This window comes from Suncus etruscus, chromosome 3, assembly GCF_024139225.1.
Source record: "Suncus etruscus isolate mSunEtr1 chromosome 3, mSunEtr1.pri.cur, whole genome shotgun sequence".
NCBI classification, from domain to species: Eukaryota; Metazoa; Chordata; class Mammalia; order Eulipotyphla; family Soricidae; genus Suncus; species Suncus etruscus.
In genome coordinates, this window is record NC_064850.1 from 152,220,826 (window position 1) to 152,292,914 (window position 72,089).

General features: G+C 38.1%; 1 protein-coding gene and 1 pseudogene across 1 annotated transcript; both read left to right on the forward strand.

Annotated features, from left to right (window-relative positions):
- The first annotated feature begins 11,721 nt into the window (after positions 1 to 11,721).
- Positions 11,722 to 51,233, forward strand: IMPACT (impact RWD domain protein). Its single transcript, XM_049769577.1, has 12 exons — positions 11,722 to 11,789; positions 12,744 to 12,872; positions 14,187 to 14,239; positions 15,528 to 15,590; positions 21,214 to 21,299; positions 28,036 to 28,158; positions 29,939 to 30,036; positions 31,607 to 31,680; positions 47,976 to 48,066; positions 48,755 to 48,775; positions 49,319 to 49,444; positions 50,878 to 51,233. Exons 1-12 carry the CDS (start codon positions 11,754 to 11,756, stop codon positions 50,944 to 50,946), a joined length of 969 nt encoding a protein of 322 aa, XP_049625534.1. The 5' UTR covers positions 11,722 to 11,753; the 3' UTR covers positions 50,947 to 51,233.
- A 6,054-nt stretch (positions 51,234 to 57,287) lies between these two features.
- Positions 57,288 to 57,411, forward strand: LOC126005266 (uncharacterized; annotated as a pseudogene).
- The last annotated feature ends 14,678 nt before the right edge of the window (positions 57,412 to 72,089 follow it).

Here is a 72,089-nt window from a genome sequence, read left to right on the forward strand (position 1 = left end):
CCCTGATGACAGGTGAATGTACATCTTTCACATAATTAATGACTGTATGTCCTTCTCAGGGGTGTGTATGTTCATCTTTATTTTTCATGGAGTTATTATTGGATTTTTTTTTTTTGGTTTTTCGGGCCACACCCATTTGATGCTCAGGGGTTACTCCTGGCTACGTGCTCAGAAATTGCCCCTGGCTTGGGAGGATCATATGGGATGCCGGGGGATCGAACCACAGTCCTTCCTTGGCTAGCACTTGCAAGGTAGACACCTTCCCTCTAGTGCCACCTCGCAGGCCATTATTGGATTTTTTTAAGTTTATGAGTTCATTATGTATTATATTGTATTTAAATGCTTTATTAAAAATGTGGTTTGCAAATTAAAATATAGATATTTTAAATTATAAACATAAATATTGAAAATATTTATACCATTTTATTTCCTTATCAGTAAATTTATATAATGACCTACTTTAGACTCATTTAGCCTTTTATAATGGTTTTACATGATTTAATAATAGCTTTTATATTTGATGTGTGGTTCATGTGTTTTAAAAAATCTTTCTCAACCAGTAGCTCTATGTGGGACTGAAGCTTACTTATCTATTTTCTTCCTTACTGAAAGGAAATTATCAACCTAATTTCTTCAAATAACTTTAGAGCTCACTTACTTAGTTCCTAAGACCCCATTAGTGTAAATGTGGAACTCTATGCCACAAACATAGAAGAATATATGTGTGTAAGTATAGAAATTATATATATATATAATTTGTATATATATTTTTAAATTTTTATTTTGACCAAAGTGGATTGCAAATCTTTCACAGTAATATTTTAGGTACATAATGACACTGAATCAGGGGCATTCCCACCACCAATGTTGTCCTCCTTCCACCCCTGTTCCCAGCATGCATCCCATATCCCCCTCCTTTGCCCTCAAGATGCTAGTATAAGTGGTTCCCTCTGTGTATAGCTTGTTGTAGAATGGGTATCAATTCTGTTGTTGCTGGCTTTGGATTTAGTGTTTAAGTCTGATCATTTTTTATTTCTACTGAATGTTCAGATGTCTGTTTGGTATTGGTATCCTCCATTATTTCCCTCTCAATTTGTGAGACAGAATAAGATGGTTCAAGTTATGTGGTTCTGTTTGAAAGAAAGAAAAAAATAAAATGGAGCAAAAATCAAACAAGCAGAAAATGAGAGAAGTCTTTCTAGAGGCTGTAAATATCAATTTAAGAGAAGAAAGGGATAAAAGAAGAAAAACATAATAATACAAAAAAACAAACAAACCAAAACAAAACAAAATCCGAAAAGCACCACAGCAATAAAGACAACAACCACACAATATAACGGTCCTGAAATAAAAACAAAATAAAGCACACACACAAACCAAAACAAACAAACAACAATAACAAAACAAAATAATTAATTTCTGCTTAATTTATTTTTTTGCATAGGCACAGTAAACATTGAGGAGATTAGAAATGGAATTCCTTTGGCCTAAGAGATACAGGGTTTCTCGTCCTTGAAGTATACTGTCATGGGAATAACTACAGGCTCCTTACATGCACTTTTACTCTCTCCTATGTCCTTTTGTGGTGTCTGGAAACTTTCTGCTCCATAGTGGATGATAATATCAGACCTCTGTAGCTAGAGATCTTGGAATTTGCACAGGTTAAAGTATGGAGCCTAGGAAGAAGTTTTTCTTTACGATTCTCAAAGTTCTGTTCCATCACTGTTGTTTTAATCAGTCTTCTGTAGTTGGTGGTCTTGGTTTTTGCACCAATCCTAGGATGAAGCCTTGGATAGGGTCTTTCATTATGTTTCCAAAATATCTGCTTAGAGAAGGATCTTTTTTATTGGTCCCAGGATAAGTTCTGCCCATTCATGGTTGTCACAGTCAGTCTTCTGTAGATAGTAATCTTGGCTTTTGCACAGATCAAAGGAACACATGTCTTCTGTTTTCATTTTGTCCTTAGGCCATGAGGTAAAACAACCTGCTCTTAGATCAAGTTGTTGACATATCTACATTATCAGGATGTTATATCAAGAGTGGTGCATGTTGGTGTCAAACCAGTATTAAGAATGTCCCAGAGGGAGTTTGGTTCCTGGAGCTGTTGAGGAGAACTGTGTCGATTCTATGTATGAGATCTAGAGTTTGGAATTGGATGGTCGCCATCTAATCACCTGGAGTCTAAGTTGGCTCCACATGACATATGTTTAAGGTGGGACGTGCCCCTGTATTGTAAAATGTATGAGTTCTTATCCCTAGTAGGTAATAGCTTGTTTTTATACATAAAATTTCCCCCTTTTTAGTATGCTTTTGCAAGAAGAAATGGTGCTATATTATACTGCTGGTGCATTTGAGGGTGAGAGTGTCAGGCTCCAACATCTCTGTGCCCTGGTTTTGACTTGAGCTATTATCCCAGGCAAAACTTTTTCTTGTAGTATTTTGTACCAAGCAGAACCAAAAACAGGTGAAATTAAGGAAGAAAAGAAAACAGAAATAAGACAAAAAATTAAAAAATATATATGTATATACACTCACATATATATAAAAGAAAAATGCATAAAATGAGTTTAAAAAGTAATTAAGGTAACAAAGTGATGCAGGAGACTACCTTACATTTGGGGATAAACAGGTTAAGAGGTAGTATTATATAGGTCTTGAACTTATAAAGGAAATATATGCTTCCCCATTGTCTTTTGAGATATTCTTGTTGGGGGTGGGATCCAGGGTACATTTTCATCCCATCCCCTGGTCTTGTTGACTTTGAGTAATGATTTGCAGCATAAAGGGCTCAGGTAGAGTTCTTGCACTGGGGATCCTTCTGGAGCTGAGTCCAGTATCAAGCAACAGTCCACATTTGGTAGGGAGGTGAGGAACGAGGGCCACAGAGCATGAGTCACCAGGGGTGTTGATTAAAATTTCTTGTGGGGGGGATGAGATGTGGGGCTGAGTGGATGTCCTTTTACTTGGGAGGTGGGTGATGGCTTATTGGGGCAGGAGGTCGATCTTGATACCTAGTGGGTTAAGAACTGAAGGTAAAGAGCGTTAATAAGGTGGGATATTGGATTGAAAATGGGGGGGGTGAATGGATAGTAGGATTTCTGAAGGGGGGAGGAGGAATAGTTATAGGTGGGGCTATAAACACTATAGGCATGATTTGTTTACAATTTAGGTTTGGCTCTCAGAGAGGAGTCATCTGTCTATGTACTCATGCCCACATAAAGACTATTCTTAAGATGTTGTTAGAGGTCTGACCATAATAGGATGGATCTGAGTTCTTAAGGACTGGTTGAATTAAGATAAATAATTAGTTTAACTATAGGCTAAGAAAAAAAGGGAAGGGAGAGCAAAAGGTAAGAGAGAGGAGAACAGAAAAATAGGTAAATATAGTAAAAATAAATTAAAAAATTAATAAATCAAATAAAAGAGATTGGGTCGGTGTGTCAGAGTTGGGAGGTTTTCACAGTTTCTAGGCATTTCATCAGTGATGGGGTCAGGCCTTGCTAAATGGAGGTGTCAGTGCTAGATAATGGCTAGAACAGTTTAGGATACACATAGGTTTCACATCTCGAGTACTAAACAAAGTGTTAATGAGGCCTACCTATGTAGGTGGTTACCCTATGTAGTATTGTCTGCTGCATCTCATGTATTGAAATTTCTTTCCTAATGAGAAACTACACAGTGTAGATTTTATTTGACATAGATTGATTTGATGAGGAGGAGGAAGAAGAGGTAGAAGAAAGGGGAGAAGGAAAGAAGTAGGGAGAAGAGAAAAGAAAACAGAGAGAAAGGGAATATTAATTTGCTCAAACATGTTTGATGAGTAGGTCCTATAATATAAGTCTCTGTTTCCCAGTTGACTGTTTCAGTGGTCTGACTGATCATATGCTCAGGTCCTAATAGAGGCCATAAACCAGAGCAAAAGAGTATATTGGAGTGTTTTATCAAGGAGTGTTTTATCAAGACATTTTCATAATGCAAACTGAATATGGTATTTAGTATGACTGAGGACCAACGTGACAAATTAGGGTGCCCACACTTTTTATCCAAGAATCCCTGTGGACAGAGAAGCTGAGAGGTTATTTTTAGGAGATGCTGCACTGAAGTCTCCGGCTTACAATCATATTCTTCACCTGTATCTGTTTATAAGCTCCCTAAGACATTAAATTATTATGTTATGTTATGTTATGTTATGTTGTTGTGTTGTGTTGTGTCGTGTCGTGTCGTGTTGTATCGTATCACATCACATCACTATATTATATTATATTATATTATATTATATTATATTATATTATATTATATTATATTATATTATATTATTATATTATATTATATTATATTATATATTCCCTTATGCCCAGGTGGAGACTGTCATTCACCCCCAGTTCCTGGCTCTTTCATATCATATCATATCATATCATATCATATCATATCATATCATATCATATCATATCATATTCCCTTATGCCCAGGTGGAGACTGTCATTCACCCCCAGTTCCTGGCTCTCCCCAGATCCCCTTTGAGTCTCTCAACCCTCATGGAGGAGTTAGAAGAGGTGGAAGGACTCACCTCCTCACAGGTGAGGGGCAGGATGCAGCTGCAGGTTTAGTTCAGGGAAGGAACTCCATTAAGCCTAAGAGGGAAGCCCTGGCATTCAGGGAAATTGAGATCCCAGGTAGTTAGTGCAGAAGGTCCAATGAGATACACTAGATGATCAGTAGTGAGGAGTAGAGGGGGATCAAGGTGAACAGGGAAAAAGAGGTCACAGGTGAGATCAACACCATGCTGGGTAGGCAGGGAGGGGTGGCCCAAGGAGGAGCCCCAGTTAGAACTGTCCCTTGCCTTAGTCTTGGTGATGGATGTCACTCTGAGGTCTCAGAGAAAGAAGTACATGGACATGGGAGTGAAGAGAGGGATATCAGTTATCAAGAACCTGAGTGGCAGCAGAGCCAGGGTTGTCTATGCCTTAGAAGACTTGGGTCACTTACTCCCCAACACTTCTCAGTACTGCCCCCATCTCTCACCCAATTCTGTTCCTTCCTTTCCACAGCTTGTGGATAAACAGTTGCAGGCCTTGCATGACAAGGAGTCTCAGAAGGCTCAGATGAGATAGCAGCCAGCCACAGTGCCCTGACATACACCCAGGTCCAGAGGGCAGGGCCCAGCATTGACATCTAGATGCCAAAGACTGACTATAGACATGCCTCAAGGCTGGGCCTAGCAAAGGCTCCCTTGTTGGCATCTGAAGCCTTTGCTCCTGAGCCCAACCACTGTCCCCAGCCTGCTCTCTCTACCCTGGACAGCAGGGCTGACAACATGCTGCAACAGGATCTTCTGGCATGATGATGCCTGAGTCTATAGATGGGTAGACCAAGTGAGGAGAGTATCCCAATCCTTCTGTTGTTGCTTTTAGAAGCATGATTTCACATAGGGGTATGTGATGCTGTATCCTGTATACTACCTCTTGAGTCCTATACCTGGCTCTGAGGCCCTGCTTTGATCCTCATCACTACCCGTCACTCTGAGTACAACCATGGTGGGCTCTGGTACTGCTATGCTCAGTCTAGAGCATAACACCGCCAACCTGAACTTCAAGCTGACAGGCCTATGCCACCGGGCTGACATTATGTGGTGGTCTCTGGCCCATTTCAGAACCTCTGTGGGTTGTCCCTTATAAAGTAAAATTAAGTCAGACTTAAATTTTTGGCAAGTAGATATTTCAGTTTCTTTTAAATTTTAGTCAAGAATTAGATATAATTAATAGTGACCTTGAACGACCATCAAGAAAAAATGAATTGCCATTAACCCAAAGGCTGCCAAGACATACCTTGTGAATACTGAAACTAAGGTTTTATGAGAGAAGTTCTAATAGGAACAAAAGCCAGGAAAGGAAGGTCAAAGAAGAAGATTTTTCCCAAGTCAGATAGGGAACCCAGCTTTTCCTTTGGGTACCACCCTAACATCTACTTTTACCTAGGGGTAACTTTTAACAGGTGGTGCTGGTTGAGAGAAACTCCATTAAAGTCAACTTGGAACAAAGAAAATGCACACCTGTGCTTCCTGGGCTCATGTGTTTGTCTTGTGCAAGGATAAAATATCTGTTGCTGGCCCATGGGTATGTCACCCAATCTTACCTTTGAGATATGTATTTTCTAATTTTAACTCCAAAAAATGTACAGGGCTTCTCTCTGCTTTTGTAATAGGCTGTACTCTCCCTTACTCTCTCCTATCCTCTTCCCCCACTTCCTCCGTACCTCTAAATAAAAGTTGCAAATTATGATCTTCTCCTGGAGATTTATATCTTATTTATATTAATTTATATTCAATAGTAAGGGCTTAAAAATTGGAATACAGTTAGTAGGCTTGGACTGTAGAAACAGGGCAGGGATTAAGGCACTTAATCCATGGCACTCCACATGGTTCCCTGAACCTTGCCAGAAGTGATTCCTGAACACAAAACCAGGAGCAAACTCTTACAGGAAGGTATGCACTAAACCCTACTGAAAAAATCCTAAAACAGGCAAAGTATTTAAAAATGGTGATGATAAACTAGATAACTAGATTGATCACAAAACAACTTCACCCGTTTATCATTTCATGCCTGTAAGAACAAACTCCATCACAAGATCAATAATAGAACACTTTGCCCCTGAATCACTTTGTGCCAGTGTGACTCATTGCTGAGAAGTCCATACTGGACACACTGTGACAGAGAAGTGACTCGTTGCCCTAGAGGTCGGAGTGGCTGTACACAATGCAGGATACGGAGGTACTGGCTTTCAAACAAGAGTCAATGCTGCAGTAGGGTTTTACCACATAGGTCTGCTCTAAGAAGATCCTTAGTATTAAGCATATTTTTGAATAGTGATTATGTGGGAGATTTGTTGTGACATTTATGTTTTTGGTATATAGGAGCATGAGCCACTATGTGGTGTGATTGAACAGAGACTCATCACATGAAAGGCAAGAATCTTAACCCCTATAGTGGAATCTCTTTAATGGAATATAGTGGAATCCTTTAATGTCAAGCTTTATATCTATAAAATACAGGTCATTACTATACTTGTGACTTTAGTAATCACTTCTCACCTCTTTCCAATGTGCTTTTAGATTTTTTTTAAATTTTATTTTTTTATTGTGACTGAAGTTCATTACACAGAATTATTTATGATACATAGTGACACTGAATGAAGGGCATTCCAACCACCAATGTTGTCCTCCCTCCACTCCTGTTCCCAGTATGTCTCCCACATCGCCCTCCTTTACCCCCCAGAATCCTAGTGCAACTGGTCTCCACCTTACAGCTTGTTATATGTTGGGTATCTATTGTTTGGTGTTCCAGTTTGGTCATTTTTTATTTACATTACATGTTCATATAACTGGTCCTGGTATCATTCTTTCCCCCCCTCAATTTATGAGGCTGAATGATTCAAGTTATGCTATTCTGTTGGAGATAAAAAGGTTAAGGAAAGGAGGAGAAAATTTTGGTATTAACTACTAAAAAAGAGAAAAAAATTACCAAAAAATATCCACAAAAGTGGAAAAGAAAGAAAAAAGTGGAAGAAAAAAGAGAAGGAAGTAAGGACAGGAGTTGTGTGTCTTTTACACGGTTCTCTTTATTGGCCACATATTTTACTACTCAGAAGTAGGAATGAGTTGGGGCCGGAGAGATAGCATGGAGGCAAGACATTTGCCTTGCATGCAGAAGGATGGTGGTTCAAATCCCGGCATCCCATATGGTTCCCTGAGCCTTCCAGGAGTGATTTCTGAGCAGAGAGCCAGGAGTAACCCCTGAGCTGCCAGCTGCGAACCAAAAACCAATAAATAAATAAATAAATAAATAAATAAATAAATAAATAAATAAATAAATAATTTTAAAAGAAGTAGGAATGATTCGAGAAGAATTATTTTTTATTAGAGCCCGAGTTCAAAAACTTTTAATGGTTCAAAGTATGATATAAGGATCAACAAAAACCCACAGCTATAATTTTTGTAAGGTAGATTGGGTTGCTGTAATGTGAGGCAAGAAGAAAAGAAGTATGTATAACAAACTGGATATAATATGCATGTTTAGGAGGTTAAATTGAGCTATGTATCATTTTCTGCCACATTTTAAAAAGGTAAGTTTCAACTTAGGTTTATAAGACATTGAAGCTTGTTGGACATGGGGCTTTGGAGTAGTTAGATCTTCAGCCTTATTAGTCAGAACAGCATAATCGGTTTTATTTCAGCTTTAATTGAAGACAGATATTATAGCTTTTTCTAAAAATCTGAAAGTCACAATGCTAATACAATTATAGCTGAAACAGAAACAGGCTTGTGAAAAGAGGAGAATTAAAGAAGAAAAATAAGAGGTGTTTAAGAATAGATGGACACCTAGGCAGTGGTAGGAAGAAAACTTCAGGCTTCAGACCACCTGAGAATCATGTTGACCAACCCTGAGGACTCAGGCATTTCCCTTTGAGGAAAAATATGACATTATGTAGTACTCTAGGCTTTCAGACTAAAGTGGGTTATAAGGAGAATCTTAAAACTGTTGTTGCTCAAGATGAAAAAAGAATGCGTAATCCAAACCACGAGACTGAAGGGAGGCAAGTGATTGATACTACAGAGGGCTAAAGCCCACCACACACTTTGAAAGTCCCCACAGAAATGCCACAGCAGAAGTGTGGGGATGATCAGTTAGGGGAATGAGTGGGACTCATAGGAGTTGAGAGTTGTGATGTCAGAGGCAATGGACTTTAAGATATGTGACCATGGGGGAAGGTCACACTTCCCTTTCCCTCACAGTATTTTCTATTTGGCACAAATTTTCTCTCCCCTTCTTTAATTACTATTTCTCTACCTGTTCTACAATTCTTTTTTTTTTTCTGGAACAAGCAACAGGATATATTTTTAATCCATTTTGTTGCTTGGGCGCTCTTAGATGGGAACCATCGCCCCCATCTTAGTTCCTTGGAGACAACGCATGGCATCTGGTTTACATATCCAAGGTTTAGCACTGTAGAAAGCTAATAAATGTCTGTTGAATTTTTAAATCCACTGGCACTAGTATCCTCTCAAAGCAAGGAGGCAGTATGCTTTACAGGTCCAGACAGTATGCATTTCACTCAAAGAACAAACTTAAAAGAGGAATTGGGAAGGGGGGGAAGTGCCTGTTATTAAGGAAAAGGTTAAGAGAGGAAAGATAGAGTTCTTGCTTTTGTATTTGACAAGATCAAAGTAAGGTAGGAGAGGATATAATGTCTCATGACTAATAGGATCTCTGGTTTGGTTTTGTGTCTCAATTAAGATGATCACAAGTAGTATGTTTGAGGGATGGTATGGGGTGAATGGCAGGAACTTACATTTTTTTAGATAACGAAGCAATGACTTTTTTTTACTGATTGGCATGAATTACTCTCTTATACAGAAGTTTGCTCCAGGGTGTAAGATGTTACTCTGCTCAAGGCAAGATACATCACTTTCTTGCATGTGTGATGTATTGGGTTTGAGTCCCACGGTCCCCACAGCACCTGGTAGGATAACCAGCATATAGAAACAATCCAAATGTTCAACTACCAATGAAAATATAAGAAAGTTACAGTATAAGTACAAACAGAATACTACACAAGAGTAAGAAAGATAAAACCGGGGAGGGGGGAAAAAAAAAAGAAAGATAAAACCAAACAGTATCTTGTAAGGCCAAATACCAGATGATCTCACTTATCTGTGGACTTTGAGATTATAAAAAATAGTGTGACAATCATAGTAATGAATAAACCCTGGACACACAATATAAGCAGTGGTGAAGGACCCTGGGCCCTATGGTGGCTGTGTAATATGTTTGTCTATAGATACTGTAACTTTGAATAAGTGTTGTAATCATCTCACAGGGGTCTCAAACTCGAGGCCCACAGGTTGCAAATGGCCCTCCGTACAACATTTTGTGGCCCTGCCCTAAAGGAATCTTTTTTTGTTTTGTTTTGTTTTAGTTGTTTGGGTCACACCCCCCAATGTTCAAGGCTTACTACTGACTTTGCACTCAAGGATCACCCCGACTTTGTCTCCTGTGGCCCTCAGGTAAATTGAGTTTGAGATCCCTAAAGTATAGTAAATTGAAAAACGTTAAAAGTAAAGAATTCTGTGGGACTGGAGAGATAGCATGGAGGTAGGGCATTTATTTGCCTTGCATGCAGAAGGATTGTGGTTTGAATCCCAGCATTCCAAATGGTCCCTGAGCCTGCCACGAGTGATTTCTGAAAATAGAGCCAGGAGTAACCCCTGAGTGCTGCTGGGTGTGACCCCTCCCCCAAAGTAAAAAATTCTGGGTGGGCACAATAGCAGTGAGTAAGGCGTTTGTCTTGCACATAGCCGTTCAGGGTTTGATTCCCCAACTCTCCATATGGCCCTCTGAGCCTGCCAGGAGTTATATCTGAGCAGAGCCACAAATAACCCCTGAGTGCCACTGGGTGTGACCTCATCCCCCCCCCCCCCCAAAAAAAAAACCCAGTAACAGTAAAAAAACATCCTGGTATCCTTATCAAATCAGGTCTCTTAAAGCACTGTTAGAAAATCCCTTGCCATGGAACCCAAAGACTAGAGCTCGGGTCTGAAATCCCCACACTCCTGGGAGTCCAAGGTCTCGAGGCCTGGGGTGGGGGTGCAGAATCTCCCCTTGGCTGCACCAAGTTTCCACCAATCTTTATGGAAAGTGACATGGAGATTCCTCCAAAAGCTGGAAATTGAGCTCCCATACGATCCAGCTATACCACTCCTAGGGATACTCTAGGGACACAAAAATACAATACAAAAATCCCTTCCTCACACCTATATTCATTGCTGCATTATTTACAATAGCCAGATTCTGGAAACAAGCAAGACGCCCTTCAACAGATGAATGGCTAAAAAACTGTGGTACATATATACAATGGAATATTATGCAGCTGTCAGGAGAGAGGAAGTCATGAAATTTTCCTATGCATGGATGTACATGGAATCTATTATGCTGAGTGAAATAAGCCAGAAGGAGAGAGATAGGTGTAGAATAGCCTTCCTCATCTATGAGATTTAAGAAAAATGAAAGACATTTTTGCAATAATTCTGAGAGACAAAAGAGAGGAGGGCTGGAAGTTCCAGCTCATGACATGAGGCTCACCACAAAGAGTGGTGAGTGCAGTTAGAGAAATAACTACACTGAGAACTACCATAACAATGTGAATGAGTGAGGGAAGTAGAAAGTTTGTGTAGAGTGCAGGCAGGCGTGGGGTGGGGTGGAGGGGGATTTGAAATATTGGTGATGGGAATGTTGCACTGGTGAAGGGGGGTGTTCTTTACATGACTGAAACCCAACTATAATCATATTTGTAATCAAGGTGTTTAAATAAAGATATTAATAATAATAATTAAAAAAAAGTTTCTCAAGACAGAGCATGGGGGAGGGTTCCATCATGTCTCCTAGGCCTGCAAGGCTTCCGGGCGCGCCGGGCGGTGCCTCCACCAGGCCCGCTACCCGGAAGTAGAAGCCGGCGTGGCCGGGTTTTGCTTCCGGGTCAGACAGCACCAGCACCAGCACCAGCACCAGCACCAGCACCAGCTCAGCAGCAGCCGCAGCAGCAGCCGCAGCCGCAGCCGCAGCCGCAGCCGCAGCCGCAGCCGCCACCGCCGCTCTGCTCTTCTCTGGCTGCAGCCCCGCCGCGCCCCGCCCCGTCCCCGCGCTCCGGACCTGGGCTGGCGGCGGCGGTGGCGGCTGCCTGGCTGCTGCTCCCGGGCCCACATGGCAGAGGGCAACGCAGGGAGCGACCAGAGGCAGGTGAGGCCCCGCTGGAGCGCGACCGACCATCTCAGCTCGGCCTCGCCACTCCTGGCCTCCCGCAGCCCGGGGCGCCCGCGGCCAGCCGGACTGGACGGGCCTGGGCATCATCCGGATGCTGGCATGGCAGGGACATGTCAACTTGAACACGAGACCCGCTGCAGAAACTGCTCTGCCCTTTCAGGCCAGCCACCCAGGAACCCGGTTCGCCTTCCTGCCTCTGCAGAAGAGAACTGGGTTGCAATGATCCGGGCCCCGCAGGCCCCAGAGTGGCCCACTCAGTCGTCCTGCTCTTTTAGAGGTTCGCCCGCCTTTTAGAGGTGTGCTCCTCTCCTGCAGAGCCCAGAGGACAAAACAAGATCACAAAGTCCAGAGCATCCTTTTTTTTTTTTTTTTTTTTATTCTTGAGATATGGTTCACTTGGAGACTTAGTTCACTTAAAAAAAGAAAAGAAAAAAAAAAAAAAAAAACAAAACCCAAAACCCAAAACAGCTCTTCAAAGCCATGCCCCAATCCAAAACAAAACCCAGCAAAATGTGACAGTGAGTGTGTGTGTGTGTGTGTGTGTGTGTGTGTGTGTGTGTGTGTGTGGTGGATTACTGTATACAGAGGAGAAGGTGCACCCAGAAAATACGTTTGTCTTTTGTGGGGGGGGGGGGAGCGGGGGTGGATTACTGGATATTGAGCAGAAGGTGCACCCCAGAAGACAGGTTTGTCTTTTATTCCTGAGTGACTTTCCTTAAGATATAGGAATGCAGTATATATTGGGATTCAGTCAGGCCTGAAACACAATAATGTAGTAAGGCTGACCCCATTAATCCCCCAGAGTTTAGAACCTGTAATGTTTGCGGGGATCATGTTCATATGGAAATACCTTACTTAGAATTAAGAACGCAGGTTTTGAGGGGTATGTACCTTCATTGACTCCCCACCCCCCATATCATCATCTTTCAGAATGAGGAAATCGAAGCGTTGGCAGCAATATATGGCGATGAATGGTGTGTCATTGATGACTGTGCCAAAATATTTTGTATTAGAATTAGCGACGATATAGAGGACCCCAAGTGGACACTTTGCTTGCAGGTATTTCCCCCTCTCCCCTCTCAGTCAGTCCCTAGTTTTTTTCCAGTTACAATATAGTTATTGTGATCACTGACGACTGTTTACTTTCTTCTTTGGTAATATTTTTGTGGTAATATTCTAAATTGTCTTTTGTTGATAATTCTCTAAACATAGGAAATTAAATCTCAGATCACTCTTAAGTTATTCTTTAATGGTCTGTCTCTTACGACAATTCTTTTTTCTTTTATTATTCTTAATGTGTCATTGAACTGATTTGGGTTTCACTCTTATTATCATGTCCATTTAATAGAAGATAGCTAAATCTTGGAAAATAGCTAACATCTAAGAATAGATTTAATAAATTAGATGGTTTATAAAGGATATATTCATTTCTTGATTATCAGTTGTTGCAGAAGAAATAAAAGATCAGCTATAATTTTTAATTTTTATTTGGTTACTGTTTGTGCTTTCCATATGAAAGACTTAGACTTTTGCCAGTATTTTATAATACTCTACATTTGAAAAGAAACATGTGTTTATTATATGCTAGTAATTTAATCTACATCATGGTATTTAATATTTTCCCATTTTTGATAAATATAATGCTACCCTATCCATTTTTGGGTTCTTTTCCAATTTCTTTGTTGTTTTCTTAAGTTTTTTTTTTTTTTTTAATAAAGAAAACTTGTGGGCCCGGAGAGATTGCATAGCAGTGTTTGCCTTGCAAGCAGCCAATCCAGGACCTAAGGTGGTTGGTTCAAATCCCGGTGTCCCATATGGTCCCCCGTGCCTGCCAGGAGCTATTTCTGAGCAGACAGCCAGGAGTAACCCCTGAGCATCACCAGGTGTGGCCCAAAAACCAAAAAAAAAAAAAAGAAAACTCGTATTGTTTGCTTTCTCTGCAATAAATAGCTCCTTTTAAAAAATATCAACATCATCACTAGCAGTAAATTGAAGAAACATAAATATAAGAAGGGAATTCTTTTCTAAGATTAAACAAGACAGCTTAATTAAAAATAGATTGCTGGGGCCAGAGAGATAGCACAGCTTACCTTGCAAGCGGCCAACCCAGGACCAACGTTAGTTTGAATACTGGCATCCCATATAGTCCCCTATGCCTGCCAGGAGTGATTTCTGAGCACAGAGCCAGAAGTAACCCCTAAGTGCTGCCGAGTGTGGCCCAAAACAAACAAACAAACAAACAAACAAAAAAAATGATTGCTTTTTTTTCACAAGTTAAAATTTTTTCTAATGACCTGCTTTACAAATTGATAAATGCAAAAACATTTTTGAATGAGGATGAAACGTAAAATTTATTTTTGAACTGCTTTGCAGGTCATGTTACCTAACGAGTATCCTGGTACTGCTCCACCTATTTATCAACTAAAGTAAGCACTGTTTTGGTATTTCTGACTTAAAGAGATTATACATCTCAAGAACAGTTTCTATAGTGTGCATTGTATTTTATATGGTATGCTTTTTTCTTTTTGGCTGGATGTATTCAGTGATTAAAACCAGTTTGGATTTGGAATAGAACATTTTAATTAAAAATGAAATTGATATAAAAGCACATCAAAGTATGTCAATTAGTATAAAAGAGAACCAAAAGGTTCATTCAATTCTATGGTGAAATAACTATAAGGGTTGTCTTTATCAATATCTTTCAGCTTCTAGTAATCTAGAATTACTAGTCACATTGTCTCCTAACCTGATGCCTCAGACTATGATAGCCCTAGTGCCTGCCCAGGAATTACCCAGGATGTCTCTGCTGCTTCTCCCTGCTTATTTATTCTTGAAGAACCAGCTTCTCAACTGACAGACTTGATCTTAATGAGCCATGATGTCCGCTGATTGCAAGTGGCCTTTTGTCAACCATTCCCATTTGGCCTACTAAGATACAGGGAAATAGATTTGAATAAAAGTCTTAATTCCTAAAGTTTTTTTGCCTACTAATGGTGGTATTTTTCACGAGTGTTTTAAAATGATCACAGTAAAATTTGCTACTTGATAATGCCTTTGCAAATGTTAAAGATGATAGCTGTATAAAAACCTATAAAAACCTTTTTCCACTTTTTTCGCTTTTTTATTTTTATCTTTTGGTCCACATTGACTGTGCTCAGGAATGACTCCTGACTCTGTGCTCATGGATCTCTGCTGGTGAGCTCTGGGGACCATACTGGATGTCAGAGATTGAACCCAGGTTGGCCACTAGCAAGACAAGCATCTTACCAACTGAAGTATTTCTCTGGTCCTTATAAATGTTTTTTTTTTTAAAAGAAGTTAAATTTTTGAAAATAATCACTTAGCTTATTTATTTGAGTTGTTTTTGAAATACCAAGTAGAGGAAATTGGGAACTATTGATAGGATGGTAAATACTATGATTCTAGATAGAAAGTCTTCTTTTATTATGTAAAATTTGCTCTCATCTTAAGTTTTTAAATATTATATTTTAGTTAAATAATACTGCTATTGATTTCATTATTCTTTCCTGGGACAAATAAGTTATTGCCAATGAAATCATTATGAAACTAGTATAATACAAGTATTAAATATTTTTCTGAGAAGATACAATATTTTAAAGTTAAAACAAATTTATGATTTAATCAGTGATTACTATTTGAGATAGAAACATAGTACTCAAATAATCTTTATTATTGTGTGTTGTTTAATCTTAGTGCTCCATGGCTCAAAGGGCAAGAACGGATGGATTTATCAAATAGCCTTGAAGAAATATACATGTAAGTGTTGGGTGTTTTACACAATTCTCATGATTATTTTGTGAGCTTCTGTTAAATATGTGATGCTATGGACTTATCTAAAACTTTTTTTTTTACTTTTAATTAATATATAGGATGTATAAAAGAGAACATTTGAAAGTAAATTCAGAGAACTTAGTCCTTTGATATTTTCATAGTCCATATTGAATAAAATGTAACAGCATCTCAAATATTATTTATAAAACTACTGTTATCTTTATACAAGACAATAATGGATATTTTGTTTTATTTAGGTCATAAGGTAAGAGCCAATATATGATACTTTCATTCATTTATTAAATACTGTGGGGCTGGAATTAGCTCTATAATCTGGTTAGAAAAAATGTTTACCTGTTCTATAGCATTTAGAACTTACTGATAAGTTATTATTCATAGTGTCATAGATACGAATATAAAACTTAGAGGTATGATAAATTCTATGAAGTAAGGAATTGCATAGTACAGCTTAGATTTAGTCTCAGAGGTCAGGGATGGCTTTTTTGTTTTAGGGCTGAGTTATTTAGGTGAAATGAACTCAGTTAAAGATGTTAGTATATGTAGAACGTGTTGAGCTTGGCATGTTTTAGCATATAAAGTAATAGTGGTATTAAGTAGGGGAGGAAGGAAGAGAGGGAGCATTGTGGGGAAAATTGCCTAATCAGGAGTCAATAAAGTCATGGAGAATCATATGTCTAGTTTGTTTTGCTTTTGTATGGAGGGGACATTAATGGGGTCACACCTAGCAGAGTTCTATGTAGGGTAGCTCAGTGCAATATCCTGGATGGTGCAGTTCCAGTGATTTAATTGGGGTAGGGAATGGGAGGGGGGAGAGAGAAGAGAGAGAGGAGAGAAGAGAGAGATATCTGAGTGGAGATGATTAGAAGAGAGTAAGAGTGGATATGTCTTTTTTTTTTTTTTTTTTTTTTTTTTTGGTTTTTGGGCCACACTCGGCAATGCTCAGGGGTTACTCCTGGCTGTCTGCTCAGAAATAGCTCCTGGCAGGCACGGGGGACCATATGGGACACCAGGATTCGAACCAACCACCTTTGGTCTTGGATTGGCTGCTTGCAAGGCAAACGCCGCTGTACTATCTCTCTGGGCCCAAGAGTGGATATGTATTAAGCATTTGGGCACAAAGGTATTAGTAGTAATCCTGACTAGACATACTGGATTGATTTTAATGAGGTAGATTAATATTGTAAAGCAAAGTTTTTGTGTATACATTTTATTTTAATCATGGACCTGAAAAGGAGATTGCATATAATAAATTCTAAGTGGTCATGAATACAGGCCAGATTCTTTCCTCCCATAGTACTTAATTAGAAGATGATAAATTGGTATGGAATCATTTTCAGTTGTTCCTTCAAGAGCAAGTCTGGTGAATTGAATTCCCAGGTTACTCTTGGTTTGGAGTAACCAAGAATTGAATATACCAAAAGGTATGCACCCATTAATGATGTGTCATTTTCATTTTATTTAACATATTCATTTCCTCAGTTGTTTCCACATATTTGTCCCTTACAGGCCATACTGACATTTGTACCCCAACCAAGTTCTTTAAATTTGTTTTTACTTAATCCACATTTATTATTAATTTCTCCCCCCTAAAAGAAGAATATAAATATATTACAAATTTGTTCACCAATAGGCCCAGGGATGTAAAAGGATTGGCGTGGCATGTGTGAAGCCCTGATTTCAGTCTTTTGTTGGCTTTGAATACTTCTGTCTTTTAAATCTCGTACTTGGGCTGGAGAGATAGTTCAAAGAGCTAGAGTATATGCTTTGCATCTGGGAGTACCATATTTGATTCTCAGCATGTCATGTCACTTGAGTGCTGCTCCTGAGTGAGATTGGGTTCATCTCAGTACAAATGAGAAAAGTTCTCATATCCATCCTCCATCTTGTTAATTCAGTTCATTAGTAGATAACTTGTGTATAATGCCATGCATCTTTTCTTTGGTTGGTTTTTTGGGTCACACCCGACAGCACTTAGGGTTACTCCTAGCTCTGCACTCAGAAATTGCTCCTGGCAAACTCAGGGACCAGATGGGATGCCGGGAATCAAAACACCATCCGTCCTAGATTGGCTGCATGCAAGGCATACGCTTTACCGCTGTGCTGTCTCTCCAACTCTGCCATGCATCTTTATGGCTTCCATGTGCCTCTTCTTTATCCCAAAATGCTTCCCTTTTACTAATTAAGTCTTTTGTTCCTGACTAAGTTGTTCTACCCTAACTTGTTCGGTTGAGGTATTTAAGAACTAAAAATTGAGAACTAGGAACAGAAATTACAAAGCATTTCTAAACATAGAATATGGGTGAATCTCTCTTGTATAGTAAAAATGCTTGAATAATCCTAGTTGGATGGCATTATGTTCACACTTATGGTCCAATTAGAAATACACATTAGGCATGGGGATGATTAAGGTACAATAAATATATATAAAAATCACAAATGTTAACACTATTGTAACCATGATATATAAACTACAATAAAAAATTAAAACTAAAATGAATAACACATTGTGGCTTTTAATCATTTTTCCATATAATTCCAGCAGAGGGCAGCAAATGAAAAATATTGATCTTTGAAAATGAAGCATGTGAGATAAGAATTCTTTTGTTTGTTTCTGGGCCACACCAGTGATGCTCAGGTTACTTCTGACTATGTGCTCAGAAATCAGTCCTGGCGATGCTTGGGGACCATATGAGAAGCCTGAGATAGAACCTGGGTCGGCCATGTGCAAGGCAAGCTCTCTACCTACTATCTGTCTAGCTCAATGTTCCTAGTTTGTGTTTTAAATGTTGTAACACTAGGTTTGCATAACAACTGAGCAAAAATTTGAACTTCAAATATGATTTTTTTCTAGATACTGAATATATCTGATATGCAGGCACCCTGTACTGGAGTAATATATATAGTCAGATAATTATTGAGAAGCTTGTATAATTGCTACAGTAACTATGGAGGTTTTAGCCACAAATTACTTCTCTGCATAGCAGTGGAATCCTTGCTTAAGGATTCCATTGTGAAGATGGCTTTTTTAGAATATGTTTATTTTTTTAATTTAATTTAGACATCATGATATACAGTACTGTTCACAATGAAGTTTCAGGCATTTAATGTTTGATCTCCACATTCACCACTAGTGTCATTGTCTCTACAGTGGCCTCATGGTCCATTCTCACCCCCTTTATAAACACATTAAAGGATTATTACAAATTGGGTCACACACTTAAAATAGTGTTAATGCTTATGGGTTTTTGTTTTAGGGCCACACCTGTCAGTGTTCAGGGCTTACTCCTTACTCTGCACTCAAGAATCACTCGTGATAGTTCTTCAGGGGACCAAATAGGATGACAGGATCATGCCCTGGTCAGCTTCGTGCAACACAAACATCCTATCTGCTGTTGCTCTGGCCCTTTAATGCTTATGGTTTGATGTAAACAGATGCCTCACCTCTCTACCACTAAAGTGTCCAAGAACTTGACATTATGTTACATCCAGTCCTCCTCATTATTCCCCCTGCCCTTTTCTTTCCAATGACTTGGCGTTATTAGTACCAGAATTTAGGACCAACCTTTTGTATCATATGATAATGAAGGTATATTAGTACACTATTTTCTGGGTAATGAAAGGGAGAGAGTTTTCTGATAGAAGCAACTAAACAAAATCCTGGAGATGCAAGATAGTTTGACATCTTCAGCAAGTAATCTGAGATGCCAGATAGATATATGATGGTAGGTATAGGAAGAAAGCAGCTGCCAGAAGGCCCATAAGTATGAGCATTATCTGAGTGTTCCATCTCAGCTCTTTAGGAAGAGATTGATATAGTAGGATTTGTCTGGCAATGTGGCAGATGTGGTGTGAGAGTTTGAAGGAAGAGACAGCAGTGGAAGAGGCCAGGCCTCAGGAGGGAGCTAGAATACACCTTTATATAGGAAACAAGAATATGGCTGGTGAAGGGCTAGAGCAGTGGTTCATGTGGTAGGGCATCTACCATGCACACGCTAACTTAGGATGGACCTCGGTTTGATATCCTGTAGTCCCATATGGTCCCCCAAGCCAGGAGTGCTTTCTGAGCGCATAGCCAGGAATAAACCCTGCGTGTCACCGGGTGTGGCCCCTCCCCCCAAAAGAATATGGCTGGTGAAGGCTAGTGAGACAGATACATAAGACTATAAACTAGTATTTAGTATTTGATTTAGGTATAATATCATTTTTTTTTGTTTATGACTCATTGTATTTTTTAATATAATAGGGTAAATGGGACTTAAGGATACAAGAACATTTTACTGATTGCTGTTTAAGAGAAAATGAAAGAGATTCAAATTTTTTTATATATTTATTTTTGCTTTTGGACCATACCCTGTCTTAGGGATCACTCTTACTGGTACTTAGGGGAGTGGGGGCCATATGTAGTGTTAGGATCCAAATTTGGCTTGACCACTTGCAAGGCAATCAATCACTTTACCCACATTGCTATCTCTTTAGTCCTCAAAGTTTTTGTTGTTGTTGTTGTTGTTGTTGTTGTTTTTTGGGCCACACCCAGTGATGCTCAGAGGTTACTCCTGGCTTTGCACCCAGAAATCACTCCTTGCTCGGGGGATCATCTGGGATGTTGGGGAATTTAACTGTGGTCCGTCTGAGGTGAAGCTGAGTACAAGGCAAATGCTCCACCGTCCTGGCCCCTCAGAGTTTTTTTATGACACACACACTCACACACACTAACACATGCACATGCACACTTGGATTGGCCACATGCAAAGCAATCACTTTAACCACCTTGCTATCATTCTAGCAGAATATTGTTTACACACACACACACACACACACACACACATACACACACACACACACACCTACTGTTTGCACATTTGATCATGGTGCTCTCATAGGCAGCCAGGTCTTTGGGGAAGGGGCCTGGTTTTTGCATGCGGGTTTTGTTTGTAGTGCAACATTGAATTGGTAATGATGCTCACACATGGAACTTTGTTAGTGCTCTGCACTGACTTGGTATTTGCATTTTAGTTGTGGTACTTTCAGATACCATTCTGCTGGATTCAAAATGCTTGTGGCATTGCTGTCCTAAACAGTCAAGCTGCTGGTTCATACTTGACTTTAGCAGGCAGTACCAGGGATTTAATTTATAGGCTTCTGCTTTCAAGAAAAGCACTATAAAAGCATACATAGCCTTCCACTATGGCCCAACAGTTGGAACTTTTAATAAGTTGATATAAACAATCTATGTGAAGTACTCTTGTACTAATGCTATTTAATCTTGATTATTATTATTTTTATATTTATTTGTTTATTTATTTTGGGGTTTTGGGTCATGCCCAGTGGTGCTTAGGGGATTATTCCTGACTCTGTACTAAGGAATCATTCCTCATGAGCTCAGGGGACTACATGGGACACTGGGGTCCAAAGTGGGATCAGCCATTTGCAATGTAAGTGCCCTACCCATGTACTATCGCTCTGATTTCTATTTTTTAAAAGATAAAACTGCATAGTATGTAATTTCTTGGATTGTAGATATACCTTCTTGAATATGAGAAGGAAATACGTTTCAATAACTGATTTGTTTCCCCTGAATTTTGTTTAGACAGAATATTGGCGAAAGTATTCTTTACCTGTGGGTGGAGAAAATCAGAGATGTTCTAATACAAAAATCTCAGATGACCAGACCAGGTAGGAATGAAAAATGTATCATTTCTTTTTTGTTTGTGGTTTTTGTTTTGCTTTGTTTAGTTTTTGTCCACACCTGGTAGTGCTCAAAGGTTACTCCTGGTTTTGAGCAAACCACTCCTCTCCTGTGGGCTTGGGGTCTATGTGGGATGCCAGGATCAAATATGGGTTGGCTACCTGCAAGGCAAATGCCTGACCCACTGTGCTAATCGCTTCAGCTATCATTTCTGTTTTTAACTTATGGACATTCAATTTTCATGTTGCTATTCTAATTGAAATTTTTTTGGGTATTTGATTTTTGGGCCACACCTGGTGATGCTCGGGGGTTACTATTCGCTCAGAAATTGCTCCTGGCTTGGGGACCATATAGGATACCGGGTGATCAACCGCAGTCCATACTAGGTCAGCAAGGCAAATGCCCCACTGCTGCACCACCACTCCGGCCCCTGTAGTTGAAATTATTAATGTTGATCTGTTCTGTTTTATATGATAAAATATAGTTCTTTGGAGGGTTATTTACTTATGATTTATAATTCTGCAAAGTTAAGCTTTGGTCTCAAATTCTCATGAAATACAGAACTTGTGTCAAAAATATATTTTAACAGCAAATGAACATACAACTAAACAAAAACTGAACACATGGATACAAAGAGCAGATTGGTAGATGCCAAAGGCAGAGAAGAGAAGGTGTAAAATGTACAAACACTCTGCTATAAAATAAATAACCTGTGGAGATGTAATGCACAGCATGATAACTATAATTAATAATATCATGTTATATATTTGAAGGTTATTAAAATCTTAAAAGTTCTTTTTCATAAGGGGAAATGTGTTTTAATGATGATGGATGTTAACCAGCATTATTATTATGATGACAATTTTTTCATTATATACAAATACTAAATCTTTCTGTTTTTGTGCCTGAAATTACTAATAGTCCATTTTCATTTTGGGAAAAATAAAGATTTTAAAACATTGAATAATTTATCTCCCCCCCACCGAATAATTTATTTTTTAACTTTAGAAAGGCTTTTTTTTATAGGGAGCCACTTGTTAAGTAGGCTTATCCAAATCACTCTACATTTAAAGCTGATAGTATTATAAACTGTTACTAGAATAGTTTACTGTTTTTCTATAGCACCCAATACTCTCTAAGCTTCAATTATAGAGCATTGACCTTTCAGATGTGAGGCCTTCCCTGTAGTACCACCAGAGCCTCTTAATACTGCAACTCTGGCCCTGACCACCAAATCATCTAGCCTGGCCCTTTTGTTTAGGATACAATACTGCTGCACTGGCCCCAATTAAAAAAGTTCATTTTTGGCCCTATTTAAAACATTGATTATTTTGAGGCAAACGTCAGTAGGGTTCTTGCCTTGTATGAAGCTGACATGAGTTAAATTCCCAGCATCCTGGGGCCGGCAAGGTGGCTCTAGAGGTTAGGTGTCTGCCTTGCAAGCACTAGCCAAGGAAGGACTGTGGTTTGATCCCCCGGCGTCCCATATGGTCCCCCCAAGCTAGGGGCAATTTCTGAGCGCTTAGCAAGGAGTAACCCCTGAGCATCAAATGGGTGTGGCCCGAAAAACCAAAAAAAAAAAAAAAAAAAGAAATTCCCAGCATCCTATATGGCCATCTGGGCCCCACCATGAGTAATTGCTGAGTGTAGAGCTAGAAGTAAGCTCATAGTACTACCGGACATGGCCAAAAAAAAAAAAAAAAGCAAAAATTTGATTTTGGGACTTGAGAGGTAGCCCAACAGACAGACTTTGCCTACAGGAGGCCTGGGTTCAGTCCCTTTCACTACGTGACCACCTCTCACTTTTAGGAGCAACCCTAGAGCTCTGAGTAAACTGTGAGTTCTGTTGTATGTTCACCTTCCAGAAAAAGAAAAATACAGCAAGTTTCTTTTGCAAATATACCGTTTTGAAGTTGGGTCAGTTGCAAAAATGAAGTGTTATTTCTAGCAAAAGTTTTGGACTCCAGAACATTTGGGATCACTAAACTCTAAAAATTTATTTAAAAAATTATTGATAATAATTTAGGTCTTTTTTTATTTTCCACTGACTAATCCTCAAAATTTAGTTGATAATCTGAGTTGTATAATTTATAAATTTTTAAATTTTGTTTGGTATGATTTTAATAAATTTATAAATAATATAAAAATGGAAATATTAATAATTTTGAACAACTAATATGAATAATGACTCATTAAAAATGCTTAAGGTTTATATCAGATAATATCTTGAGAATTTTCCTTTCTAGGGCACTTATTGTACAAGTAATTTTTACCATTATTTTCACTCTTAATAAATTTATTGTTTCATAATGTCTTTTCTACTTTATAGCATTACATTTTATAATAATTACATATAACTCAATAAAAGTCTGAACTAATTTTAGGCTTACAAATACTTATAAAAATAGTATAAAGAGGGGGCGGAGAGATAGCACAGCAGTAGGGCGTTTGTCTTGCACACAGCCAACCCAGGACTGATGGTGGTTTGAATCCTGGCATCCCATATCCCTGTGCCTGCCAGGAGCGATTTTTGAGTGAAGGGCCAGGAGTAACCGCTGAGCACCACTGGGTATGGCCCAGAAACAAAATAAACAAAAAAAAAATAGTATAAAGAGTTCATATATTCCTTAACTTGCTTCTATTAACAGTCTACAAAACCATAGTATATTATTAATATTAGGAAGCTTACATTCGTGGATTAGAAAGACTTAAAATTTTATTTAAAATTCACTGCTTAGGGCCAGAGAGATAACATGGAGGGAAAGCATTTGCCTTGCATGCAGAAGGTCGGTGGTTTGAATCCTGTCATCCCATATGGTCCCCCGAGCCTGCCAGGTTCAAGTTCTGAGCAGAGAGCCAGAAGTAACCCCTGATTGCTGCCGGGTGTGACCCAAAAACCAAAAATATATAAAAAAATAATAAATAAAATTCACTGCTTTACTAGTAGTGGTTTTTGTTTTTGCTATTATAGAAAGCAGTTCTGATTCTGTGTTGCATTTAGTTACTTGTCACTTTTTTCTTTTTCTTTCTTTTTTCTTTTTTTGTCTTTTGGGTCGCACCCATTGGCACTCAGGGGTTACTCCTGGCTCTGTGCTCAGAAGTCAATCCTGGCAGTCTCAGGAACCATATGGGATACCCGGATTTGAAACAGGGTCCATATGTGTTGGCCGCGTGCAAGGCAAACGCTTTACCCCTGTGCTATCGTTCCAGCCCCTACTTTTTTCTAATCTATAAATCTTTCCTCAGGCTTTCTTTGAATTTTAAGACCTGGATGCTTTTTTTTTTTTTTTTTTTTTTGGTTTTTGGGCCACACCTGGCATTGCTCAGGGGTTACTCCTGGCTGTCTGCTCAGAAATAGCTCCTGGCAGGTACAGGGGACCATGTGGGACACCGGGATTCGAACCAACCACCTTAGGTCCTGGATCGACTGCTTGCAAGGCAAACACTGCTGTGCTATCTCTCTGGGCCCGACCTGGATGCTTTTAAAGGGTACTGACCAACTACTTTCTAGGCTGTCCCTAAATTTGGGTTTATCCATTGTTTTTAATGATTGTTCAATATTTCACAATTGGAATAAAGAGTACTGCAAAAATGATAGTTCCTTCACATTGTATTATATCAAGGAGCTCATTATATTAATATGCTTTCTATTGGTAAAATCCCCATTGATTCCTTATTATGTGCCCAATATCTTCACTCTAAAAGTTACGCTATTAGTCAAGGTTTCCCAGAGAAACAGAACCAATGAATTGTATGTTATTTATGGGTGCATCTATGGGTGTGTGCATCTATGGGTGTGTGAGTATGTATAGAGAGAGAGAAAGAAGAAAAGTTTAATTTTTCAAGAGTCTGCTCTCAAGACTGTCAAAGATGACAAACTCAGCCTTTTCGGGGGAGATAGGGAAGAGATGCTGCTGCTCAAATCTGAAGGCTGTGGGCTGACAGAATTCCCTAGTCCTCTGGGAAAGTAAGTTCTTTTTTTCTATTAAGGCCTTACGTGGATGAGGCTCACAACTACTGTGACAAGACCATCCATTTACTCAGAGTTAGTCAATTAAAGTGTGAATTCTCTCCAAAAAAATATCTTCACTGAAGTCCCTCTACAATATCCCGAATAGTTACTGTGCCTATGCAGGGGGAAAAAAGAAAAGAAAAAAAAAAGCACAATCATTTTTCCACATGTTTATTTATCAATTGATTGATTTTTTTGACATCTTTATTTTGGTGTGGAGATTAAGGTTGATGTCTCCAATATTATTTTATTTTATTTTGTCTTGTCTTTCTCTTTCTTTTTGCACTCGAGCACGATTTGATTTCAGAACCGAAACTATTGTGTGGTGCCTGTCTTTATTGCTGTAGTGCTCACTGGTTATTTAATTCGATAATTTTTTCTGTATTGTTGTGGTATTTCAATTACCTTTTTTTTTTTTTTTTTTGGTTTTTTTGGGTCACACCCGGCGGTGCTCAGGGGTTACTCCTGGCTGTCTGCTTAGAAATAGCTCCTGGCAGGCATGGGGGACCATATGGGACCAACCACCTTTGGTCCTGGATTGGCTGCTTACAAGGCAAACACCGCTGTGCTATCTCTCCGGGCCCTCAATTACCTTTTTCACATCCTCTCTCAAACTGAGGTTGGAAGCCTAGTCTAGAGGGACTCTGCCCATTTTCAGCGTATTTGACTTTTGACTTCTTTTTTATTTTTTTTCCTCTTATTTTGTACCCCAATCTATTGCTTTTCTTTCCTTCAAACAAAACCACATATCTCGATTTATCTAGCTTTGCCTCTTAAATAGAGGGGGAAACAAGGGAGGGTTCCAGACCAAACAGATATGTGATCACTAATAGTAAGCCAGACAAAGAGGGGTCCACCTACTCTAGCAGCCCGGGGGGTGATGGTAGGATATATGGGTTGTAGAAAGGGAACTGGAATGGGGGGAGGACATATTTGGTGATGGGTATTCCCCTGATTCAATGTTAATATGTACCTAAAATACTACTGTGAAAGATATGTAAGCCATTATGGAAAAAAATTTTGTGTTTTTAATCAGAAACTTTCTTTGACTTACATGTATTATTATTATATCAATTATATTATATGTTATGTTACTATATTATGTTATATTAGTTTACCTCATTATGTTAATCAATTTTGTCTCTTGAATAAATTCTTACAATAAAAAAATATCTTCACTGAAGCATCTAGAATAGTGCATGAACCAATGTGGTCTACCCAAGTTGACATAAAATTAATCATCACAGTTACTATTTCCTTAGTAGTTGCTTAGTGTCTTGGGGAAGATAGTTTCAGACTATGCAACTAGCCTCTTTTTCCTTAAACTCTCACCTATTAATTTCAGTGGCCCCTAGTGGATCTAGTCAACAGTATGAATTGTGGTATTTGTCTAATGATGAATCTCTTTTATTTTTTCTTTCTGCATTTATTCATTTGAATTCTTCTATAAGGGATTTTTTCTCTGTTATATATTTATATATAAATATATATATTTCTTTTATATATTTTTTTCTTATATCAGTTTATTCTAGAGAATAGAATTTCATCACTATTTTGTTGTTCAAACTGTTCTAGGTTGGCATTTAAGAGCTCCATGCATTCTTTTAGTAAACTTTTATCTCTTAAAAGAAATTAAGTCCGTGCTTTGATGCCCCCTTTCATGGTAGTTAACTGATGTTGTTGATGCGATTATTAGGGATTACACAGACACCTGGCTGTGGTTGCTGCCTGGAGGTCGCATTTCAGGTTATGTGCTTACAACCTTAGCTACAGAACCCATCAAGCTTTGTGCTTCTTTACTTGCTGGCCTTAACACATGCTTGCCACTGGTTGCCCTTTTAGTTGGGAGCACAAGTTATGTCTGTGCTGCTTGACAGAGCATCTCTGCTATTTTCACACATATGCTTGCCTGATGTTGTGCTTTCTCAACATGGGGGTTTATTCCTTTTTGTGATACTTGCACACTCACCTGTTGGGCAGCAGGAAATGATTTGTGCTGTGGCAGGATCACAGGGTTTTGTTTGTTTTTTGGCAGTGCTCAGATGTTATTCCTGGTTTTGTTCTCAGAAATCACTCCTGGCAGGCTTGAGGACTATATGGGATGTCAGAAATCGAACCTGGGTCAGTCATGCATAAAGCAGACACCCTACCTGCTGTGCCAGGATCATAGTTGGTCATATTGGACAGCAGGGATTTTAACTTGGGGCCATACCCTTGCAAGGCAAGTGCTAATCCTCTTGACTACATCATTATGGTTTTTTTGAGCATATCCTCTAAACCAGGCGTCTCAAACTCAATTTACCTGGGGGCCGCAGGAGGCAAAGTCGGGGTGAGACAGGGCCGCATAAGAGATTTCGCTTACCAAATTTTCGCAATAAAAAATCGCATTAGTAAGAAAAAAATTGCAAAAAATCACATTAAACATTTGCATACCCCGAACAGAACTGCTCGGGGTATGCGAATGTTTAATGTGATTTTTTTCTTACTAATGCGATTTTTATTGCAATTATTTGGTAAGGTTGGGGAACCATATGGGATACTAGTATTCGAACCACCTATCTTCTGCATGCAAGGCAAATGCCTTACCTCCATGCTATCTCTCCAGCCCCCTGAGCTTATATTTTCTTAATTCACCTCTGGAATCTATTTTCACTAAAATATTAGGTACTTTCTGTGATTCTTTTCATCTCATACATTTCATATCTGCTCAGTTCCAGATATAAAGAAGAAAACAGAAGAGGAAGACGTTGACTCTGAAGATGATCTGTTTTTAGCATGTCAACCAGCAGATCCAGTTAAAGCATTAGATTTTGATATCAGTAAAAATTGCACGGGTATGATATTAATGAGTCACTTTTAAGGATTGTGGGATAATAGTATCATTTAGGGTAGTAAGGAATTTAGATATTTGTTAACTTATAGGAAATAATATTTGTTTGCAGAGAAATGAGTCCCTCTCCACATCCCAGACTGATGAGGTCATTATGATGTTTACTAGGACCATTTTTATTTTCTGGAGACAGTATTAGGTTTTGTTTTGTTTTGTGGGTGGCACACCCGTTGACGTCCCGGGGTTACTCCTGGCTATGAACTCAGAAATCGCTCCTGGCTTGGGGGACCATATGGGATGCCAGGGAATTGAACTTTGGTCCATTCTCGGCTAGCACTTCCAAGGCAGACACCTTACCTCTAGCACCACTGTGCTGGCCCCACTATTAGTTTTTTTTTAATTTTTATTATTTTGGCTAGATCTGGCTGTTGAATGAAACTTTCTTAGATGTGAGAGGAGAGAAAGGGAGAAAATGTGTGCAAGAGAGAACATAGGCAGGCCTATCCATAATGGGAATAAGTAAGTAAAGAAATAGAGAATAGTAAGCAAGAGACATGTGCAAGAGAGAACTCAGTCTTGAGAAGCAAGCCTAAGATTTAAATTTTTGCTTAGTTAAATTGTTCCACAATCAGTAGTAACTAGCTTATAAATAAGTTATTATAAACTAATTCTGTTTCTGTCAGAACTGTTTTATTTTACTTATTTTTCTGGTTTTTGATTTTGGGTCACACCAGCAGTTATGTCTTGGGTTATTCCTGGCCCTGCACTCAGGGAGCACTTCTGGTAGTGCTCAGGGGACTATGTCGAATGCTGGAGATCAAACTTGGGTTGGCTGTATGCAAGGCAAATCCCTACCTGCTGTACTGTCTCTCAGCTGTAAATTTTAGTATTTTTGAATATTGAATGATAGCCATCTTCACAATCTCATGATAATTCAGAGTAAACATTTCCTTCTGTTTTCTTGATTAAGTAGAAATAATATTTTTTTTTTTTTTTTTTTTTTTTTTTTTTGGTTTTTGGGCCACAGCCGTTTGACGCTCAGGGGTTACTCCTGGCAATGTGCTCAGAAATCGCCCCTGGCTTGGGGGGACCACATGGGACGCCGGGGGATCGAACCGTGGTCCGTTCCTTGGCTAGCGCTTGTAAGGCAGACCTTACCTCCAGCGCCACCTTCCCGGCCCCAAGTAGAAATAATATTAATAGATAATATTACAATACAGCTATACTAAATAGTTATATTTCCTAGCACAGAAGTTCATCAACAGTAGAAGTAGACAGACAAAATATGTTATATGTAATAGCATCTGGTAGACTTTGAAGACTCAGTATTAAATTAGATATCACACTAACTTATACTTTACAGCAGACCAGGATTTGAATCCAAATACATTACTTCCATAGGGTTTCCATGGTAAACAAAATCATTTTTAAATTGAGTTATTCATTTAGTTTCGCCTATTAAGACTTTTCTTTTTACTTAAAATTATAATTTAAATCAATATTAAAAGAGAACAGTTACCATGTAATTTACATTTAACTCCACCGCATTCAGCTTTCCAGTATTAATACAAGAATATAAAAATTAGGGCTGGAGCAGTAGGGCATTTGCTTTGCACGCGGCCAAGCCAGAGACAGTGGTTCGAATCCTGGCATTCCAGATGGTTCCCCCGAGCCTGCCAAGAGTGATTTCTAGTGTAGAATCAAGAGTAATCCCTGAGTACCGCTGGGTGCAGCCCAAAAACTAAAAAAAATAAGAATTTAAAAGTAATTCTTTAAATTTTTAGAAATACAAGAATTACCTCCGATTGATCATGGTGTTCCTATCACAGACAGAAGAAGTACTTTTCAGGCTCACTTGGCTCCAGTGGTTTGTCCCCAACAGGTAATGATACTATTTTTTGATATTTTGCCAAAGCATTCTAGTAATAGTTTTACAATTATATCCTAATTTTTAGTCATGATTAACTTTTCATGTAAGGTGAAAGTTATTCATTTGTGATTCCAGTTTTTGTTTTTGGATTACACCTGGCAGTGCTCAGGGGTTACTCCTGGCTGTCTGCTCAGAAATAGCTCCTGGCAGGCACGGGGGACCATATGGGACACTGGGATTCGAACTAATCACCTTAGGTCCTGGCAAACGCCGCTGTGCTATCTCTCCAGGCCCTCCAGTTTGGTTTTATTTTTTAAATCTCATACTTTTGCACATTATTTTTATTTTCTTAAAGGGAAATTTTGACTTCAACCCTTTCCCTCTATTTATAATAGTCACTTAGTCTTTTACGACCTGCATTAGGAACCTTATTTGACATCCAGCAGGAGTTTGGTTTTGTAATGTTTGGAATATAGCGTTTTTGTATTATTGCTCCATTGACACATATATTGTTAATTTTCAGAATTTATGTTTCAAAATTTTGTTTATATTTAAAATTTCTGTGTATTTTTTCATATAAAGAAAACATCAAAAAGAGGAAATGTTCACTGTTAATTGTAGGGCATAAAAAAATAAAGAAACCTTTTTATATGTTATTTAATAGTTGAAGTCATCAGTGTTAGTTACCATGTGTCTGCAAGCCTGTAGAAGAGGAACCACAAACAGAGAGAGAAGAATTAGGGTTTTAAGTGTATTGTGTGTAATATATCTAATCATTAAACTTTGGTAAGACTAAAATATGAAAATTTTATAACTTTATAATCATTTACTAATGAGTTTTTATAGTTTAAACACATAAAAAGTTTTATTTTTAATAACATTTATGAACATAAAATTAATTGTTCATAATATTTCTTCATTAGCTTTTCTAAGAGCATAATAGTCCCTCTTTAAGTTCTTGGATTGGACATTTATATCTTCTTAGTTTTTTGGTTTTTTAAATAATTTATTTAAATTACTAATAATTATAATTAATAAATTATTGATAATTGATAATTTATTTCTTTAAGCACCATGATTACAAACATGTTTGTAATTGGGTTTCATCTTTAAAATGCACAGCCCTTCACCAGTGCAACTTTCCTGCCACCAATGTTCCCCATTTCCCTTCTCTCCCATCTCATACCTGTCTTCAAGACAGGCATTATATTTCTCTCATTATCATTGTCCTCCTAATCTTCTCTATATTATTCCAGTTTTAGTATATGTGCTGTCGAAGCAAGTGCAACAATTTTATTTTTAAAGATTAAGTTTTTTCATATAGAGGTGCCTTAAGACTGGCTCAAATATTGATTGATTGATTGATTCGTGCCTGAAATGTTGCATCAATGTAATGTACTAATTGCTATATCCAAAATGAGGGTAGACTTTGGAAAAATAGGATTCAATATATAATAACTCTTTAAAAAAACAATTTAAGTATACCATTTTTAATGTCTATGTGTTAATATATTTCTAACATTTAATTATAGATTAAGTAACAAATACCTATTAATTTATTTCTATTACTACTATTTTTAAGGTGAAAATGGTTCTTGCTAAATTGTATGAGAATAAGAAAATAGCTAGTGCCACCCACAACATTTATGCATACAGGTGAGTGATCCTCACAATGTGTTGAATGTACATTTTGAAAAGTGAGACAATTAATGTGAAAAATTGTTAAAAATGTTGGAGGAAAAGTGAGCCATTTTCTCCTATTAATGCAAACGGTAGTATTTAGAAATGCTTACTTTCTGCACAAGGTTTAGTATTTCAATTTTTTTTGGACAATACCTAGTGTTGCTTAGGCTCTGTACTCAGGGAACACCCTGGAAATGCTTGAGGACCATATGGGATGTTAGGGATTAAATACTACTCTAATACCTGCCGTATTATCACTCTGGGCCCCTATCATTTCAATATATCCAGTATCCCTGTTTAAAATATAACAAAACGTTTCCATGATTTAACAATTTTCAGGTGTGGCACCCCCCCCCAAAAAAAAACCAACATAAGACCACTTATCACATAATACCTTACTAATTAAACCTATCACTGAACAGAAACTTTATGTTTTCCAAATATCTTAGGATCACCAGTATGAAAATGAGAGATGAGACTGTACTTCCTCCTAATGATTAGAGTATGCCATAAGCTATTAATAGGACCATTTAGTCACCCCATGTTTATTGAGTGCCTATTCTGTGCCAAGAACTTTATGGGAATTCTGATTGTTTTCCAACTCTACAATAGTAAAATGATTATCACACAGTTGCTAAATGGCAGAGCTAAATTTGCTCATTTGATATCTCTTACCTGTTTATTTCTTTATGACTATGAATGCCCCTTCATTAATCCCTTTTATAAAAATAATAATTTCTTTAAGCACCCTGCTTACAAAATGGCAGAAAAGAATTGGGAACTAGAAGGACTACCAGTTATTATATCTTCCCATAAGCATTGCTTCAGATTTGGCAGTGGAAAAGGAAGAGGGAAGACATAATTAAAAGAGATAATGAAAGAAAAATTCAAATAATGAAGTTAACACAACTAAAAAAGCTAATGGTTAACAATTTTTGAGAACTTACACGAGCTCCAACTAGTTCATTGGTTTTTGGCCACAACCAGTATTGCTCAGAACTTACTCCTGGCTCTGTGTTTGCGGATCACTTCTGAAAGTGCTCAAAGGGCCATATTTAGTACCTGGGATAGAATCCTGGCACACTGCATGCAAGACAGGGCTAAATGTCTTAACTTCTGTATGATCTTTTGACTGCTATACTTTATTTTCAAATACACATGCATATATTAACATATTTACATTTTAATTTAATATATATCAATATATTATATCTAAAATATAGGTATATAACAAAATTTTAGTATTAACAAACCCTAAAAACATTGTGACTCATATGAATAAAATAGTGGCATAACTTAGCAACCAGCTCTCAGAACATTTTTTAATTTGTAGTATTTGCTATTTTCCGTGCCTAATTTCCTTATTATGGCCAAGTGCAAGTTACTAATGTAATGTCACTAAACATTTTGTGAATTGTAATGTGTATTCTGCACTATTTGTAACATACAGATGCAAGCTATACAAGTTACAGGTGGGGGAAGTGAGGAGGAGGGAGATTTGGGACATTGGTGATGGGAATGTTGCACTGGTGAAGGGGGGTGTTCTTTACATGACTGAAACCCAACTACAACTATATTTGTAATCAAGGTGTTTAAATAAAGATATTAATAAAAATCCAAGTAACCTCAAAAGCACAGATGCTAATAAAGTAATTAGAAAATACTTAAAAAAATGTTTGTAATTGGGTTTCAGTCATCACCAGCATAACTTTCCTTCTATCAGTGTTCCCCATTTCACTCCTTCCCAACCCCCTGCCTGTCTTTGAGGCAGGCATTTTATTTTTCTGTTATCATTGTCATGGTAGTTGTTGGTGCAGTTATTTTTCTAACTGTGCTCACCACTTTATGTTATAAGCTTCATATCATGGGCTGATCGTTTCAGCCCACATCTCTATTGTTTCTGGATATTATTACCAATCTTTTAGTTTTCTTAATTCTCACAAATGAGTGAGACTATTCTGTTTCTATCTCTCTCCCACTGACTATTTTCAATAGTCTCTATGTCCATGCATGTGTAGGGCAAATTTCATGACTTCATTTGTTTTCTAACAGCTGTGTAGTATTTCATTATATATATGTACCACAGTTTTATTAGCTACTCATTTGTTATCAGGCATATGGATTGTTTCCAGACCTTGGCTATTGTAAATAGCAATGAACACAGAAGTGCAGGGTGTAATATTGTATTGTGTTCTTGTATTCCTAGGATATATCCCTAGTAGTGGTATTGCTGGATCCTATCGGAGCTCAATTTCTAGTTTTTTGAAAATAGTCATTTGTTTTCCACAAATATACAATTTTTTTTATACCTGGACTAGACGGCATTACCACCAGTAGTGAATGCAAGTTTCTTTCTCTCTGCATCCACACCAGCACTGGTTGTTCTTGTTCTTTGTGATGTGTGCCAGTCCTGTGGCTGAAGATAACACCTCATTGTTGTTTTTATTGGCATCTCCCTGATGAGTAGTGATGTGAAGCATTTCTTCATGTGCCTTTCATCCATCTGCATTTCTTCTTTGAGGAAATGTCTGTTCATTTCTTCTCCCCTTTTTTTGATGGCATTAGATTTTTAAATTTTTTTTTTGTTTTTGGGCCACACCCAGTGATGCTCAGGGGTTATTCCTGACTATGCGCTCAGAAATCACTCCTGGCTGTGGGACCATATGGGATGCTGGGGGATTGAACCACGGTCCATCATAAGTTAGCCCTACCACTTGTGCCACTGCTCCAGCCCCTAGATGTTCTTATCTTGTTAAATTCTGTCAGTAACTAGTATATCTTAGATATTAGCCCCTTATCTGATGGGTAGCCCCTTATCTGATGGGTATTGGGTGAATAAGTTCTCCTATTCTATGGACAGCCTTTGTATCCTAGTCACTGTTTACATTGAGGAGCAGAAGCTCCTCAGTTTAATGTAGTCCCATTTGTTTATTTCTGCTTCCACTTTTTTGGACAGTGATGTTTCCTCTTTAAAGATGTCTTTAGTCTTAATGTCATGGAGTGTTTTGCTTATGTTTTCTTCTAAATACCTTATAGTTACAGGTCTGATATCAAGGTCTTTAATCCACTTTGATTTCATCTTTATGCATGGTGTTAGAGGCCTGATTTTGCTTTTATGCATGTGACTGACCAGTTGTTCCAACAGTACTTATTGAAAAAGAGGCTATCCTTCCTCTATTTTGTGTTTCTTGCCCTTTTATCAATGATTAATTGATTGTAGGTCTTGGGGGTCATTGTCTGAATGCTCATCTATTTTATTGGTCTGAGGATCTGTCTTTATTCCAATACCATGCTGTTTTAATGACTACTACTTTAAAGTACAATTTAAAGTTGAGGAAAGTGATGCCTCCCCACTTTTTTTTTTTTGAAGGGTTGCTTTAGTTATTCATGAGCATTTTTGCTCCAAATGAATTTCAGGAGTGTTTGATCATTAGAGGGATTGCATTAAGTCTGTACAATGCTTTGGGAAGTATTGCCATTTTGTTGATCTTCCCAATCAATGAAAAGTAATTTATCTCCATTTTTTGTGTCCTCTTTTATTCCCTGAAGCAGTGTTTTGTAGTTTTCTATGTATAGGTACTTCACCTCTTTAGTTAAGTTGACTACAAGTTACTTGAATTTCTTTGGTACTGTTGTGAATGGGATTATTTTTTAATGTCTATTTCTTCTCTACCATTATTTGTATATAAGAAGACAATTGATTTTTTTAGTTTTATTTTATTTATTTATTTTATTTTATTTTTATTGTGACCAAAGTGCATTACACATCTTTCACAGAATTATTTATGGTACATTGTAACAATGAATGAGGGGCATTCCCACCACCAGTGTTGTCTTCCCTCTACCCCTGTTCTCGGCATGTATCCCATATCTCCTTCCTTTACCCCCAGAATACTAGAGTATCAGGTCTCCACTTTACACCTTGTTGTAGATTGGGTATCCTTTCTGTTGTCATTGGGACGATTGATTTTTATGTGTTAATTTTTTAGTCTGCCACTTTACTATACAAAACTGTTGTTTTTAGATGCTTTTTGGTAGTCTTTAGGATTTTTGTTTGTTTGTTTGTTTTTTGGGGCCACACCCTTTTGATGCTCAGGGGTTACTCCTGGCTAAGCCCTCAGAAATTGCCCCTGGCTTGGGGGACCATATGGGATGCCGGGGATCAAACTGGAGTCCTTCCTTGGCTAGCGCTTGCAAGGCAGACACCTTACCTCTAGCGCCACCTTGCCGGCCCCATCTTTAGGATTTTTTAAATATAGTATCACATTATCTGCAAACAGTGAGAGCTTGACTTCTTTTTCTACCTGGTTGCAGCTGTATCAGTCAGACCTTTGTAATTAGAGATCTTGGTTGTTGTACAGGACATAGGCCAAAGCCTAGACTAGAGTCTTTTTTATTGGTCCCAGGGTAAGTTTTGCCCATTCATGGTTGTCACAGTCAGTCTTCTGTAGTTAGTGATGTTGGCTTTTGCACAGATCAAAGGATGTCATGCCTTCTGATTTCATTTTATTGTTAGATGGTGAGATAAGACAACCTTCTTAGATCAAGTTGTTGCCATTTCTTCATTGTCAGGATGTCATATCAAAACTGGTACATGTTGGTGTCAGAGCAGTATTAAGAATGTCCCAGAGGGAGTTTGGTTCCTGGAGCTGTTGTGGAGAACTGTGTTGGTTCTATGTCTGAGATATAGGGTTTGGGGTTGGACAGTCACTGTCTAATCACATGGAGTCTAAGTTGGGTCCACATGGCATATGTTCAAAGTGGGAGGCATCCCTGTATTGTAAAATGTATGAGTTCTTATCGCTAGTAGATAAGAACTTGTTTCTATATGGTGAGTGAAGGTGAGCATATTTTCATGTGTCTGTTGGCCATCTTTTGGTCTTCCTCAGAGAAGCGTCTATTCATTTCTTCTCCCCGTTTTTCTACGGCTTTATTAGATCTTTTGGTGCTCACCTTTCTGAGTGCTTTGTATATCCTAAATATCAGTCTTATATCTGACATGTTGAGTGCAAACATTTTTTTCCTATTTTGTTAACTGTCTTCTAGTATACAATTTGGTCTGATATAAGAATGGCTGTCCTAGTTTTTTTTTTTTTTTCCATTGTCTTGAATAATTGATTTCCATCCTTTTATTCTAAGCCTGTGTCTATCCTTTACTTGTAGGTTTGTTTCTTGCAGGCAGCAGAAATCCGGTTTTTGTTTTCTAATTCAATTCTCTACTATGTGTCTTTTTATGGGAGAGTTTCGTCCATTGACATTTAAGGAGATTATTGACAGAGAGGGCTTTGTGCAGTTGTATTGTATAGGGTGGTGGTTGTTACAATTGGGGGTTTGCATTGTATAATTCATCTCTGATAATTTAGAATAGGTTTTGTTTGTGCAAATAATGTGAGTTCTTTTCTTGTCTGAGATTGTTTTAGTCCTCCCTCCCCTATGAATGAGAGTTTTGCCGAGTAGTGGACTCTAGGTTGGAAGTTTCTTTCATTCAGTTGTTTAAATATGTCATTCCACCGTCTTCTTGCTTGAATTGTTTCAAATGGGAGACCTGGTTTGATTCTTATATTCCTTCCTTTGTACTTGAGGGTTTTTTCTTCCTTATTGCTTTAAGGAGTTCATCTTTCTCTTTGTTTTTGTGCCATTTGGATTACTATATGTCTTGGTGTTGGTTTTTTAGGGTCTATTTTATTAAGGAATCTTTTTTACCTCCTGGATTTGCATCTGAGCCTCTTTCCAGAGGGTGGGTAAGTTTTCTGCTATTATTTCCCTCACCACTTCTTACCCTTTTCCTATTTCCTCCCCTTTTGGTATTCCAAGAATCCATAGATTATTTATTTTGTCTTTGTTCATTAAATACCGAACTTTTTCTTCCAATGCTTTATCTTTTATTTCCTTATTGGTTTTGTTGTTTTTGGCTTGTAGCTTTTCTTCAAGTTCTTCTATGCCAGGGGTGGCGAACACGCGGCTCTCGAGTCACATGTGGCTCCTGGCCAAAATGAATGTGGTTCTTTGCCTCCTATCATTATTTTGTATACTGTGGCTATTTGCCAAGTTTGGATTTTGTTATGCTGCTTCTGAGGAGGAACCTCTGAGGAGAGATCTCCAAGTGTGTAGTCCTGCCCTCAGGCTGTGTCATCCCGTCTCCCATCCCTCGGAAACCACTGCATGGGCCAGCAAGCGGGGGACCCGTGTGTCACATGTTGTGTCACATCTTGCCGTTAGTTCTTAGTGTGGAGGACACAGCACACCCTCACCATCACTGTAGGATTTTTACCCTTACTCAAAATGGCAAAATGCAATATATGTTTAATATATTATTGTTAAAATTATATGCTTTTGTGTGAGTGTTTGTCTGTTTTGGCAGGTCATTGCATGGTGAGGCTCTCTGACTCTCACAGTTTAAAATTTTGGCTCTTTGTGTTGAACTTGTTCGCCACCCCTGTTCTATGGCATTATCCAACTATGTAATTCTGCTATTATGGCTTGCTAAGACATTTTTTATTTCCTTTAATTCCATTTCTATGGATTCTCTCATCTTCTATAAAAGTTCTTTAAGTTGGTCAATTTGTTCATCTATGGATTTCTTAAACTTGCTGGCTAGTGATTCCTTGATTTCTATTGCCATGGCTTCCATTGCCTATTATATGTCCTCATCTATTGGTCCTGTGCATTTTGGTGGACTTGGAAACTTGCTAGGATTTCTCTTCATATCCCTCGTTGTTAGTGTCTTCCTTAGTTTACCCATATTTCTTTGCATTTGGTGGTTTGGTTTGGAGTGTACTGCCTTAAAATTTCAGTCCTCCTCTGTCACCTATGGCGTGGAGCTGGATTTTTTTCTCTGGAGTGCGGCTCTAGGTGGGTATGGTGGCTACCATTGCTGAAGTTTGGCCCTGCCCTAAGTTTCCTCCCTCCCTTTACCAGCCAGATGGTGTAGGTCTCCTCAGCCTTGCCCAACTACAGCAAGGGTTCTCCTTTCCCTTTATCTGTCAGAAGGTGTGGCGGAGGTCCGGGCCTGGTTCAGATTCCCCCTCTTCCTCTACCTGTCAGACAGCCTGGTTCACTTCCATGAACACCTGTCCCAGCCCCAGTAATGGTGAAGTGCTACTGGTTGGCCTGTGTCAATTTTCTTCTCCCCCTCTACCTGTCAGATGACATGGTTCACATTCATGCATGCCTATCCTAGCCCCAGAAATGGCGGAGCTTTGCAGGTCAGGCCTGTATCTAATTCCTCCTCCCCCTCTACCTGTCAGGTGGCATGGTTCACCCTATGTGAGTCTGTCCCATCCCCAGTAATGGCTCAGTGTCATGGGTGGAGCCTATATCAATTACTCCCTCCCCCTGTCAGAATGAGTGGTTCACTTCCTTGTGCATATTTCCCAGCCCCAGCAATAGTGGAGCACTGCTGAATGAGAGCTAGTTTATTCTTATTAGGTTTTTAGCCCATTTCACCTGTCAAGGAGTGATAGGGCAATTTTGTATTCTCCACCTATTATCATGTTACTATTTATATCTTACTTCAATTTTGTCAGCAATTGTTTTAATTATTTTGCTAGTCCCTCATTGGGTGCATGCATATATGTTTAGGAGTGTGATTTTTTTTCCTGTTGTGGATATCCCTTATTATTTTTTTGTTTTTGTTTTATTTGGAGCCACACCTGGTGATGCTCAGGGATTATGGCTATTTGCTCTGAAATTGTCCCTGGTTTGGGGGACCATATGGTATGCTGGGGATTGAACCATAATCTGTCTAAGGCTAGCACACGCAAGGCAGATGCCTTACACTCTGCACCACTGTTCCGGCCCCTGGATATCCCTTGATTATTAATAAATGTCCATTCATGTCCATTGCCGAGGGGGGGTGGGCATATCCAGCAATGCTCAGGAATTACTCCTGTCTCTGTGTTCAGAAATTGCTCCTGCCAGGCTCCTGTGACCATATGGGATGCCAGGGATCAAACCCTGGTGGGCTATGGTTGGCCACATGCAGGGCAAACTCCCTAACACTGTACTATTGCTCTATTTCCTGTCACTTCTAACTTTTTGAAGTGTAAAGTCTGTGTCACATGATATTAGTATGGCCATTCCAGCCATTTTAAGGGAGTTGTTTGCGTGAATATTGCCCTCCAACCTTTAACCCTGATTCAATGTTTGTCCTATTTAGCTCTGTCCTTTGGGTCAGTCTGTTCACCTGGAGGTGTGGTTTCTGGAAGCTGGCAAGAAGCTCTCAGGAAAGCCAGCTCCACCCTCTTCATTATTACCTCTTTTTAAGTTTGTTCTTCAACTATCAAAAAGTCAAATCATTTGCCAGTTTTTCTGTTTTAGGATCTGGAATTTTTGTTTTAATTCATTTGAGTACTTTTGTGGTTCTGCTTATTCATAGGTGTTTGATTAGCTGTCAATTTCACAAATAATATATTAATTTTGTCAGGATTGTCGGATAAAGGAGGCTGAAGCGATTGTACCGTGGCAGGGTTTTTGCCTTGCATGCAGCCAAAATGATACTGTCACAGGTTCGATTCCCGGCATTCCGTGTGGTCCCCTGAGTCTGCCAGGGGGTGTTTTCTGAGTGCAGAGGCAGGATTAATTCCTGAGCACTGCAGGTTGTGACCCAAAAACAAACAAACAAACAAACAAACAAAGAAATGTCAGATAAAACTAGAAAGGTACAAAGTAAATTGAAGAACCTTATTTGGAATAAAATGAGTGGCCTTTATTTGGTACAATAACTTTATGTTGTATATTCTGAATGTTTAGCATTTTATTAGGGTTTTGTTGTTGCTGCTGTTGTTTTTTTGTTTTTGTTGTTTTTTTTTTTAAATTGCTTCTGGCTTGTGTTCAGTGATCCCTCCACCAATGTCCCTCTACCAGTTCTCTACAATCTCTACAATCCAGACATCAATCTGCCTGTACTAGAGGTGCTTTATTTTATTTTTATTTATTTTTTTATTTTTGGATTTGGGGGCCACACCCTGCGGTGCTCAGGGTTTACTCCTGGCTCTGTGCTCAGAAATAGTTTTGGCAGGCTCGGGGACCATATGGGATGCTGGGAATCTAATCCAGGTCCATTCTGGGTCAGCTGCATGCAAGGAAAACACCCTAATGTTGTATTATCTCTCTGGCCAATAATAGAGGTGCTTAATTTTTTTTTCTGTACTATGGTTTACAGTACTGTTACTTACAGGGTTTCATGTATAACACTCTACTGCCTTTCAGATTTACCTTCTCCTCCGGGTTGAACACTTTAGTCCACCATAGTTATTGCTCCCATTTTATAAGTTTCATTTTTTGTTAAATATACCTTTTATTGTTTAACTAGATATTAGGTTCTTTGAAAGCAGTTATATCATTTCAGAGTGCCTATTATGTGTTGTGGGCCAAACCTGTTCGCAAGACGCCAGCGCCTGCAAACAGATCCTTCGTGGAATTTCGGGAAAAATCCGCGGGGAGAGAGTGGGTGCACGGAAGGCGAACGACGGAAAATATGTTGTAGAAATGAATGAAACCACGCAGATTGCATGGGGACTCTCGTTTACAGAAACGGAGACAAATTTATTTTTTAAGCTGGCAGCTTTTAAAGGTTAGAGACTTGGAAGGCAGATGCAGATTCTAGACATCAAAGAGGCTGGGAAAAGAATGAAGGACTCTAGCTTAAATTAGCATATAAAAGAGTTGAAACTGAAGGTGAAAAAAGCAGCTAGTTTTGGGTTCCCTTTGCTTAGGGTAAAACAGAAGGAAAACGTAATTACAGGGGAGTTGGAATGTGAGGAATGTTTCAGAGTTTTGGGGAAAAAATGAAAATTACTTTATTATGAGCTAAGTTTATGGAAAGGCCTGAATTTAGGCGCCAAGGTAGCAAAAATTACAGGGAGCTATTAAATGGGAGACTTTTGGCTGTTTGATTGCTGTTCTAGTAGAAAGAATTTACTAAGGCCTGATTTCTAATAAAGGTTTAAAATAAAGAGAGAAATAGTTACAGCCCTTATGAAATTATGTCCAAATAATCCACGCAAAGGGTCAAGTGATTTTGACTGCTCTAAGCGGGCCTTTTTGGCAGATAATTTCTTTTTTGAGGAGAGCACTACACTTTCGTGTGTGCCTCTCCAGAGTGGGGTGTAGCATTTCACCCTTTTTTTTTTTTTTTTGTGGGCACCTGGTGGCAATATTAGGCTTTTATGGCTGTGGGCTCAGAATAGCCTTTTGCACACTAGGGACCAAATAGGAGTTCGAATTACTGTTTGCATGCGAGGCAAAACGCCTTACGTATGCTATTTTTTGTAATAAGTTTAATTAGAAAGAATAGTGACAGTACCAAAAGAGCCAAAAGTTTTAAGTATTTTAAGCAAGGTGGGATTAGGAGTATGATATACTTAGCTAAATAGGGTATAAAGTATATACTATTATATGAAAATTAAAATATAAGCAGGTTATAGTAACAATAAAAAATTAAGAATGTGCACTGGCACTGAGTAATAAAAAACAAATAAGTAAGATACTATAAGTGAGAGAATTGTAAGGAGAAGATTGAGTAATACTACATTATTATGAAAATAAAATAAAGAATAAAATAATAATAAATAAATAAATAAATAAAATAATAATAATAATAAAATAAAGAAGCATAGAAAAGTTGGAAATTAGAGGACAATTTAAGCAATAGTAATAACACGGCATATATGAAACAATTTTTGCTGGGAAATATTTGGAAGGGGAATTGCTGGTTTGCAAATTATAAACACATATACAAAAAAATTTTTTTTTGTTACAAATTACAATGATAATAAAAATTTTGTTGCTGCTTTTAAGAAGGTAGGCTAAACAGGAAACATATACTTAGAAGAATAAAAGATGATATTTTGTTGAAAGTTCATAAGTTCAGTTTTTAAATTTTAGAGTTCGTAAGTTCAGCTGTGGGTGTGACGTTATTTGTTTCCAGGCAGTTTTTAGGGTCAGCTGCGGGTGTGACGTTATCCGTTTCCAGGCAGTTTTCAGGGATCATCAGTGATGGTGTTTTTGCAGAAGTCACAGGACTGGGGGTTGAAAATGCAGCTGGAGTTGTTAGGTGAAATCAGCAGGGGTGCTGGGTGTGAGCCTGTTAGCTTTATGCAGGAGGGAGACTGCTCTTCTTAGGCAGATAGCGTTAGTAGTTTCTGTGAAGTTTTTTGAAGAAAACTGGAAAACTTAAGTGAAAAAATTAGTGGGGGCATGGTAATTGTTTTACTTTGACTGGGTTCCAGAGAAACTTTTGAGACCTGTAGGGAAATTAAATAGCTTTTAATTATGCTTTGGAGGAGCTGTATGCTTCCCTTTTGGACTTAGGTTGTAGAAGTTCTATAAAACAAAGGTTGTTAGAAGAAAGTGAGGGTAGAGAATTTGTATTATTTGTATTTGGGATGTTAAAGGAGCTGTACCTTTTTTTGCCTATAAGAAAGGAAGAAAGATTTTTTGTTACTTTGATTGCAAGGGAATGCAATTGACTGGTATAATTTTGCAGTTTTAATTCCTGAAAAGGATTAAATTGATTAGTGGGATTTGAGCAGATTAGATTTAAAAACTCTAAGATTGTTTTAGAGGTGCACGTATTTTTGTTTTCTGTGGGAGGATAAAAATTAATTTGCAATGAAATACAAAAATTAAGTAAAAGCACTTACAATTATTAATTAGTACAGATTGGTTATAAAGCAAGGTAAATTATGTAAGGTTATAATATTTAAATGCATTTTATAAACAAGTAGATAAGGTAGTGGTGGTAGGTATATTTAGAGGCTAGAAATATAAGGAAAAATAAAAGAAGCAAAACTTTTAACATAGTAGCAATAAGATTATAAAGTAATGATTTTTATACTTAAAAAGAAGAGAAAATGTTTGTTAAGAAAACCGCAATAATTGACCTGATTATACTGTATACATATTGAAATAAAAGAAAACAAATTTATAGAAAAAATTATAGAAACAATAGAGAGAAAATATTTTTGAGTTATGTAAATGAAAAGTTATGCAGCAAACAAGACGTAAAAAATTGATGTAACTTATTTGTTATTGGCATTTGTGTGAAGGCACATCTCCTGTATTTAGGAAGAAAACTTTAATGATTTTTTTGGAGAAAACACAGCTGAATATTACTGTTAATTTGTTTGCTATAAATTTTTGGGTAAGAGTTACCGTGATAAGGTAGAGTAATTAGTACATGAATAAACTTTTGTTACTAATGACCAGTTTTTTGTAGTTAAGTAACTTATACTTAAATATTTTTTAAATGCATATAAAACAAATATAGAACGTAGTTACCAAATACAAGTTAACTAAAAAAAAAAAACTTTAACTTTAGATAGCTGAAAATTAAAATTATATTTTTAGACATATATATTTTTAAGATTGGAGAAAATTTTTCTTTTTGGGGCAGCCACTGAAGGCTGTTAGCAAATGTGGTTTGCAGAGAAGGCATTTTTGTTTATACATATGCAAATTAAGGTAGCCATTGAGTATAAACAAAAGATAAATTTAAAGATTAAAGAGGCTGAAAGCACAGAGCAACAAGTAAATTTTTAAAATTGCAATAAGTTATGTAGCTTTGATTTTATGATTACTGTATCATGAGGTTAAAAAACATGCTTTATTACTAGAATTTTACCATATAAAGCATTAGATTTGTGTTTTGAAAATAATTTGGCACTAATAGACTGACAAATAAAATGGCCTGATTAATTAATTGTTAAAGTCTTAGACTTTTTGGGAATAAGTTCCCTTTTTCCAATTAAAGGTACTAAAATTTGTTGAAAACTTGAGGGCATTAAACTAAATTAAAACCAGTGCCGACAGGTGGTATATGCCAGCTATTTGTTAACATTAGAAATTTCTTATAAAGGCTTAGAGATGGAAATAATGAAAATTACCCTTAATTAAAATATAAGTAAATAAAATGCTAGATGTTATTAAAGACGATTAAAAATTAGTTTTTTGATGTATTATTATTTTAGATAACAATAAAGAGTTAACACAATTTGATACCAGTTTTAATATAATTATGACCAATGATAATATTACACAGTAATAAATTTATGTGACCAAGAAAAAAAATTTTTTTAAATTAAGTTGTAAAAATATTATGCATACACAAAATTAATACTATGGTTAAATTTTAATTAACTGCAATATTAGACAATTTTGATTTATTAAAAACCTTTTAGAAAGAGAAATTTGGAAACCTTGAGAAATTTTGTTCTCATTCTGGTGACCACAATGAGCTTTCTGTGGGGGAGGTTTTCTTCCCCCTCAGGGCCTAGAAGCAGCTTGAATTCAAAGCCCAAACACACCTTTTTTTTCTTTGCTTTTCTCTGAGGCGAGGTTTGACCCAGAAAAAAGCTGTTTTTTTTTTTTTTTCAAAATTGCACATTTGTAATATGCTCACACATTGTCTTCAGACACACAATTTCAATGCACACTTAGACAAACTTTTAGATTCACACAGCACATAAATTGACAAACTTATAGGTGCAGGTAAAAGATGAGATGAGAAAAATTGTGGGAAATTTTTGGACGTTTCCAAATTATTCCCGCCAGATTTTTGCTGGCTATTAATAAAAAATTGTTTTAGGAAAAGATAAGATAAGGCCTTTTTAGAAGAAAATAGAAGAGTCGACTCTTAGTTAAAAAGGGAAGTTTTTGAAGAGAAATAGAAAAAATTAAGTTCATTTGTTTACCTTTATAAATTTTTAATTGGCGAATTTTTACTTTTGTTGCATTAGATATGACCTGCAACTTTTACGGATACACACATATTTATAAAAAGAAAACATTTGAGCAGAGACTTATGAAAAGAATTTATACATTAGATATGCAAAAATGTTATTAATTATGATTTTTAGACAGTTTTCAGCACATCTCTTCCCCATATAGTATACGATGAATGAGGTAGAATATAGGGCTGGAAATTTCCTTTGCTTACACCATTATTTCAAGGTAGGACTACAGCACTTTTTAGAACACTTTTAGGCAATCCTAGACCCCTCAAAGGGAATGGAACGTGTTCCACTGCCCAAGGGTGGGGCCAATCTTTTCCAGCAATGCAGGAAAAGTCTGCTCCAGTATCCACGTGGCCTAAAATATCTTTGTTCTGAATTTTTATAGATGTTACAAGTGGTTTTGAGGTGTTTTCATATTTCTCAAACATTACAGGAGAACAAGACTCAGTAGCATGAAAAGATGCAGCATACAGATTATTTTGTTCTAAAAACTTTTTAACTTTTAGCACAGGAGAAACAGTAGCCAAAGCTAATTTTGATTCATCTTTAACTTGGTGTCTTTTGGGGGATTTTTTTGTTTCTAAGTTTAGAGATGCCATAGAAGGAAACAGCTCTTCAGTTGTTAAAGGTTCTGAGCCTTTCTTTCCTCTATTCAGCCACTGATTGCTAGTTTTCATAGAATTTATATTGGTTTTCTGCCTGGACTGCTGATTAAAATGACTATATTCTATCTCTGCCCTGGTAGTTTGGGCTGATTCTTTTTTATCATCAATTATCTCCATAACCTTTGTTCAAATTGTATAGATAAGATTTAGGTGGGCATCAGGACCATACATTTCATATACGTCCTGGATGTCCTGCTGTACTAGTAGCCAATTTTCCAAACATAGAGTACCCCTTTCAATAAACCAGAGGCTATAAGTTTCTAAGAATAGAATAAATTGCTGTATCTGCTGTGGAGATATGGCATAACTCTTAGCTCTTAGAATATACTTTATAGTATCAGAAAGAACTTGTTACTTAGAATAATTTTGACCCATGTTCCCGTTTACCTTCTCGTCTTATAGCCTGGTACTTTTCCAGGGGTTCCTAGGCAACCTTGACGAGGGCCAGTTCCGTGTCCTAAAATTGAAAAATAGAAGGAAAGAAAGGATAGAAGAGAAGAAAAGAAAAATAGCTTACCCTCTCCGAATAGCCCCACGTTGGGCGCCAATTGTTGTGGGCCAAACCTGTTCGCAAGACGCCAGCGCCTGCAAACAGATCCTTCGTGGAATTTCGGGAAAAATCCGCGGGGAGAGAGTGGGTGCACGGAAGGCGAACGACGGAAAATATGTTGTAGAAATGAATGAAACCACGCAGATTGCATGGGGACTCTCGTTTACAGAAACGGAGACAAATTTATTTTTTAAGCTGGCAGCTTTTAAAGGTTAGAGACTTGGAAGGCAGATGCAGATTCTAGACATCAAAGAGGCTGGGAAAAGAATGAAGGACTCTAGCTTAAATTAGCATATAAAAGAGTTGAAACTGAAGGTGAAAAAAGCAGCTAGTTTTGGGTTCCCTTTGCTTAGGGTAAAACAGAAGGAAAACGTAATTACAGGGGAGTTGGAATGTGAGGAATGTTTCAGAGTTTTGGGGAAAAAATGAAAATTACTTTATTATGAGCTAAGTTTATGGAAAGGCCTGAATTTAGGCGCCAAGGTAGCAAAAATTACAGGGAGCTATTAAATGGGAGACTTTTGGCTGTTTGATTGCTGTTCTAGTAGAAAGAATTTACTAAGGCCTGATTTCTAATAAAGGTTTAAAATAAAGAGAGAAATAGTTACAGCCCTTATGAAATTATGTCCAAATAATCCACGCAAAGGGTCAAGTGATTTTGACTGCTCTAAGCGGGCCTTTTTGGCAGATAATTTCTTTTTTGAGGAGAGCACTACACTTTCGTGTGTGCCTCTCCAGAGTGGGGTGTAGCAATTATGCATAATGTTTCTATAATATATTCTCCATAAATATTTTCCAGTGACTACTCTATATCCTTATAGGTCAAAGTTAAATGAAACAGGGAAAATGTCAATTATGTAAGTCACCTTTCCATATAGAATTCTTATTTCAAGTAGGCACTTTGACTTTTAACTTTACAAGATACTAAAAATGAAACATTTTAGAAAGTCATTAGTAAAAATCTACCTAATGCCTATTTTAAGAAGGTTTATTAAAAAGTAAATGTGTTTTGTTTTGTTTTTTTTTTCTTTTTTTTTTTTTTTTTTGTTTTTTTGGGCCACACCCGTTTGACGCTCAGGGGTTACTCCTGGCTATGAGCTCAGAAATCGCCCCTGGCTTGGGGAGACCATATGGGACGCCGGGGGATCGAACCGCGGTCCGTCCTACCCTAGCGCTTGTAAGGCAGACACCTTACCTCTAGCGCCACCTTCCCGGCCCCAAATGTGTTGTTTTTGATAGTATTCAAATAGATCAGTAACAGGTAAGAATAAGTAACCTTTACTTCATTACAGTTGACACTGTTCTGTGTTTTTATAGAATATATTGTGAGGATAAGCAGACCTTCTTACAGGACTATGAGGATGATGGGGAAACAGCTGCTGGTGGACGTCTTCTACACCTCATGGAGGTAAGTGTTAATTAAACCTTTTGACTCCTGTTCTAGGAGCCATAAAATTTCTTAGCAGAACCGAGCTCCTCTTAGGAATAAGTCAGCCATTTAATCTGTGTAACATTTGGATCTATTGGTTTAATTAAACTAACTTCAAACTTCGAGAGAAAATGTTAACTACTGGTTATGAGGCAGAAAACAAAGCACTAGTGATAGTGACTTTGCTTTCAAACTCTTTAATTAACCATAGACATTTTTTTGAATCCAGAAAAATTGCTTTTTAGAGGAGTGGAAGTTATATTTCCTTTATTTTCTTTGTTTTGTATTTATAAATATTATATTAGTTAGATGGCCTTCTAGAACCAGAATGTTCTTTTTAAAATCAAGTTGCCCATCTCATTGTATATGCTCTGAAATACATCCTTGATTGTCTTTCAAAATTTCTATTAAAAATTAACAACTACATTTTTAATTTTCAAGAATTCTGTCTAGTTCTCTATTTTTCCTTATTCATAGTGTACTTCTCTGGCTTTATAGATATAATATCTTCTAAAGTTTCTGAGTATACTAATTAGTTCTCATTTTTAAGATACTCTTCCTCTTAAATTTTTCCTGATCCATTTTAGTTTGTTTATCTTGTCCTTTCTCTTTCATGCTGCTGGATTTTCATCTGTCTGGTGATCTTTGATTATCCATTAATTTTAAGAATGGATTGTTTTTTTCTCAGGTAGTTGCTATAGTTACTTTGCTTTTGTATGTGGAGGTTTAGTTTTCTATCCAGGCCCTCCCCTTGCTAGAAACTGTGTATGTGGGTCAGTCCTGTAGACTGATGGGCTTCATTCAAAGGGCAGCATTTCGCAAATGTCAAACTAAGGAAGACCATACTGGGAGGCACCAGCAGTTACGCATGCAGCCTCAGTTCCCTGTAGTATCTCATCAGAAGTAGGTCTTGTGCTATTTGACCTAGTGAAGAAAGGCTAAGCTATATGTTTTGATTTACCAACTACTGGAGCCCTGTCTGCATGGTTTCCCCTTCACTCTGCGTGGTTACCCCAAAGTTTGAGGTTCAAGAAAATTTTAAAGCATAGTGCTTGTTTTCCAACATTCTAACATTCCAACCCCTAAATTGTTAATAATCTCACTGCTTATTCACATGGTTCTGGCATTGATTCATGGAAAACTTTGTCAATGGGTTACTTCATGTCTATTAAAATCTGTGTTTTAACATATCTATATGTATCTTATCTGCTTATGCTTCTAAAAACCACAGATTTTGAATGTGAAGAATGTCATGGTGGTAGTCTCACGCTGGTATGGTGGCATTCTGCTGGGCCCAGATCGCTTTAAACATATCAACAACTGTGCCAGAAATATACTAGTAGAGAAGAATTACACAGTAAGTGGTTTTTGATAGTATATCTAGAGAGTTTCTCACTATTGCCTGTGAAAATATAGAAGACAGAAAATTAAGAGGGGCTGGAGAGATTAAAAGTCACTTGATTTCTATGTGAATGGCTCTAGTTTAATCCCCAGTACTGCATTTGGCCCCCTTATCTCTGCCAGAAGTGATCCCTGTGTCAGGAGTAAACCCTGAGTAACTTTGGGTGTAGCCTAAAAACCTAACCTCCCAGGGGCCAGAGTGATAGCAAAGGGTGTTTGCCTTGCACGTGGCTGACCCAGGACAGACCTTGGTTCGATTCCTTGTGTCCATATGGTTTCCCAAGCCAGGGGTGATTTCTAAGTGCATAGCCAGGAGTAACCCCTGAGTATCACCGGGTTTGGCCCCAAAACAATACAAAACAAAAACAAAAACAAAAAACCCCTAGCCTCCTAAAGAATATAGTGAGTCAGAATGTATGTGGTGAATTAGAAAAATTTTTGGACTAGGATACTAGAGTATTATTAGTTCTCCTCTCAGCAGTATGGTTTGTCGATTGTGTCCTTGGTCAGATCAGATAATTTCTATCATAAGCCTAAATATGATAGGTTCATATTTTTATAATTGGAAACATCTTTGAAGTTCATCTAATTTCCACCGTTTTTTAGGAGGGGGCCAGAGCAAGGGATTCCACTCTTGGTGGTATGGAGAGGCTACTGCAATCTCTGTTTTGTGTTATTTTGTTGGTGCAGGAACTTAAACTCAGGCCTCCCTCAAGAAAAGCATTTACGCTACTACAACCTGTTGAACTGTCACTCTGGCCTGTAATTTTCACTTTGTAAAACCTGAGGCCCAGGAAAGTTAGAGCTAATTCTATATTGGACTGGTGTCAAAGCATCCTCCTTTCCCTGGGTATGCTTTTTTTCTTATATATAGAGTTATTTTTTGTTTATATCAATATGTTAATGTTTATTTTATGTGAACTTTAATACCCTACTGTGGAATGTAGATAGTAGATTAAATCATATTGAAATTACTAACCCGGGCCCGGAGAGATAGCACAGCGGCGTTTGCCTTGCAAGCAGCCAATCCATGACCAAAGATGGTTGGTTCGAACCCCGGTGTCCCATATGGTCCCCTGTGCCTGCCAGGAGCTATTTCTGAGCAGACAGCCAGGAGTAACCCCTGAGCAATGCCGGGTGTGGACCAAAAACCAAAAAAAAAAAAAAAAAAAGAAAGAAATTACTAACCCATAAATTACTCAATAAATTTTTTTACTATATTGATTATTTTAGTGGAAATAGTAAAATAGATGATAAATGAAAATAATCTTATAAAACTAAAATTAGGTACTCATTCTTTTATAATTAGGTATATTCTTATATGATTACATTTAAACCTTGAAGCCAATATGAATATAGAGCTCCTACATTGATTGTTTTTATTTTCAGGAAGAATCATCTAAAGCTTTGGGAAAAAACAAAAAAGTAAGAAAAGATAAGAAGAGGAATGAACATTAATACTTAAATCTATATGAAAGATTAATTTTTCTATAATTATGTACAATTCCATAGTCATCAGTGTGCCAAGAAAGCATCTTTGACTGCCTTGTCTGCCAATTCACTGTGGACATGAACATTATCTTTTCTTCTTAGTTACACCATCTGCCAAAAATAGAAAACTTACAACATATTGATATATGTATCAGGTTGATTCAGAAGAATTAATTCAAACTATTGACCACTTCATCTAACTTTAGGAAAGTAGCAGTTGCCTAGGGCAGTACCTGAATTAACTGTTCATTTCATATGTCAAGTGCCTTTGTTCGATGGAGAAAAAATGTGTCTAGAGAATTAAATATCTGCTATCTTGTCAAGGAACTCTCATCTGTTAAATGAATATTGCCTTTTACTGTTCTTTATGGATTAATGGTATAGGAGCTCACTGAAGATTGATCTAGGAGAGTTTCTTCCTGTAATTTTAGTTAGCAATTATGTCACCTATCATTTTTTAATGTCTTCATTGGGTAATGAATTATGTGAAGTGGTAATTTGTATAATGTATTTGTAAGCATAACTGTTATACCTCAGTTTCTGTTGTAAATTATTGATAGTGAAATTTCATGAAATGATTTTGTCTCTTTTATGTTTCCTTAATATAAAGGACTCGATAATGGATAGTGAATAAGCTTTCTTTCACTCCTAAAATGAGTTGATGTAATAATATTTGGGTGTTTTTTGTTCTTTTTTTTTGTTTGTTTGTTTTGGTAGCTGGGAAGTACCTGTCTTGAAATTCTCACTGTGGAAATAGAACTAATTAGACCTTCTGTTAGGTTACTGGAGCATTTATATAATGGAACAGTGGTGGCAGAACAAACTGGTCTAGGGTAAGAGTGTGTTGTCTTCATGTGATGCACATTTCCCACCTGTATGCAGCCATCTTTCTCAATTCTATGACTTTGTGGAAAGAAGGAACAAATCTGATATGAATTGACAAAACAAGGAAAATTCTCTTTTCCCATTCTTTTTTTGGGGAGCGGGGTGGGCCACACCTGGTGATGCTCAGGAGTTACCTCCTGGTTTGGAGGTCCATATGGGATGCTGGGGAATCAAACCACGGTTCGTCCTAGGTTAGCACGGGCAAGGCAAACACCCTACTGCTTGTGGCACCTCACCCGGCACCGCCTTTTCCTATTCTTATCAAAGCTTCCTTTTTATCATTATTTTGTGTTGTTCCTTTTATCAGGTTCCCATTAGACATCTACTCAACAAATTTACCTTTTTGTTTGTTTTTGTTTTGGGACTACAACTGCTGGCACTCAAAGGTGACACCTAACTTCCTGATTCTGTGCTCAGAAATGACTCTTGGCAGGCTCCGGGATCATATGGCATGCCAGGGATTCAAACCTGTGTTGGTCATGTGCGAGGCAAATGCTTTAAGAGCTGTGCTATCAATGCTAGCCACCATATTTACCTTTGAGGTAATCGTTCACTTTAAAATACGACAATGGCCCAAATATATTGATTATAGATTGACCTAGATCCCTTTCTAAGGCAAGACATTAATGTGATCATTTGGGCTGATGCTAGAGCATGGAAAAAGTATTTGCGATGGACACAGAAAAATACTTTTTCTCTTCTCTGATATTTTACTTTGAATATATACAACATCTTTAGCTCAGTATTTTAATAAACAATTAGCAGAGAGACTTGGACTGAGATTCTGAGAAATAAAACTATATTGTGCATAAAGTGTTGCCAAACGTTATTAGAGGATGACTGTTATGTATTTAAAACTTTTTTTTCAGATTTTATGTAAAGCTAAGTATGTCCTATGTGGTAATTGTAAAAATAATTAGACAATGTCAGGGGAAATAGTTCAAAATGCTTAGGAGAGTATTCTTTGTGTGCTGGAGCCCGAGGTTCAATCTTTAGCACCATATGCTCTTCTGAGCACTAAACAGTGAGTACTAGTGTATAACCTAGTGGGGCTTCAAAATAAAAAAATAAGTTAATAAGTGATAGATGAGATTAGAGATTACTAGTAACTTTAAAATATTTCCACAGTTTGCCATATCAAACCAGTGAAAGGACATAGAAACAAGAATTTGACACTGCAGAGAAATGAAGAAGTTAATTTTTCTTCAACCCCAAATTTGAATTTCTTTTTATTATTACAGGAAATACTTATAGAAAACAAAACCCCTTTATTTTGTGATCTCATTTTCCCTTATTACGAAGATTCTTGGCTTTTCTTCTTCCTATAAAAATATCTCCACTTTCTGACCAGAAAACCTAATCTTTGCCCAGTCAGTTAACTAGTAAAAGGGAAAGATTCAAAATTCTCAATTCTGGAAGCCGTTCACACTTTACTGTTATGTACCCCTCAATAATGATAGTAATTCCTTTCTCTGTTTAATATGTCTTTTGATTAAGGCATATTCAAGTTATTCAAGTATTATTCAAATAATACTTTTATATAGCCAGATCTATTTTGTGGCATATAGTATAATATATTTATTAAAAATATTCTCCATTCAGGACCAGAGAGATAGCAACAAAGGTAGGGCATTTGCCTTGCACGCGGCCAACCCAGTTTGGATCTGGGTTCGATTCCTGGCATTCCGTATAGTCTTTGAGCCTGCCAGGAACGATTTATGAGCCCAGAGCCAGGAGTGACCCCTGAGCACTGTCGGATATGACCCCCAAAAACAAAACCAGAAAAAAAATTATTCTCCATTGGCCAGTATATAAAAGCATGTAGCATCTACTTTTAAAATGGGAATAGCTGTGTAATTTGAAGATAGATATCTACCAGTATCTTTTTAAGAGCATTATATTAAATCACAGCAGAGACAGAAAGGTAAAATGAATTTATTGGAGGGTGATTATTATTAAAGCATTGCTGGGAAAATGCTATTCTCTGGTTCTGTTATTTAGAGATATTAATTATGTTAATAATGGACATCCTTCTATTTTTTCCTATGCATGACTTTGTATATATATGGCTATTTTTCTTTTCATAAAAATGGTATTCAAATGTATATACTGTTTTGTATCTGGCATATTTCATATAGGAGTATATTGTTAATCTTTATCATGTCAATAAATATTCTTCTATGGCTTCATTTCTTATGACTGACTCATAATCTATCTCCTGGGTGTGTTACAATAACTAATCCTAACATGTTTTCAATTTTTACGTTTTCTCAGTTTTTCAGGTTGGAAACAACTGTGAAAACTACATTATCATATACAAATGTTTGTATATTTTTCTAAAAACCTTCTTGTTCAAATGTAATATAATAGTTTGGCTTAGTTTTGTTGCTCCTAGGAAAATTTTGTATGGGTATAATTGTGTATCTAGTAACACTAAGTTCAGTAGTATATACTTCGAAAACTGGTCAAAGATTTAGAAAAATAGTCACTTTAATAAATAAATGGCTGTTTTTTTTATGTTTAGTAATGGTTTTATTTCATCAAAATCTTATATTTATCCATATGAAATTAGATTAGTCACAGGATATGCTATGTTAACCTTGATTATATCATCATTTGACTGCTTGAGTAAAATTATTTTTATCTTTTCAACTAAAAGTACTTTAATTTTTTTTTTTGATTTAGCCAACTTTATTACATACATGATTGTATTTGGGTTTCATTCATGTAAAGAACACCACCCATCACCAGTGTAACATTCCCATCACCAGTGTCCAAAATCTCCCTCCTCCCCATCCAACCCCTGCCTGTATCTAGACAGGCTTTCTATTTCCCTCATACATTCTCATTATTAGGATAGTTCAAAACGTAGGATGGCTAATGTTTTAAAATGATAGATTCATAAAAATATATTGGTTTCCAGTTTGATACTTTTACAGTTATTGATATGAACATTTTTGTCCATGGCTTTTAGTGAATATTTCTAAATATTTCTAAAGTATACTTACTTGGAAATGCATTTGCTAAGTCCCTGAATATATGTCTGTAGAATCTTAGTATTTATTGCCTTTGTAGTGTGGTGATTTTTTTTAAGACTTGTTTTTTGTGGTATTGATTTATGTTTGCCAGTTCCTGTAGTGACTACTTTAATATGTTCAGCTTTTTGTTTTTGTTGTTGTTGTTGTTTTTGGGCCACACCCTCTTGCACTCGGGTTAATCCTAGCTCTGTGCTAAGAAATCACTTCTGTCAGGCTCAGGGTACCCTATGGGATGCTGGGGAATGAACCAGGGTTAACCCTGCTCAGCCGTGTGCAAGGCAAAAGCTATCTGCTTTGCTATCGATCCAGCCCTAATCTCTCCAGTGCAAACTACCAATGTGACACTATCTGCCCTACAACATTTCTGATAATGGAATAATTGTTTCTTGTGAGCGCTAACACTAATACTACCAAGTAGTTTTCGTATTTTTTTCCCAAAAATAGGAGTGTTGGGACCGGAGAGACAGAATGGAAGTAAGGCGTTTGCCTCCCATGCAGAAGGTTGGTGGTTCGAATCCCGGCATCCCATATGGTCGCCTGAGCCTGCCAGGAGCGATTTCTGAGCATAGAGCCAGGAGGAACCCCTGAGCGCTGCCTTGTGTGACCCAAAAAAACAAAAACAAAAAAACAAAAATAGGAGTGTTAAATCAAATTTCATTTTTATCTGTAGTCAATGAGAGTTGCTGAAATTGCACACCCACACTTTATTTTAATCATGCTTCTTGGAGAAACATAGTGATATCACCTTTAATTTGCATTCTTCTGATGAATAATCCACTGACCACTTTATTGACCACATTTTATACCTGAAGCGATTTAATAATTTTGTCACAGACACCCTTTTCCCCTTTGTAGGAATGGAAATGTGGAGGAATTTTTAGTAAATTTGTTCACAGATAGTAAAGTAAGTGCAAACTTTTTCTCATAGGGGTACCTAGTGAGTAAATTTTAGTTTATTCCTCACTCTCTAGTCAGGAGCTGCTGCTTCTTTCTTTCTCTCTCTCTTTTTTTTCTTCTTCATTTCCTAATTTATAAAAATGTAGATTGTGATCCCTCCTTTTCTAGGATGTTATATGATTTGTTGGTATGAAAAAACATTCCAGAGACCGGTAGAAAACATTTGCTCACCACTCATCTGACAAATATTTTTATAATAAACATAGTTCACATAAAATTTAATAAAAACACAAAGCAAAAATAGAAGAGTCCTTTCAAGACATTCAGATGGCCAATATGTATATGAGGAAATGCTCTCCATTATCATGGAAATGCAAGTCAAAACAGCAATGAGATATCACTTTACATCAGTGAGATCGTCAGCATACACAAAAGAATAAATAACCAATGCTGTATAGATGTGGGGGAAAGAAACCCATACCTACTGCTGCTGGAAATGTTGATTGCTTCAACTCCATTTCTGTGGAGATGGCAGCTTCTCAGATTTCTAAGACATCTAACCCAGGGACCCCAAAACAATTTTAAAAAGACATCTGTGCTCCTGTGTTCATTGCAGCACCATTCCTAGTAGTTCTGTAAATAAACCTCAAGATAAAGGACCACAGGTGAAAAATGCATAAACGGGGGTGGGCACAGCAAGAGACAAGGCAGCTAACTGTTGGAGAGGGGGACCACATGAAGGAACTGGGATTGAAGGGGGCCACAGTTAGAGAAAATTTGAGAAATACTGCTCTAGAGTTGGTTGCGGCTTCTTGGTCATGTGTAGATGCATTTATTTCCTTCCTTGGTTTCACTGAAAGTCTTAATACTACTCCCCATTTTCCCACGAATAATACTGGGCTTTTAACTGTAGGCTTTGATGAGACAAATGATGTGATGAGGTTGCTGACTGAATTCTACCATGTGCATCAAATTTACTTATCTAGTTGAAGCCATAACAGTAGCAAAAAGGCTGAAAAACTAACCCAATCAATCCCTTTAGAAACAGAATTTTCTATTATGTTTTGTGGAACAAGAGAACAAGAGACTGCCACCTGGAGTCTAAGTTTAAGTGTGCAAATAGTTCAGCTCCTAGCATTCCTCCAGTGAAGCTGCATGTGCGCTTTTAGGGGATTACTGTTCATAGAGCCAGAGGCCTTCTAGGGACTTGACTTCAAAACCTTGGTGTGTTAAAGTTCAAGCTGTGTATTTAGACTTGTTTAGATCCTGCCTGCTCTAACTTGGGAACTGTCACTGACTGGTGTGTGGGACAACATGAAGTAACTTCCTCTGAAAGCTATATCTCAGCAAACAGTAACATTCAGCCAGAAAAGAAGAGTAGGCAAAGGACTTACTTACACAGACTTTTTTTAAGGAAAAAAAAAATGCAAATGACCACAAATCGCATAAAAAATATGTTCTATAACTACCATTTATTAAGAAATGTAAAAACAGTGCTTACCACAGCTGTGTTCTTTACACTGTATAGAAAGAGGAGGTACAGTAAATGTTCCCCATATACACCTCAAACCAGGCCCTTTGCCTGGTATGTATTGCGAATGGGGGGACAAAAAAAAAAAAAGAAATGTAAAAAAACAGGTCTGGAGCGATAGTGCAGCAGTAGGGTGTTTGCCTGCATACTGCTGACCCAGGACAGACCTGGATTCGATCCAGGCGTCCCATATGGTCCCCAAAGCCAGGAGCAATTTCTGAGCACATAGCCAGGAGTAACACCTGAGTGTCAGATGGTGTGACTCAAAAACCAAAATAAACTAGTAAAGAGTCATTTCTAACCCACTAGGGTGAGTGTACAATTTTTCCTTATGTATTGCTATTGGCATGGTTACTTTGGAAAAGTTTTGACATTTTTTTCAAAAGGTATAAAATTATTACATAATCTATTAATTCTGCTATTAGCTATATACTCAAGAGATGTTTATACCTCCAAACATACACAGATATTATCCCAACATTATTTGTGATAGCCAAAAATGTGAAAACAACCCAAATGCTCCTAATTGAGTGGATAAATAAATGTAGAATAGCCATGTAGCAAAATATTCTTCATCAAGGGAATGAAGTATGGGTGCATCATGCTAGTGGGTGGGCCTTGCCATCCTTATGCAGAAAGGATTCTGTCAAAACACACTCAGAAGACCACATGCTGTATTAGTGTTTTTGTATAAAGTGTCCAAAATAGATAAAACTTGATAAAGACAGCAAATTTGTGGTTACCTGGGGATAAGAGAAGGAAGTTGGAGTGAAGAAAAGTGTATTAATTACAAATTAGAATATAGTAATTGATAAAAAATGTTCTGTAATCACATAATGACTGTGCTTAAAATGTCAGAATTATATACTTAAAAGTGAATTTTATTATATTTGAATGGTGTCTTTATCAGAAGTTTAAAATAAAGACAAATATATCTGATTGTCACCATCATGGACAATAGTTTTATAAAACATAGATAGGAATTTCTGGTATTATAGTTTCCAAAATAGTTATCTGTAGAGCATTAGTCTCTAAAATATGTTCTCAGTTAAATTAAAAACCAATAACCAAAATATATTAAAGAACATTTAATATATATTTGAAGCATTAATTTTTTGTTTTAATGACTAAAATTTAACTTATGTGTTATAATTTCATACATGAGGATGTATAAAATTTAAAAAACGATCAAATTATAATAACATTTATTTCACAATAACAATTTATTAAAAAAAAATGGGGGGCACACCAGCGGTGCTCAGGAGTTACTCTTGGCTCTACATTCAGGAGTCATTCCTGGTAATGCTGGGGGGGAGGGACCATATTGGATGACAGAGTTTGAACCCTGGTCAGCCCTGTGTAAGGCATGTCTTACCCACTGTGGTATTGCTCTGGTTCCCTATCAAAACAGTTTTTTTGTTGTTGTTTTGGGGGTTTGGGGGGCCACACCAGGCTGTGCTCAGGAGCTACTCCTGGCTCTGTGCTCAGAAATCGCTCCTGGCTGGCTCGGGGGACCATGTGGCATGACTGAAATCGAACTGGAATCAGTCCCAGGTTGGCCTCGTACAAGGCAAATGTCCTACTGCTGTGCTATCACTTCAGCGCCTCAAAAACGTTTTTAGAGAATTGGAGCAAAGTACAGCAGGAAGAGTGTTTGCCTTGCATGTTACTGATTCAGGTTCAATCCCTGACACCCATATATTCCCTGAGCCTTGCCAGCAGTGATCCTTTTATTTTTATTTAAAGAAAATGCATAACATAGTTGACATAATTGATCAAAATACCTTTGTTTCAAGATAAGGGAAAGAAAAGTTATTGAGAAAAAATAAAAAGAAAAACTAAAAAATAAAATGGAAGAGAAGAAAAAAGCAAAAGAGAAAGCTCAGTAGCAGGTATATTTGTGGAAATTATTGTGTCTCCAATTAACAGACTAGCAGAAGGTTTTAGTAAGCTCTTTTTTTTTAAGAGATTTTTAAAAAATACAATAAAAATGGTGTGTAAATGGCAGTTGTTGTTTGCTTAATAGGCACAGCAAAATTTGTGGAAAATAGAAAGGAAAAACCTTTGGTCTAAAAACAGGGCCACCATACATACTCCAGAAATATCTGGCATAAGACCAACTCGGGCTCCAGGTATGCTGTTATCTAACCCCAAAGTTTTGTGGTCTCAGTGAAAGCTCTTCACAATCACAGTTGTTGCTGACAGGTTTCTGTAGTTAAAGATCCTGGTTTCTGTACAGTTCCTGTGTAAAAGTCAGGGTGACACAGAGCATCTTTGGTTTCATCTCACCATTAGGTGGCAATGCAGAGAACCCTCTGAAAGCAAAGTGTTGCTGATATCAAGATGTGAGGGTGTCATATGAACCCACTCTGGAGTAAGTTGTCGATGCCAGGGCAGCAGTAGGGTCTTCCTTAGTAGAAGTCCAAATCCTGGTGCTAGTGTAGAAAACCATGCTGTTTTCATAGATGGAGTCCAAGGTTCCAGAGTGAATGGTCAATGTCCGATCTTAAGCCTAAGCCAAGTCACTATGACAAGTGTTCAGGGTATAAGACCCCACTGCAATATAAAATTTATGTGTTCCTATATTAGATAAGACTTGTTTGCACATGTAAGATTTCCCCATTTTAATGTGCCTATGCAAAAAGAAACAATGCCAGATGGTACTACTGGTGCATATGGGGGTAAAAGTAACAAGCTAAACAATCTCTATAACCTGGTTCTAACATGAACTCAGAACTCTAGAGAAACTTATCTATTAGAATCCCCTCATATAGATCCCAAAACTAGGGGGAAATTGCCATTACATAAAAGACAGTAAGGGTTATACCTATTTAGGAAATACACCTAAAGAAATATTCAAAGGAGATATACTATATTTTCCAGCATAAAAGATGACTTTTTAACCCATGAAAAATTTCTTAAAAGTCGGGGGTCATCTTATATGCTAGTATATGGCACGCTGAAACTTATTCCAGCTTCAGGGACAAGTGATCTGCCGCCTTCTTACCACCCCATCCCATCCAGCTGCCAGGTGTCATCACTCAGTCCTCTGCTTGTCCTGATTTCATCTTTCAGGGCACATGGAGGAACTGAGTTATCGAGCACTGTATATCATCCAGCAGCCAGGTATGCGGCAGTCCGGGGCTCAGTCCTATGTTCTGCTTTTATGGGACACAGAGGATGTGCTCTGTCTCCCTCTAGCTGTTCTCACTGCACCCCAGGAAGATGCTCTTGGAGGAGCCCCCTCTCTCTGCTTTCAATGTATGTCACAATTAAAAAATCACAGTCACTCACTACAAATGACAAATGTAAAATGATTGTTGGCACTCCAAAGTCTAGCTTTATTAAACATATACTGTTAACCTTTGAGGGTTCTACTCTTTTTCTCTGTTTTTTAATTTCCATTTGGTGTGCATTAAAAGAGAGGTATTTTTTTATATGGCGAACATAACCCAAACCCTATACTTTTCTAACAGGAAAAGTAGGGGGTCATCTTATATGCCAAAAAAAAAAAGAGTATATGACCCCTTTAAGTCTTTTGAATAGTCTGAGGGGAGTAGATAAAATCCAGAGCACAGCTTCAGCCTGTGATTTGGTCTTGTGAAATCTAAAATAATGACTCCCAGCAGTCAGATATCAGGAAATGTCATCAAGTTGGGGGCTTCTCAGAAACAATCTAGTAGCTAGTAGTGAACAACAGTCCACAGAGAAGGAAGGTGGAGAAAGAAGGGGTGCTGAGAGCAAATCAACAGCAGCGGCAGTGGCAGCTTCTCAGGCTGAGAATCTATCTTTTCACTTTGGGACCTAGTTGGCAACTGGCTGTGGTGGGGGAAATGTTCTGCTTCCTAAGGAGTTAAGAACTGAGAGTAGGCCCGGAGAGATAGCACAGTGGTGTTTGCCTTGCAAGCAGCTGATCCAGGACCAAGGGTGGTTCGTTTGAATCCCGGTGTCCCATATGGCCCCCTGTGCCTGCCGGGAGCTATTTCTGAGCAGACAGCCAGGAGTGACCCCTGAGCAACGCCGGGTGTGGCCCCCCAAAAAAAAAAAAAAAACTGAGAGTAGGGGTCAGAGCGGTGGCGCAAGCTATAAGGCATCTACCTTGCCCATACTAGCCTAGAACAGACCGTGGTTCGATCCCCCAGCATCCATATGGTCCCCCAAGACAGGAGCGATTTCTGAGCACATAGCCAGGAGTAACCCCTGAGCATCACCGGGTGTGGCCCCCAAAACAAACAAACAAAAAGAACTGAGGGTAAAAGGGTTATATGGGGGAAAAAACAGGGGATGAGAGAGTGAAGGCTTAGAAAAGAATTTATTTTAAGGAAGTAAACAAAGGGGGGAAGGAGGGGTTATATATAACAAGAGAAAGAACAATATACAACATAAACAGACATTATATTACATTATATTACAGACAGACATTAGACAGACATCGAGGTAGCTAACATACACTCATGAACACACACACAGAGACACTTGAGGGTTGATCAATGGCTTACAGCTTACAGCTGACCCAGATGAAATGGGACAGAATGCTTAAAAATTATAAAGCTGGAAAGTAAGATGGAAAGGTTTTCTATTTTCTAGGCCAATCATGATTGGTGAGGGTAAACTTTACTGAAGAAAGGCTTCATGGGTTAGATTGTTTATAGAGCATTCTTTTAAAAATCATAATTTTTAAGTCTAGATAATTAAGTGATTATGGTAATGAGCACTGTAAGAGGAATCCACTCTATGAAATACTATGTAGTGGGTCTTGAGCATCCAGGTTCCTTCCTTAAACCATTCTAAAATCATGAGTATTATGGTCTAATGGTAAACTGCCTACAATTGAAAACAGATTACAATGACATTCAGTGAATGAGCTCTAAAACAGGAGTTCATGGCATGCAGCTGCATATTCTATTGTTATCACCAGCAGTGATTCTTGATTACATAATCAGGAGTCAGCCCTGAGCACCAGGTAAGGCTCCCAAATGAACAAAACACACTAGAAAAAAACAAGGGGCTTCTCATTTTTAATATGGGTACCTAGTTGCTTGGGTTTCTGGTGCCACTGCTGATGACAGCCAGTCAGTGTATACCTGTGTGTTTTGGTGCTTAGATCTGTCAGGGTCTGCTGTGCCTGATAGTAAACAATACACTCAGTCCCTCTAAGCTATCTCTTCGAGCCCAAGAACTTATTTTTAAAAATTATTCTTGGCACTGAGGAGTAGCATAGCGCAGTCTCATGACCCTGACACCCTGTGATTGCCTACACACTGCTTGGTAAAACTCTGGAGGCCCTAAGCATTGCTTAACAGGGTCCCCCACAATAAGTAAAAAATAAATTTATTCTGAGAATTAATCTTATGTAGGTATTTGAAAATAAAAGCCAAATATGTACATTTATGAATAATTACACTAGAGTGAATGTAAAAACCAGTTTACTTTAAGATACAGGATGTCACGGGTCTACCATCAAATTATATCAGACAGATATGACCTAACTTAATAGCGGGTTTAATTTTTCCACTCTTGATATTTTTATTTATATTTATACTATAATTTTTTACTTATACTAATGATTTTTTGAGAAAAATCTAAAGTTATTTCCTCTCTCTTTGCTCTTCAGTCTTTATTCTTTTCTGCATTTTTTCATTATTAAGCTACTAATAAGAGATAATGAGAACTTTTACATTCTTCCTTAATTACAAGGTATTTCTCAAAAATAGCCAATATTTTTGCTCAGTCACATTACCAGGCCTTGCTATTCAAAAAAATTGCAGTACTTGTTTATGTGATTTCTTTTTGTTGTTGTTGTTTTTTGTTTCTTTGGGTCACACCTGGCCACGCTCAGAGGTTACTACTGGCTCTATGCTCAGAAATCGCTCCTGGCAGGCTCAGGGGACCATATGGGATTCCAGGATACTAACCAATGACCTTCTGCATGAAAGGCAAAAGCCTTACCTCCATGCTATCTCTCCAGCCCCTATGTGGTTTCTTAATTCCCGTTTCTGAACTGGAGACTCTGGAAAGCATTTGCTTTGAAGGGGAAATGAATGAAAGTTTATGATAAATACATTGCTGACTTGCTAATATAAGATATAAAAGTACAAAGCATGATGGTAAACAGTGAGATAAGATCCTAATAGGTCACTGAATGGTTTTGTGCAGAAGACAACCTTCTGTGGGGTGATCTGCACTTTATTTAATAATTTCCTTTGGGAACAGAAAGTTTCAGAGAGATTTGAGGGACTAGTATGTATTTAGAAAAAGAAATAATGGAGAATCGAGTCAGGCTACATTTAATCTTCTCTGTATGGGAATAGGATCGGTTAGATGCACAGGTCTGAATTTATGCTAGGTACTCTTCAACTTGCTTCAAGCACATTGAAGTGTCAGATTCCTTTAAAATTTGGGGATGGACATCTTTTCTATCATATCTGATGTTTCTTATTGTTCTTTAAAATTATTGATATTTCAAAATCCAAATACTGTGAATAAAAATCTATGTCTCATCAACTGTCTTTTGTGAGTAATCTTCATACAGCTAACACAACCTATTCACAGAGATTGATCATTATGGGCTTTAATGATCCTGAAGATACCCAGAAAGATAGTTCCTGGGGCTGGAGTACATGCTTGAGCTATATATGTTTCTGGGTTTGATGCCTAGCATCACTGGGAAAAACACCAAACCAACCCCCTACCTCAGAAAAATCTTGATTATGATTGTGTAATATTTAGAGGTTCTTTATCAAATGACTATTAGTAAATTTAATTTATTTTCTTTTAGCAGACTCTGACCAGTAACCCAAAACCTAGCCATATTGTTTAGACTATTATCAATACTTTTTGGAGGGGTGGTGGTGATGGTGCAATGAATAGAATCCTCATATGCAAAGCATGCATTCTACCATGAAGCTACATTTCTAATCTGGATTCTGTACTTTAATCCATTAATTAATTATACTTATGCAGGTTACATATAAACATAAATGAATACCAACTTGCCTTATCCAATCACTGTAAAAAAGAAAAAAGAAATAGCATGTTTAAGACAATCAAACACTGAGTTAAAAATTATTCTTGTTGGGCCTGGAGAGATAGCACAGCGGCGTTTGCCTTGCAAGCAGCCGATCCAGGACCAAAGGTGGTTGGTTCAAATCCCGGTGTCCCATATGGTCCCCCGTGCCTGCCAGGAGCTATTTCTGAGCAGACAGCCAGGAGTAACCCCTGAGCACCGCCAGGTGTGGCCCAAAAACCAAAAAAAAAAATTATTATTGTTAATGTCTAGAGAGACAGCAAGCACCTCAACCTCATTTAGCAGGTGGTAAAGTTTATATCAGGCCTGCTTTCCTATAGGCTCATGATTTTTGAACAAAGAATAAAAGCATCACCATGCAAAGGTTTACTAAGCAGGTTCACATTTAAGAATGAAGAATACATAGAAATACTAGGTTTTTTCCTTTTGTTTAAAACAAAAGTAACTTCTATTTACTTATTGGTATTTGAGTTCAGGAGTCACTAGATGGGATGCTGGAGAGAGAACCTGGATTGGTCACATACAAGGCAAATGGCTTACCCTATGTGTTATCACTCCAGTCTTGATTCTTCCCTTCTTAAGAGTGATCTGCACTAGGTAATAGTTTTTTTTATTTTTATTCTTTTAAAAGAAATCAACATAATGGCCTTTTGTCTCCCATTTTCTTCTTTAAAGTGCCCTAGATTTCCTGTATGCTATTTAGTTTGTGCATTTCATATTTTTACATTTCTAAAGGAACTGCTGTTCAGGTTTCTGGTTGTTTAATGGCATTGTTTTAGGTTGTTTAATGACATCAGGTTTTAAAATTGACAGTTTTGTCTAGTTGTTTTTTGCCTGTGGTCCTCAACCTGCTGGAGAACTTGTGAAAGAATAAAATAAAAAAAACCAAACAGCTGAAAAATGTGATGTTTGTAGATGTCTAAAATCAGCCTATTGTGATGCATGGGTGTGGGGGTTAAGTAGGGATGGACCTGCCAGGGGCCCAGGAGATAGCTGGGTAAAGGGAGCAAGGAAGGGCCACAGGCTTTCCAGGTCTGAAAACTGTCCAGGCTCTCCAGTCTGTCTTCATCCAGCATCTTGGCTTGCTTTCCTGCAGTTATTTCAGTATTTCTGCATCGTCACAGTTTCTTCTTTATCATTAATCCAGTTCTTTATTTTGCTTAGCCATTTATTCATGTAATTTTACCTGGAAATATTTATACCAGTATAGTGAAACACCATATATCATTAATTTGGATCATGTTAGTTTTTTGTAAGAGAAATATATGGAAATTATTACATGATGGAGCATTTTAAAATTTCAGTGGAATATCAGTTCCATTTGGTACTGTTTCAGTGATGCTTTGTTTCAGTTGACCAGAGTGTTACCATGGCTAAGTAATTTTTTTTAGTAGAACTGCATTGGTACCTTTATACACTAGGAGAATTCAGCCAACACTGAGAGTACTCATGAGGTTCCATACAGTGTTAAGAATACAATACAAAACCCCCTTCCTCACACCTATATTTATTGTAGCACTATTCACAATAGCCAGGCTCTGGAAACAACCAAGATGCCCTTCAACAGATGAATGGTTAAAGAAACTGTGGTACATATACACAATGGAATATTATGCAGCCGTCAGGAGAGATGAAGTCATGAAATTTTCCTATACATGGATGTACATGGAATCTATCATGCTGAGTGAAATAAGTCAGAGGGAGAGAGAGAGAGAGAGAGAGAGAGAGAGAGAGAGAGAGAGAGAAATGCAGAATAGTCTCACTCATCTATGGGTTTTAAGAAAAATAAAAGTCATTTTTGCAACAATCTTCAGAGACAATGAGAGGAGGGCTGGAACTTCCAGCTCACTTCATGAAGCTCACCACAAAGAGTGGTGAGTGCAGTTATAGAAATAACTACACTGAGAACTACCATAACCATGTGAATGAATGAGGGAACTGGAAAGCCTGTGTGGAGTACAGGTGGGGGTGGGGTGGGATGGAAGGAGATTTGGGACATTGGTGGTGGGAATGTTGCACTGGTGAAGGGGGTGTTCTTTACATGACTGAAACCTAATCACAATCATATATGTAAACAAGATGTTTAAATAAAGAAAAAGAAAGGAAAAAAAGAATTAAACTCAAAGCATGTGTTCTCCCACTTTAACAGTCTCTCTGGCCTTTGATTGAATAATTTTATTTTCAACTTTTATAATAGGAATAGAGACCACCCCTTTCTTTAAAGCCCAAACTAATATTTTTGACCATTGCTTGCAAATTTTTCCCCTGGAAGTCTAACATCTCATTTGATTACAGTTTCAGCACTACTTCTTTTAACTAATACTGCATCAAAGGGGGAAAGAAACTTCCTTAAATGCTTCTGTTACTTCTGACACTTTGAACACTTCAGGTTATCTGTTGTCCTCACCCAATCATTCCTGAAGAATCACTAAAGTAAGTCTGCAGTAAAGGATTAGCCAGCAAGTTGTCCAATTCCTTCACCTTTCAATGAATTATTTGGTCCTGAGCTAGCTCATGGACAACAACAAGCTCTAAACTTGTGTACTCTATCTCTTGAAGTGTATTTGTTTCAGTGGAGCAGTAGCTAGCTAGCTAAGCTATGCTAAAGGGTGGTGAATTCTGGGGCCATGTGATATCAATTTGACAAATGAAGGCACTAGAGACTCTGATATGATCATCAAGACTCAGATTTGAAGTCCAAGCTAAGAGATGAAAATGGTCTCTGAATAAACGAAATGTACAAAGGAAAGTCAAAAGCGATAATCCTGTGGGGGAGGGGGGAAGGTGGAGATGAGAATAAACAATAATTTTATAAAGTATCTGGAATCTAACTACCATTGATTATGTTTTAGTATCTGTAAGTTAATGGCAGAAATGGTGACAACTAAACAGCATTTTTTTTTGCTAAGACTCACAGGAACTAAAATCACAATGCTTACAAATCTGAAGCTGATTTTAGGGAAAGGTTTCAGTATAGCACCAGCATGAAGGATAAGGCATAAATTACAATCACACTCATGCTCTGTAATAGGGGTTCTGGAGAAACTAGACCTACACTGTCTTCATATGGGCCGCCTGTTTCACTCTCCCTTTACAATATGAATTCTCTGACAAGATACATGCAATTATCCTGAAACCAGAGAGTCAAGATTGGATTTTTGTCCACTTTGCTATCCCAACAGCACAGCCTTTGAGAGCTCCTAGAGATCAGGATCATTCGTCTCACTATTATTAATATATTCTATGTAAAAGACTGGAACATAGTAGCCCCAAACACTTTGTATCCAATGCTGCAAAGCAACTCTCTTAATGAAGACATTGCATGTCATGACCAATTCGCTACTTTGCAGTTACTTTCGCAAAGCGACTCAGGTCACTCCTACGTTTTCTGGAATTTTCCCTCACAACGAACTTTAGCTTTTTGACTTGTGATCAATACTTTTTACGGACTTAATGATAACTCTTAGTTTAATAATTTATTATCATCAAACATCATATCATGACATAGGTCATCATATCATCACATAGGTGATCAAAATGCATCAAGTTCCAAATGTATGTCATTAATAAGGACTTGGTATAAATTTAAACACACAGCTGAATGATTCAATAAGAATGAGCACAAAATAACATTAGCTTTTTCATATTTTGTATGAACTTTCTAATTCATGCACTCTCTGATGTACCGTTACTACCCTTTAAGGTATACATCTGTTAAGTGGATGAAAATACATTGTCATTCAGCAAGTCTAAAATTCTTTGGGCCAATTCTCCATAGGGATAATATCACAAGTGGGATTTTAATTTTCTCACAATACACTTGTTAATTGCCTTCAGCAATGTAATAAATTTTATTAACTCTGCAATATTAAATGTATACATTATATCTATAATTACACACTACAAAGCAATATCATGAGTGGAGTAACAAAAATCAGGCTTAATGGTTTACCAATTACTTCTCAAATAAATCTATCTGTTCACATAGGCATATAGGTTATAAACAATGAACAATTTCTGCTATTTCTGCAATTTCAGGATACCAAATCTTATTAATTCACATAAGGTTCTTTTGTATGTGGTTAGAGATTCTAATCAGAGTTCTTATTGGCTGTGACATTCAGTCACATCCTTCAATGAACCATCCAGTTCTGTTTAAAGTTCCTTCAGTACCCAAAGTTATATGATAGGAAAACAATAATTAACACACCATGACATTCAAGTTGTTAGAGTGCACCTTAATGGTTATATTGTCCAATTACAAATTTCCATGAAATGTGATTAGCCCATAAATCTTAATGTCTGGGACTAATCACAGCGTCATTTTCCCCAGGGCTATGCTGTCATACCCCTATATCTTTCTACCACCCTGGAGGTTTCCCATTTGAACCAGAAATTTCTTTCTCTTTCTTTTCATTTGCTCCTCTCCCCTCTCCCCTTTCCCCTCCCCTTTCCTCTCCTCTCCCCTCTCTTCCCCCCTCTCCCCTCCCCTCCTCTCCTCTTCTCTCCTCTTCTCTCCTCTCCTCTCCAGTCCTGCCCCCTTCCCTCTCCACTTTCCCCTCCCCTTTCCTCTCCTCTCCCCTCCCTTCCCCTCCTCTCCCCTCCCCTCCCCTCCTCTCCTCTTCCCTCCTCTACTCTCCTCTCCAGTCCTGTCCCCTCCCCCCTCCTCCTTTACCCTCCCCTTTCCTCTCCTCTCCCCTCCTCTTCCTTTCTCTCCTCTCCTCCTCTCCTCCCCTCCTCTCCTTCTCCTCCTCTCCCCTTCCTCCTCTTCCCCCTCCTCTCTTTCCCTTCCCCTCCCCTCCTCTCCCCTCCTCTCCTCTCCAGTCCTGCCCCCTTCCCTCTCCACTTTCCCCTCCCCTTTCCTCTCCTCTCCCCTCCCTTCCCCTCCTCTCCTTTCCCTCCTCTACTCTCCTCTCCAGTCCTGTCCCCTCCCCCCTCCCCCTTTCCCCTCCCCTTTCCTCTCCTCTCCCCTCCCTTCCCCTCCTCTTCCTTTCTCTCCTCTCCTCCTCTCCTCCCCTCCTCTCCTTCTCCTCCTCTCCCCTTCCTCCTCTTCCCCCTCCTCTCTTTCCCCTCCCCTCCCCTCCTCTCCCCTCCCCTCCTCTCCTGTCCTCTTCCCTCCCCTCCCCTGTCCTCCTCTCCCCTTCTCTCTTCTCCTCTTCCCTCCTCTCTTTTCCCTCCCCTCTCCTCCCCTCCTCTCTCCTCTCCTCTTTTCTCCTCTCCCATCCCTTCCCCTCCTCTTCCTTTCTCTCCTCTTCTCTCCCCTCCTTTCCTCTTCCCTCCTCTCCCCTCCCCTCCTCTCCTCTCCTGTCCTCTCCCCTCCCCTTTCCTCCCCTCCTCTTCCCTCTCCTCTCCTCTCCCCTCTCCTCCCCTCCCCTCTCCTCCCCTCCCCTCTCCTCCCCTCCTCTCCCCTTCCTTCCCATCCTCTTCCTTTCTCCTCTCCTCTCCTCTTCCCTCCTCTCCTCCCCCTTCTCTCCTCTCCTTTCCCCCTTTACCTTGCCTCCCCTTCTCCTCTCCCCTCCTCTCTTCTTCCCTCTCCTCTCCCCTCCTCTCCTCTCCCCTCCTCTCCTCCCCCTCCCTTCTCCCCCTCCCTCTTCTTCCCTCCCTTCTCCTCTTCTCCCCTCCCCTCTTCTCTCCTCCCCTCTTTTCTCCTCCCCTCCCCTCTTCTCTATTTCCCTCACCTCTCCTCTTCTCCTTTCCCCCTCTTCTGCTCCCCCTTCTCCTCCCCTCTCCCTCTTTCTTTTATTTCAAATATCTTTCCTCTGGGCTGGAGTGCTAGCACAGTGGTAGGGCATTCTCCTTGCACACAGCCAACCCAGGACGAAACCAAGTTTGATTCCCAACATCCCTTATGGTCACACACACACACACACACACACACACACACTCACACACACTCACACACACAGCCCAGTTCCTTTTAGGAGTGAATTCTGAGCATAAAGCAAGGAGTAACCCCTGAGCACAGCTGAAGTTGGCAAAAACAAACAAACAAACAAATAAAATTAAATATCTTTCCACACAAGTAAATTTCTCTTCAATTGTTTGTGATTTTTCTAAGGCTTTTTGTTTCTAGCAGGCTAAAGCTGTGCCATTTTCCAGATCTGTTGTCTATGTCAAATACTAGCTTTCTATAATTAAGAAGAAAACTTGGGGCCCAACAATATGAATTCCCTTAAGCTAAGGACCTGTGAGTAGCCACAAATGGACACTTATTTGGGCATACTTTGTTGAGTCCCGTAGAATTTTTGGTTTCTTGTTATCAGGAATGTGGGCCAACCCAGTTAGTTATTTTCCTTTTCCAAAGACCCAAATGTTCTCCATTTCTGTGTCAAAATAAAAGTCACAATAAAAGTCAAAGAACTATTTTTATGTAAAAGCATTTTGACTTGAGATTGGCAGAAGATGAATTTCTACTGTCATCTTCCAATATGGCATGTAATTCCATCTATGTATTTCCTAGATTTAACTAGATATGCATTTTCTAGTTTTAACTAGATATGCTTTTCCATGTTTTAAGTTTTTAATATTCCATTAAGTTTTTAATATTCCAATATGGCATGTAATTTTTCCATCCATGTATTTTCTAGATTTAGCTAGATATGTATTATCTAGATTAAACTAGACATGCTTTTTCATGTTTTACTTTTTAATAATATCTCTTAAAACATGATAGGCCCCCAGCCATCCCCTCTTCGGTCCCCAGCCTCCAGGCCCTCCCTCAGTGCCAGCCCAGGCGGCCAGTCAAGGTGGGTGTTGGGTAGTCCCTCCTGGATGGGGTCCCAAGCTTTCCCCGCCCTTCCCCTAGCACCAGAGTGGGAAGGGCACAGGGTGGATGGCTAGCAGATCCTGGCTTCCAGCTCTCTACTGAATCCTTTCTTGATCTGGAGGCTAGCTCTAGCCTGCATGGGGTATGGGGAGACCCCATGTCGAATGCCTTCTCCCTAACTTGGGTGTACTGGGAGCCTTGATAGGCCCCTAGCCGTCCCCTCTTCTGCCCCCGGCTCCAGGCCTTTCCTGGGTGCCAGCCCAGGCGGCCAAAAATGGTGGGTTCTGTCTTGGGGTGTGCTGAGATTTGCTCTGTTGCACTAAAGTTGTCATTGGCAATTTCTTAGCAGTCTACATGTTCAAAACCGCACGGGGCTAGTGCCCCACGCGCACAGTATATGTTAAGAGTATTCCCTATCCTTAAGTTACGTTTTGCGTATGCAGAATGTCCATTTTATATTCTACCCCTACAAAGCTCATTTTTACTCCTTAACTCTCTCACCCCCCCAACCATCAGTAATCCACATTACTCTTTTTAACTTCAGTACTGCACAATCCTAATCACAGACCAAAGCATTGGATCTAACAACCCCCAACTATTTCAAAAGATATAAAATGGATACTTATGTCTTCTGAATATTTTATGTGTTTTTTCTCTGGCAGCTATATGTCTTACTAAATATTCTCTTATACAGTGACGATTCTAACCACTTTTTATCTTTTCTTCTCTTTGTGAGCTGTTCAATAAGGAATTTTGGTGAAAGAGTCCCCCAGTTTAATGCTTATGATTGAACCATGTCATGGGGATTGTTGGACTTGTTCTTATGGCTCCCATATGCACCGATAACGCCACGTGGCATTGTTCCTTGTTTGCACAGGCATATTAAAATGGGAAAATACTATACATACAAATAAGATCTTATCTAATAGAGGTTGGAACACACAAATCTTGTAGTGCAACGGGACC

Bases quoted from the DNA above. Each gene is read 5' to 3' on its own strand.
- IMPACT (XM_049769577.1), top strand. From the start codon at position 11,754: ATGGCAGAGGGCAACGCAGGGAGCGACCAGAGGCAG. The intron at 21,300-28,035 runs GTAGGAATGAAA...ATATCTGCTCAG, and splicing joins ATCTCAGATGACCAGACCAG to TTCCAGATATAAAGAAGAAA. The intron at 31,681-47,975 runs GTGAGTGATCCT...GTGTTTTTATAG, and splicing joins CACAACATTTATGCATACAG to AATATATTGTGAGGATAAGC.